This window comes from Xiphias gladius, chromosome 3, assembly GCF_016859285.1.
Source record: "Xiphias gladius isolate SHS-SW01 ecotype Sanya breed wild chromosome 3, ASM1685928v1, whole genome shotgun sequence".
Lineage (NCBI taxonomy): Eukaryota > Metazoa > Chordata > Actinopteri > Istiophoriformes > Xiphiidae > Xiphias > Xiphias gladius.
Window position 1 is genome coordinate 9,614,634 of NC_053402.1, and position 72,089 is coordinate 9,686,722.

A 72,089-nucleotide genomic window follows, 5' to 3' on the forward strand; every position below is an offset into this window, starting at 1 on the left:
ATTCAAAGATGCTGCAACATCCAAGCCCCTGAAGAGCAGTGCATGATGTCACAGAATCAAATCAAGGAGGAAAACAAAAAGCAAGCAAACTGCAAAAATTACAATGTGAATTTGGTTGGACTGACCTTGAATGCACCACCATGGATAGTTTCCAAAACAGTCCCTGCTTCTAATCATAGAATCGTGCACTGTGATGGATTCAGTTCTGCATCTTATTTATCTTATGCTATGCTTTCCCTTTCATTGAATGGACATTGCATGTTTCCCCTTTTTGGAGCATTTCTTTTTTCATTTTCTCTCGCAATATTTTGAATGTTTTGAAATTTTTTCCCGTCAACACTGAACTATAAAGTAAGACTTCGTTATCTCAAAGGACAGACTGGCAGCGGGTCCTTTTCTCAATCACCACATGGATGTAATGCCACAAACAAGTGTCTGCAGCTGCCACCGGCCCCAAACAAGCCAATCTGCATACACCAACACACACACACACAAAAAGGAGAACACATAGCTTGGTCTCCATCAGGAAGCACTGGCACAGTGCCCCGAGACGTCGGCACACATCACGGGCACAAAGGAGGGAAGGAAACCCAGACGAAAGCAAGACAAAACAAGAAAAAGAGAGAGAAAGAGGCTAAAATAAACACACAGGAAGACACAAAGCGCAGCGGATGGTGGGACGACAGAGAAATAAAGAAGGCTGAAAGATAAATCTGACTAAAAGCGTACCTCATTTCTGATCCACACCACACAGGGAGAGCAGGAGGGATGTTGCTCTTGATTGCTACAGGGTCGACCTGTCTGTCTGTCCTTCTGCCTGCCTGGATCTTTGTCTGTGCATCTGTCTGCCATCTGTACCTATCTGTCTGTCTCATATTTTCTAATGTGCCTTTTTTTCCTGGTGTCTTTCATATCTTAATCTACCGTTTACTTAATTGTGATTTCTATGACTCCTTGTCTGTCAGTCTGTATTCGTCTGTCCGTGCCTCACTGTCTGCACATGTCTGTACTCTCACATTTTCTACATCTTTTGTAGTCTGTCAGTCAGTCTGCTGCAGCATTCCCCATTTACAGAGACACACAGACACACACACACACACACACACACACACACACACACACACACACACACACACACAAACTGAAGCGCAGTTGGACAGACAACCATTCTAGATTCTACAGCACAAAAGCAGTGAGGAGCTTCAGAGCAAAAGTGCACACCAAGTCAATTGGAGGTGATACCTTTTCTCATTAAACCACAAGAGATGCCCGACTGTCCAAGCACCCAAGCGTCCCTGTACCACTCTGTCAAAAGTTTGGACCCAAGCCAAGTCGGGCATCCCACACGCACCAGATTTCCTCTGTTCAATCCCAGCATGCCTTGGCAAGACATTGGGTGATTACAGTCACAACGGCACAACAGAGAAGAGACAGAAAGAGAGACAGAGAAGCTGGATCTCTGCCATGTCTTCCTTGTAGTGAGTTAATGAAGCAAGAAAAGCTTGGATACACTTCAAGCATCAACTTACACACACACACACACACGCATGTGCATGCACACACAGTGGGCACAATAAAGCAAGTCAGAACAGACAGCAGGCATATTGAACACATCTTTCATATTTATTCTAACATGTTCCCACCTCCTGCACAAACAAAAACCCCAACAAAGCGAACAGCCACCAACCTGTCCAAGAACTGACTGTGAGCACGTCATTGTTCATGCTTAAATTGTTTATTTGATGGCTTTATTGCCGTTTTAGTGCTTTTTGAGGTAAAGCAGAATCAATGTGCACAGAGGAAATAAAGATTAGCCAAAAAATGTACTTATTCAGCATGGGCATCCTTACCTGGCATATACAGTAGGTGATGAGTGGAGGGGAGATGTTGCTGTATTCAGTCTCTGGCAGAGTGTCTGAGATTTTGGGGACGGCTGGTTGGATGAGAAGCTAACATGGTGTCTGAAATAAAGGCTGGACAAAGAGGAAATGGAGCTCGGAGTGGAGAGATGTCAACAAGCACAGGAACAAAGCCAAGAAAGAGCCCAGAGATGGTTGTAAATAGCATGATAGTGCAGGGATCACTCATTCCACTCTTCATCTGTAATAATAAAATAACACTCATGAAGTTATGGTAGTCTTTACTTTTATATTAACTACAATTTTTATAATTTTGTTCAATCGGTTTGAGTTTCAGATAAGGTTCCAGGTACTCTATATATTCAGAGTAAGAAATGTCAAATACACAACTTTACATGTTCTGATATGAATAACTCCAAATATCCATAAGCAAGAAGCAAAAGTGTTTTCCAACCCAGATCTTACGAAAATTTTGTTCTCGTTTTTGTTCTGTTCATAGTGGCATCTACGGCAAGTTCATTTACAGCATTAGAAATGAAAAACTATGTAGGCACAGGGGTCAGTCTCTCATTTCTACGACTGTCAAGAACTATTGTCAGTTCGTCCCAAGGTAACAAAGCCCACCAACCAGCACCTCTAAGGCTAACCAATTAACACGTTGCAGTAGGATGGTGGGTGGAATTTTTTTTAACTTCTGGAAAGAGCCAGGCTTAGCCATTTCCCCGGTTTCCAGGTTTTGTGTTAAGCTAAGCTACTGGCTCTTACTTCATATTTAGCAAACAGGTATGAGAGTGGTACGGATCTTTTTATCTAACTCTCAGCAAGAAAGAAGGAGAGAAGTGGGAGGAGGACTCCACTTCCAACTGAGGCTCCTACAACCTCCTACCCAGCAGCTGTGAGAGGCCTCAGGGACAGACCCGAGCCGAGACTGCGTGGGATTCCTCCCACACTCCAAAGACATGGAGGTCAGGTGAATTGGATGCTCTAAACTGCACCCAATCAAAGGGCCTAAACTAAGAAGTCAATAAAAACATTTCAAAATAAAGGTTGTCTGTTTAGTTGAGTTGTTACGACAGCCAACTGTATGCTCAACGTTTAAGAACAGCTGGACAGTTGAAGATAAAAAGGTCCAGCTGTGTGTGGAAGGTTTCTAAAAGGTCTGATGTTAAAAGTAGGGAGGTTTTGCATGAGGCGGTACGTGTTCGGCAGGTTGGTATCAGGGGGCAGTGGGTCCTTACGATACTCAGCGAATGAATGTTTTTTTTAATCATCTCTCCATCAAATACAATAAAAACGAATAGAAAATATTCTGGTTTTTAATGGCAGTCAAATGACTCAAGTCTTTCTATTATCAGAAGTTGTTCTCCTCAGAATATCCATGACAACAAGCAGGTGTAACGCTACCGTGTTCACCATTTAATTTAGCGTGTAAGGAGCTGCTACTGTGGCTAAAAATGCTGTCAGGTGAAAACTCAGTCGAGCTCCCACTTTTGTTGTCCAATAAAATGGTTATCCCAAGAAACTGTTGCACATTTTTCTTGAAAAGCCTAATATTTCCAAAGTATGGGTAGCTAGCTGGCAGACAAAAACAAATGCCACAGACAAAAAGCTGTGAATTCAGTCCCAAGAGTTTCCTTCTTTCACTTGGACTTTCCGCTGTCACGACTGAGTCGCTCTACTGGCCAGACATAAAATATAACATTACTGTATACAATAAAAATGTTGACCTATTTATTAAGAATATAAGGAATGTCATCTAGACAGAGAAAACACAACATTTTATGGATGTTTCTTTTTATTTCCTTCAAGACAGGAAAAACTAAACTTTCCTCTGGTAAATTATTAATTGATCTAACAGTTTTTAAATTAAACATTTACAAAATTAAAAAGAAAAACAAAATACAACACAGAGGTTCAAATCATAAATATTCACAGTATCTGTTTTAAATTAATCACAAACTCTTTCAGTAATCCTCTATGTGCTCCTGTGTGAGGCAAATCAAATGACTGACTGACCTCTTATCAAGATTTTCTTCATGCAGGCTGAAACACTGCAGGTTCAGTAAATATGAACCGTAGTTGCTGGCAGTCCTGAGCAAGTTATGAGCATGTGCAAATTCCTCGAACTTAAAGTAATTCAAGAGGTCACAGGTTCGACTTTTGCTTTCATTCACATTCATTCTCTTATATTCAGTATAAAGTGCTTTTCCTTTATAAATTGTTCACTTTCATTTTAGATGACGTATTTTTAATATGTGAGATATTAGGCTGATACAAAAAGTATCCTGGAGAAAACAAAACAAGTCAAAAAAATAAATCCAGGCACTTTTTGGACAGAGAAAGGAAAAACATCATTCAAGTATATTTCACTTTTCTCCATGACGATCAAGATAACATAAATGAGCAGAGCTTAGCGTGTTCATCTTCCTCTTTCCACTTGTCGTCCAACTCTCCTCCACTCTCCTCCTCCCTCCCGTCTTTGTTTCTTTTTGACTTCTTCTTCTTGTGTTTGTGTTTCTTTAGCTCCCCTTCCTCCAGCAGCTCTGGGGTAGCTTGGCTCTTCTCCTTTTTGTGTTTCTTCTTTCTCTCTTTCCTCCTGTCGTCCTTGCTGTTCTCCTGGCTTGCTGATGAGCTGACGCTGCTGCTGCGGCTTTGGCTGCTGGGCCTCTCTCCCTCCTCCAGCTCTCTACCTCCCTCCCACTTGGTCTCTCCAGCCAGTTCATCAACCTGATCTTGCCACTCACTACCTACTTCTCTCTTAGCCTCCATTTCTTCGGTCTCTCTTTCCCCTTTGCTTTCTTTTATCACTTTATCCCCTTGTTTCTCTTCCATTCCCCCTTCTCTTCCTCGCTCTCATTTCTGTTTTGGTTCTGCATTAACTCTCGACCAGGGCTGCTCATTCTGGGCTTACTGGGCTTAGGGCTGGAGGACTCGGAGGGGTGTGGGTCTCTCTCCTTACCCTGGCTCTGGGGGAGGGAAGGTGAGGAGTGGTGGGTCCCTGCAGGTCTGTCTTGGTGTTTGTAGTTCCCTGATGGATCTCGGTGATTATGGTAGTCGTGGGGATGGTTTTTGTCTTTACGTTTCGAGTCCGGTAACGTATCTCTATACGTTTTGTGTGCATGTTTATCAGGCAGTTCGGCAGCTCTACTTATCGAGCTTCTTTCCCTGCTTCCACTGCCAGAGAGTTTCCCGCCAGGACGTGAGGAGTTGGAACTCTTCTCGTGGTCCTGGTCGCCTCCTCGCTGCCGGTCTCTCCTCTCTAAGTCCTGTGACGTCGAGTAAGAGAAGTGACTGGAGGAAGGGAGATTCTTCTTTTGGACCGAGGCAATGCTGCTGTACCCCCCCTCTCTCCCCCTGTCTCTCCCTCTCTCTTCCTCCTTTGTCCTCTCTTTGGATCTTCTTCTCTCTTTCTGTCTATCCCTCGGCCTCTCACTCTCCCTCCCTCTCTCTTTGTCCTTCCACCTCTCCATCCCTGTCCTTCTCTCCCTCTGGCTGTCTGTATATAAGGTGCTGTCAGTTCTGTCTTTGCCACTAGAGGGAGCCACACTTCTGTCTGAACTGGACAGAGTGGAGATTTTCTCTTTCTCCCTGTCCCTTCCTCTCTGCATCACTCGGTCTCTGTCTCTCTTTATGTCCACTGACCTCTGTCTCTTTGGTTCATTCTCTCCCTCTGTCTCCCTGTTGGTTGGTGTCACAAATGGTGGAGGCAGAACCACAGGAAGAGGGTCTTGATTTTTAATCTCTCCTTCCTTCTGCTCTTCCTCCTCAGACTCTTCCTTCTCCCATTTGGAGCGAGGGACCTGAGAGAGATGGGCAAAATGTGACTGAGACAACAAGAAGTTTTTGTTTGTGCATGTGTATGTGTTATGGTTCTCTAATCTTTTCACTTAAAGCCGCTTAAAACACAGCAGAGCATCCTGCAGAGTCAAACACAAAACAAGAGCCACAATTTCATACAAAACACATGATAGTGAATGTGTACTATACAAATGTTTTATTTTCATTCCCATAAGTAAGGGTATGACTCCCACACCTTTAACAGCTTTGGTGGCACACATGACCTGGACTCACAGACACACCTGTATGAGTACGAGATGATCCTCCTTCTCTGCGGCTCTGTGCTCGGTGTATTCCTCCAGAGTTTTAACCACTGTTGTCCTCTCCTGACAATCCTCGCAGCCGCTGCATTAAAGACACACACACACACACACACACACACACACACACACACACACACACACACACACACACACACACACACACACACACACACACACACACACACACACACACACACACACAGAAAATTTAAATCAGCAATTATCTCTGCTTTAGAAAAAGGCTTTCGGGGTTTTATAAAACACACTTTGGAAGTCGTACTCGAGTCTTTTGTTGTTAGACAAGAGAGTCTGTTGATTAATTGATTGGTTTTATGCTTGGGACCTGTCTAGAAAGAACTGACAAAGAACTTTTTGTGCGGTTTTGACAGGAAATTATTTCTTAACTGTTGACAGCCACATCCAACTTATTATGTGTTTCCGTAATGACTTGACTTACATGCTAATTGCAGTATTTTTATCATTAGTTGTGGTTGTGAGTGAGTAGACCAGAAACAGAATCAGAGAAACAATATAAAGCAGACAGTTAAAGTTTTAATCCTTAAGATTTTCATGAAGTCAAGCTACGTTTTTGACATAACTTATAGTGAGTATCTTTTCAGCAATATCCATACTTTGTATTTGTATTTGGTAATTTCCTTTATCTACATATATCTATATCTATATCTATAAATAGATATAGATATAGGAGTTTTCATTGTTAGTGGTGGAGACTGCCATTTCTGTGCTGGATTCAAATGGCCTTTTTATTTGCAAGGGATTCACAGAAAGTGATGCATCATGTAATCCAGCGTTCGCTGATATCAGCCTCATTGTTTACTGCTCACTCTCCTATAGTCATATTATCAAACTGAAAATTTCCTTAACGGCAAAACGAAGTAGCTTTCATTGTGAGGATGTCACAGGAAACGCAATGTATCTGAGTATTAGTATGTATCTGATATCTATTAGTGCCGACAATGATCATTCATCATAAATAAGTCTACAAAATGAGACAATGGTCATTTTTTGCATTGTTTAACAGCGCATCAGTTAAATATTGCAAGAAGGGGCAGCCACAGCGAGCTCTTAGATGAAGCTGTAGGATCGTGACTTCAAAAATAAGGCAGTAACATTCTGACCTGCCATCCACCATGTTGGAGTTTGGTCTGTCACGGTGGCTCTTGTTGCTGCTCGTGTCTTCTTCTTTCCTCATCCTCCACTTCGCATCCTCCATCAGCGCCTCCTTTGGCTTCAACTCCCCCTGCAGGTTTCCTCTGTTTTCCTTGCAGGTGCTTTCTCCCGCTGCACTCTCCTTCTGGAAAATCTGGACCAACTCTCCCATCTCTTGCCCTTGACTTTCTTTTCTTACTCTCCCTTCTTCCTCCTCTTTTCCAGTCATGTTCCTCCTCTCGTCTCTTGTCACCTCTTCTCCTTTGCTGGCCTTCATCCCGTCTCCTTCCTCCCACTGTTTTTTACACTCCTTCTCCTCATTCACTCCTTTAAGGGCACAATGCCATAAGTCAAAGTCCTTCTCTTCTCCGTCCTCTTTCTTTTCTCTGTCTTCTTTCTCTCCTGCAATTTTCTCCCACATCTCTCTCTTGTCATCTCTGAAGGTGGCTTTCTCCCATAACTGCCTTGCCTCTCCATCATCTGGTTTTATTTTTTCTTCAAACACGCCTTCCTCTTCTCTGCTAGATTCCTTATTCTCATTAACTTCAACCTCAGTGTCTCCTCTGTTTAACTTCTCCACTTCACCATCACCAGTCTTCTCAATTTCTTCCTTTGATTTTCCTTCCATACTCTCCTGTTTTTCAGTTTTCTCCTCCTTCCTTTTCCCATCCAGGTTGATATTGATGCTTATTTTCTTCTGTGGTTTCACTGTTATTCCTCCTTCCCAAATGTTGCTCTTTGTCAGAGGCCATGTTTTCCTCTCCATTTTCTGTTCTGTTTTTTGCATCTTTCTTTCAAACTGACTGGGGGATTTGCTCTTGTAGGTTTCATTTCTCTCCAGGTTCTCTCCTTTTCTTTTTCTGTTCTCCGATCTAATGTCAGGAGCTTTGCTGCCACCAGGGTTTCTGTATCTGTCTGAAACCACCCTGTCTGCCTCTTTACAGGGCCTTATTTTACACCGTCTCTCCACATCTTGCCTGGAGTCTGAATCTTTGCCTCTTCTCCATTCTTTCTCTCGTTCCAAATTCCTTTGTTCTCTGCTCTTTCTTTCACAGTCTTTATCCAAAGACTTATCTGGTTTCATAGAAGGTTGGGCTGATTTTATGGTATCGTTGGCAGTTGCTTTGTCCCGTACTGAGGTGCCATCCTTGCAGGCATGTGGTCCAATGTTGTGCCCCCTCCCATCCTTTCTGCTATCAGGGGATGATGAGTCCTCTCCTCTTCCTTCCTCATGTTTCTTCCTCCTCCTTTGCTCATATTTTGAGGTATTGAGGTCGTCCAAATTTTTAATGATCACCCGTTTGTCGTCTTTACTTCTTTCTTGTAGGTCCACCTCCTTACTGCTCTTCGTAAGTCTAACCGGCAGGTGACTGTCCATCTGTTTTTGATATGCCTTCGGCCGAGCTCTGTCTTCGGATGGTGTCGAGCGACCATCACTGGACGACTGAGAGGGAGGGGAACGACTGTCTGTGGACGTATTAGACGGAGAGGAGCGGCTGTCACTAGACAACTGAGATGGAGTGGAGCGGCTGTCACTTGAAGACTGAGATGGAGGGGAGCGGCTGTCACTGGACGACTGCGATTGAGGGGAGTGGCCATCCGTCTGGGCAGTGTGTTGGTAACGAGGGTCCGAGTTGGCATGTGAGTGATTTTTGCTTCCTTCCCACTGAGGAGGAGGAGGGAGATTGAGGAAGGGAAGAGGCAGCTGGTGGAAGTGGCCGACATAGCTGCTGAAATATTTCTCACACCACTCTCTGTACTCCTCCTTCCACTGCAGGTAGCGCTCTCTGTTATCCAGCTCCAGACTGCTTGTTTGAGTCGCATGCTGGGTATACAGGGAACCAGCTAGACTCACCCCAGAGCCTCCCGCTTCCCTCCCTGTGCATTCTCCTCGTCTCCTGGAGCTGTAGCTGCTCGAAGTGGACTTCTTGGTGTGATGGCGGCTGTGGTGGCGGTTTTTCCGGTGATCTGACGGCGACTTGGACCTGGAATGGTAACCTACTTGAGGTGAAGATGATGAGGACGGTGTAGGGGAGCGTGAGCGTTTGTAGCCGTAGCTATAGGCGTGGGAGGGATGAGAGCGGGTGTGGACATCTCTGTAGTAAGGTGAGCGGGGTCTGGAAAAACACATATCAAATCAAAACAAAACAGAACAAACAAACAAAAAAAACCCCAGAAAATGTTCAAATCATCAGTTATATGTCACACACATTCTAATGCAACATTGCCTTGTAATTGTTTGAGTATATCTCATTACCGATTACATCTTGTCTATGAAAGAAAGGGAAAATGTGGAAAATACAGCACCTTCCACAAATAGAATTTTAAAATGGACATGGACTAATATCTAACACTAAAAGTAAGTAATCTTATTTAAAGCCAGGAGTTCAACATTTTGGAAACTGTGCTTATTCGCTTCCTTGCCGACAGTCAGAGAGACGATCAATACCACACTCTCACCATATTCATGAAGCTAACAACAGCAGCTAGTTAGCTTAGCTTAGCAAAAAGACTGGAAACAAAAGGAAAATGCTAGCCTGGCTATGTCCAAATGTAACAAAATCCAGCTATTCACATCTCTAAAGCTCACTAATTATTATATCTAAACAAAGTGTAAAAACAGCAAGATGTGGTTTTATAAGGACTATGTCTTCTTTCTTAAATTTTGTCATCACTGTGAGGATGCCAGGCAACCAGCGGAGACTCTAGGAAGTCCCAGTTCTGGGTTCAAGATTGTTAAATTGTTTACTGTCTCCTCCAGGAACTACCTTCATTCCCACATCTATCGCTCCTAAAAGTCACATCTGACATTTTCGTCAATGTTTAAAGGTTTCACAACCCTAAATGCTGTTAACAATGTTTATAACATGTTTATAACAACATGAAGAATGAAAATTATGCATGGGCATCACAGTTGTGTAACACAGGACAAACAAATCCAAACTGAAATGTAGTTAACATATTAAATGGTGTCTGTAAATTCCTTTAAGATAGGGCAACACAAAAAAGGAAGATTTCATAGAATACTTTTATGGTAAAAAACAAAAACAAACAAGCAAAAAACAAAACAAAACAAAACACTAAAAACTAAATAAAAGGAACAAAATACCTTGATCTGCCTTGGGATCTGGATCGCGAACGGGATCTGGACCTGCTTGAAGAGCGAGAGTAGGAGCGAGAAGACTTGGACTTAGAAGACTTTGAGTTAGAGCGAGAAGTGGAGCGTCTGTAGGTGGATCCTCTGTGAGGTGACCTGGGTGACAAAGAGAGAGGGAACCAACTGAGTCAACGTATAGATTTCATATTATTATCAGTATAACCTTACCAGTACTGGATTTTTAAAATCATTTTTCACTTCAAAAAATCTGATCTGTCCAATATTATTTTATTAAACATTAACAACATTAACAACATTTTTAATCCTATTATTTTTTTGATGAACTGTGACCAAATTACATACTGAGCAGGATACATTTATATTTCATAAAATACACTTGTCCATGCTCTCTGATGAACAAAACATGTAATGGTTGATGTTTCTAAATTACTGCAAACATAATGTATCTCTGGCATTTCTTTAGGGGTGGAAATTTTAATACCTAATGTTATTCCCTTAAAACACAACCTACAGGTTTCAATATGGTCACTTTAAAAAAAATTTTTTCACCTGGAATTTAAGTAAGATCCATTTAAAAAGGAAAAGAAAGCTGGCAAATTCATTCACCTTGCAATTAAACAAGTAAAGTCATTTGATTGAAGACATTTGGAGACTAGCAGATACCCTGCATGGATATAACTGCTTGGAAAAATGCAGAGCAGTTGACTGTTCAGTATACCTTTCCTTCTTTCTCTGATGCCTGTACCACTCCTTGGGGATGAGGGCAGGGATGGAGGAGGTGGAGGCAGAGGAGCAGAGGGAAGGGATGGGGGCACCCTGGGGGCATGGGAGTGTCCAGATGGGCGTGGTAGGTGGGTATCCAGGAGGGTAACTGCTGTGAGACTGTTGAGTTGGGAGGTATGTGTGAAAAAGGGGGGAGGGAAAGAGCGGTGGAGTGGTAGCTGAATATGACGAGGAAGAGGAGGAAGTAAGCTGCTGGGATTCAGTCCAGCGTCCAGTGGGACAACCGGAGGAGGAAGAGGAGCTGTGGGGAAGATAGAGGAAGAGCAAATCAGTCTTGGATCAGTGGATAGAGTAAAATACAGACCACAGCTGTAAGACACAGACACACTTCACTGACCTGCCCCAGCAGGTTGATGGCCCCGAGTGTCTTGGTGCTGGACCTTTAGATTCACAGAAAATTGGTTTTATATCATTCTTTACTTTCGTTGAGATGTTACTGAAGTTCTAAACATAATAATTAATCCATGCTTTGTTTTCTGAATTAAAAAGACAAACCACATAATGAACAATAGAGAAAGTATAATTAAAAGACGCAAAGCTTCTTAGTCAATCACCTAAGGTGGACTGCTGTTGATTCACAGTGACTGTCTGGGGCTGCTCTGCTACTGTTGTGGGGTTAACCTGAACAGACACAAACATCGGTGATTTCATACAGAGCAGCTTTGCTGGATAGAGTTAGTGTGTAAGAGTGTGTGTGCATGTGCTTGTCCTCACCAGTGATGGAGGAGCACTGGGCTCTTTGTTTGAAACCAGTACAGAAGGGGCAGCAGCAGCAGCAGCAGCAGCAGCAGCGGGAGCAGCAGGAGCAGCAGGAGCGGCAGGAGCAGGAGCAGGAGCAGGAGCAGCAGCAGCAGCGGCAGCAGCTGAGTCATCATATGTCTCTCCTTCAGCCTTCCTGAATAAAGAGCAGATACATCACAGTCAATAGCAGATGAAAGCACCACCAGTGTCATTGTTCGCCAGCTCTTCAATCTGAAATCCATGGTGCCGTATTCGTTCAGAGACTGCACCAAATGTTCTGCCTTTCTGGGTACTTGAAGACTATTATTAATGTTTTTAGACTGCGCCGCTGACTGTTTATTATATGATAAAAACCATAAAAATATCTGACACAATTATTTCAATTTTCATCCCTAATTTCATTTTCGATCCCCACAACACCAAATCATAAAATCTAAAAGCCTTCATCATTTCTACAATGTCGTTTGCACAACATGTGTACTTGCACACTCAAAATCCACCGACAAGCAATCTATTGCATCCTAGTGATATCACAGTTCTCAACAGGATTTTTCATCTGTGAATTCATGTGTTTCTGTGTTTGGGTACTTGTCAGATATCTCCAGGCAGATTTGCTCAGTCTGGAGGGAAGTGCTAGGCGTGTTGCAAGCAGAGGCGGGGCCTGTTGCCGCAGGAGGATTTCCATATAATGGTGGTGTGTCTGCAGCCTGTGGGCGGTGCAGGAGAGAGTCCTAAAGAGGGGAGAGGATAAGTGAATATAGCAGAGATCAGAATACAATATATAATAATAAAAGGGAAAATGTAAAGTTTAGGGAAAACATTAAGCTGAGCCGTTACAATGAACAATTTGCAGAATATCTGCACAAGACAATATACTGTAATTGGCAATATACTGTACATGCTATTAGGTTAAATATAGAGAATGCTGTAGAAAACTTATGATGTACTGTTGTTTCTAACACCTTTTTTTCCATGGTTTCCACATGAGAACTATCACTCTGAGAACTGAGAGACATCTGATTGTGAAAACAGTAATTATTCCTTTTGCTCCTGAGTCATGTTTTTTTCCTGCGCCCCACATGAAACACATCATTAAGATGTTTACCTGCTGGCTGTACGTTGCCTGGTAAGACTTCTGAGGCTGGCTCTGCAAGATAAGTGGGGGCGGTGTGGGGACTGGGCTCGGTGTCGGGGTTGGATTTTGGGACTGGGAGGTACCACACCTTCTTGCCAGACCTTTGGTGAAGCCTCGCTCTTTCTTGAAATTGTTCACAGCCTGTGTGGGGAGACAGCAAACTGAGTCCCGTCAGAGCATTTCTATACTAAAGTCTGACCCATTATGGATCAAATCAAGAGGTAGTAAGTTATACCACACCCCTCCTTCAAAAATAACTAATTTAATCATCTTCATTTTCCTCCAACTCTAACATCAATTTATAATTCCTATTCATCTGTTATTTCACCTGTCGAAGAAATTTATTGGCTATCAGGGTATCAGGAGAGACATTTGATTGGCTACAAGTGGGGCAGACGTGTTCCTCTGAATCCAGCAAGGTGGTGCGAATACCTGAAAGAGAGAAAGACAGTTGAAATGTAAATGTGAAGACTCAAATGCATATGGATAAATCAGGATGGCTTTATTCTTTAAAGTACAGCAACGGAAGTTTTTCTTGATGTGTGTGTGTGTGTGTGTAGCAGAAGTCACTCACAGTCATCACAGTAGCTGTTTCCACAGCAAGGTATGACCACGGCATCACTCAGCAGGTCATGACAGATCAGACACAGGAGTTCGTCAGGTACAGGATCCTCCTCGGCTTCTAACTTGGGTTGTTCCTGTGGAACAAATGGAGGCTTCTCCTTCTTCCCAATGGCATATGCCTCTCTACAGACAGACAACAGTCACACACTGTGAGTTGACATTTTCTTCGTTATGTGTTTATAAGACTTGACTTGAGCAGGATAATGCCGAGAGAAGGTCTGTGTTTCTGAAACATTGATTTGACAAGTGTCAGCTGATTATCACACACTGCCTATTGGAATTGAACCTGTGACATTTCTTCTGAAGAACAGTTTTGCTAATTGTGCCTATGAAGATTCAATTGTCCAAGCCGTTGGTTATCTCCAAGTTTACAAGTCAACTTTCCCCACTCATCAGAGAGACCTCTTCATTTCTAATGACGTAGTGACAAGTTGCAGGCACATTCATATTTGTGAGGTCGCCATTGATTAAGCAGTTCTGGTCCTGCTAATTACTATCTTTTGCCTCTGAAATCAGTGCAATAAATAATTTGGATTCACAATATTTCAAGTAACCAAAACAGTTAAAGGGTAGGGGGTATCTTGAAGTGTGGCAATTCCCAATATTTTTGGTGATTCATGCTGTTTCTAGCTATGTTAAAAAAAACCAAAAAAAAAACAAACTCTTGTACTAGCCAGTCTGAAAAAATTTAGAATTGTTTGCATGCTATCCCTGGATATAATCTTTAATGGGATAGTTTGAGATTTTGGGAAATACGCTCATTGGCGTCCTTGCCAAGAGACAGTTGAGAAGATTGATAACACTCATGTTTGTCAATTAAATATTCTGGCTACTGCCAGCAGGAGGCTAGCTTACCTTAGCTTAGCATAAAGACATGTTAATTACCGCGCTTTCGAGGTGCTGGTAGGTGGATTTTATTACCTTCGGACAAAACCAGGTTAGCTGTTTCCATCGGTTTCCAGTCATTATGCTGAGTTAAGTTAACTGGCTAGTGGTCGTAGACTTACATTGAATGAACAGATACATGAGTGGTATAAGTGTATTTCCCAAAATGTTAAACTATAACACACACACAAACACACAGAGACTCTTTTGTTCGGACTCACGCATCTATGGCAGGAATGGCATAACGTCCACAGTTGGTCAGCATGGCTCCTTTTATGTTGGGATCATCCACCTCAACCATGAAGGAACGAGGGATGCCTGTGCTCTTCTTTATTCTCAGTGGGGCCTCAAAATTTTTATCCTGCTGTCAAGCACACACACATCTACATTCAATGCTAGGCAATATAGTAGCTGACAGTCAACACACAGTAACACAGAAGTTTCTGGGCCGAGTAAGATTTGTGCAAGATCGCAAAAGAAACTGCCTGGGTTAAGAGATAACACAGGTTCTGCTCTTACCCCGCTGGTGGGACAGTTCCTGATGTGGTGTCCGGTATTTCCACAGCGATAACAAGTGTAGTTTGCAGGAAGAACAGTACCAAACTTCTTGTTGTAACTAGAGAGAGAAAGACACAGAGAATAGAGGAGGATGGATGAGGAAAGAAAATGACAGAGAACAAGAGACAAGCAAGGGGACTGAAAGAGATGAAAAAAAGGGAAGTAAGTGGAGTGTGGTATGAAGACAGAGCAAAGTAATGAAATCCAAGAGAGACAGTCACATCAGAGGATGGAGATGCTGGATTTAAGAAAAGGTGAAAAAGCAGGTGGATAGAGGTACTAAGGAGAAAGATATGGGTAAGGAGCAGATTTGAAAGCATTACGGAAGTGACTCACTTCATGGAATCGTAGGTTGACTGATTTAGCATAACTTTGATCTTATCCTCCTCTGACACGTCCGCATCAGCCAGGTTAGCCATCTGCATGTACACACATGAATGGATGTGTGCAACAGACACAAAGATGGCACGTCAAATAGGAGGATTAGTGTTTAATTCAAACTGTCTCACATGGTCCAGGATGAACATGTAAAAGCTGAATAATTAAAAAAAAAAAAAAAAAACTGCAAAGAGAGATTATACCTTGGAGAAAAAGGGCAACGCACTGGAAGAAGTCTGGTCATCCATCTGTTAGAATTAAACACAAAATCAATTTCACTAGTGAAGCAATGACAGCCTCAAGGTTACATCTCTTGGGAAAGACTTAGAGCTCTATTTTAATATATATTGGAAATGGAACACTTGAAAGTTTGACTAAGAACTGGCAAAGACACAAAAAAAATCCCCCAAAACTAGATCATTTTTCCTGTTAAACTATAACCCTGGTACCTTTGGTGATTTTCTGTGTATCATTTTCACATTCATATCCTTTTTAGAGATAAAATTTCCGAGATAGAATTTACACCAGCATCCAGCAGTGATTTTCGTACAGGGGGAATAATAATTGTCATCACACTGTTTTCATCCCAGGATTTCTGCATCAGCACCTCCTGCCAACTCTCTTCTCATCGCTTAAAACTCGCTTCACTGAAAATGAAGAAGCCCCCAATACAATGCTTCCCAATGCTTACACCCGTTAGATGAGCAATTTGTTGGGTAAAAAAAGTCTTTGTCCTCATCACCTACAGTAATGTCTAATTCACTGCATCCTCTCACCTCACTTCTTTCTTGCTCCTGAGCACCTGTTTTTGATTTGTTCCTTGAGTGAGGAGGAATAGATGCATGAACCAAGAAAATAGGGGTTCACTCAGTATGTGTGACACTGCCATGCTACCCGCGTTGCTCTATTAAAGACAGTGACTGACTGACTGTCTGTCAGTTGGTCAGTCGGTCCACCACTTTGGTCCAGACTAAAATATTTCAAAAACTGTTGGATGGATTGCCATGACACATTGTGCAAACATTGAGGGTCCCCAGAAGATGAATCCTAATGTCTTTGGTGATCCCTCAGCTTTTCATCTAGCACCATCATCAGGCCAAAGTTTGAGCTTAAGTTTATGACCAAATATCTGGAAAGCTAATGACATTAGAATCCTCTTCAACTGTGTTTAGTGCAAATTACAAAGCTTATACCTGTTAAATATTAAGAAATCCTGCTAATCATCAATGTTAGCCCTGTCACTACGAGCATGTTAGCATGCTGATGTTAACATTTAGGTCAAAGCACTGCTGTACCCAAATATAGCCTCACAAAGCTGCTAGTGCATCTGTAGTCTTGTTTGTTTTCTTTTTGCAAGAAATAACATTTTTCTATACCTACAACACATACATATATGATCAAAAATAGAGGCTGATTCTCAAAAAATGTTTCCAGTGCACAAATTTGCAGTATTGACAAATTTCATTTAAAAAAAAATTCTCTCTCTGATTAATTCCTTCCAATACATCCACTATGACATATTTTAAGCTTTTACTCCAATGGTTATAATGTTTTACAGGAGTTGGTCAGCCAGTCATGGTATTGTGACTATACTGTGGAACATTACATTCATTCAGTAAATGCATTCTTAACTAAATTAGGCATAAGGTTTTTCAAATCTATCTAATCAATGGTTCATCCCCAGTGAAATTTAAAGATACTGCTTTAGGTCATCTGTGCTGCTGTTCTTCATACACTTCTTGTTTGACAATGTACAGTACAATCAGAAAGCATTAGGACAGATCAGGACAAAATTGTTGCCATTTTGTCCCTGCACTCAAGCACACTGGATTTTCAATGAAACAATGACTTTGAGGTTAAAGAGCTGACTTTCAGCTTTAAGAGTGGGTGACAAACTCCTGTGTCTGAAACATACAAACAAGACAATCAATACATTTTTATTACTGTATGGCCAAACAGTTGAAGACTGGCTTGCCTTCATTGGACAAGTGAGTCACCTGAATTCAAACTAAACCGAAGTAAAACACATCCACTTGCATTAAACCAAACCTCAAGCAAAAAGACACTGAAACAAGCAAGAAGTGAAGATGGCCTGGCAGAGCATCACCAAAAAAGATAAAAGACAGGCATTGATTTTAAGGGATTGTAACCAAAACGGCGACAATTCCTACACTGTTCATCTGATGTTGATGTGAACACACTCAAGTTGAAGTGTTTAGTCATTGTTTCATTACAAATCCCGTGTGCCAATAAAAAAATACTTTCTGACTGTACTATATGATATTATTTGTAAAAGTATGATACATTTTCCTGCCTGTATTTAGTAAAGGTAATTCAAGTCAAAAAAAAAAAAAAAGATACTATCAAGTTGCATAATGTGATGTGTAGGGATCCAGTGTTTTGGAGCTTGACCCATAATAGGAACTAACAGTCAGAAATTCTTGGCCTCCGCTGCTTCATGTTTTTAAAATCTGTTGCTTATAAACTTTAAGAAATGCGATATCCCTTTGAACTTTACCAATGTCTAATGTGATTCCAGTGTGTACGCCATTATATCTCTGTTCAGGTTTTTTTTTCCTGCAAAGGGCAAATGTGAAACCAAGATTTTAACCATTGACCAGAAATGTCAAATAATGAGTGACGTTTCCAGAATGTGTTATCTGAGGTGACATATTGACTGTGGTTGTGTACCAACGCCCTCTTGTCCAGTCAAGTCAAACACATAATCAATACATAAGACAGCTTCATACAAACGATTTTATTGGGAGAAAATTCACACACACAAAAAAAGTTTGTGTAGTAGGACAGACTCAAAGTGCTAAGAAGAAAGGCAGACACTTCTCTTACTGAGAAACTAGAGAGGAAATCATGTCAGGTCAGTTTACACTAATTCAGACTGCAGCAAGTAAAAGCTTTTGAAATGTGTCTGAGTTAGTTTACAGGATCACAGACAAAGCAGCACTTCAAGAATTCGCCAAAAAAAAAAACACGGTGCACCGCTTGGTAACTGAAATGTGGGTTTAGGAGAGGCAACATTGACATTACAGTCCTGTCAAAGGTTTATTTCAAAAAGTCGAAATTCTTCCATTTCGTGACTGGATTCGAAAAGTTTGGTTTGAGTTAATAGTAATTTAGACCAGCACCTGTTCATCTCACTGGAGCACACAACAGATTTAGATTATTCTGATGCCAAATTATTCATTTTGACACATTCAACTCCTTGGTAGATGATAGTCTCAAGTCCTACCTTCGGGACTGAAAGAGATCCAATATACTAAATTTCATAAAATAAATTAAAAATAGACGTTACTGTTACTTAAAGACTCATATCAGCACAAGCTGTACAGTTATCAGGAATAAAACTGTATAGTACTTTTGCAATGGTTGTGAGGTGCCTCAGACAAATCAAAAAATGATGAGAGAAAGTGCTACAGTCGCTCATGGATGACAGACAAGTGAGTAAAGACTGTCAGCAAAGCCACCATCATAAAACAACAGTTGGGTTTATCAGCTGTGAATAGCTGGCCTGCATGATAATGTTTGACCCGCCCGAGCAGCTCCCACCACCCACAGATAGATACTGAATGATCTTCAACAATGAATGCTGACTGGTGACACAGCAGCTTGTTAAATTAACAGCTGAGAGCCTTTATCAGAGAGAATATACGGTTAGGTACATAAGTATTTGGACAGTGACACAGTTGTCATAATATTGCCTCTGTACACCACCACTGTGGATTTGAAGCAAAGTCATCAAGATGTGATTGAAGTGTAGACTTTCAGCTTCAATTCAAGGGGTTTAACAAAAGTATTGCATTCACTGTTTATGAATTACAGCCATTTTTATACATAGTCCCTTATTTTCAGAGGTTCAAACGTAATTAGACAAACCAACATAATGATAAATAAAGGATTATTTTTAATACTCGGATGAAAATCCTTTGCAGTCAACGACTGCCTGAAGTCTGGAACCCATGGGTGTCACCAAATGCTGCCTTTCCTCCCTTGAGTTCCTTTGCCAGGCTGTTACTACAGCTGCCTTCAAATGCTGCTTTTGGGTCTTTCTGCCCTCAGTTATGTCTTCAGTAAGTGAAAAGCCTGCTCAATTGGGTTGAAGTCAGGTAACTGACTTGGCCATTAAAGAATATTCTATTTCTTTGCCTTGAGAAGCTCTTCGGTTGCTTTCGCAGTATGTTTTGGGTAATTATCCATCTGTACTATGAAGCACTGTCCTGTCAGTTTAGCAGCATTTGGCTGAATCTGAGAAGATAGTAGAGCCCTGTACACTTCAGAATTTATCTGTTGAAGAATCTTTTTCCAGACCTGGGCAGGGTTTTTTAGATGTTTTCCAGCAAAGTATAATCTAGCCTTTCTGTTCTTGAGTGTTACCAGTGGTTTGCACCCTGTATTTACATTCATGAAGGCGTCTCTTGATTGTAGAGTTTGACAGCGATATGCCTACTTCCTAAAGATTATTTTTGACCTGGTTAGATGATGTAAAGGAGTTTTTCTTCACCAAGGAAAGAATTCTGTAGTTTTTTTCATAGGGTCTTCCAGGCGTATTGGTGTTCCTGAGCTCGCCAGTGTATTTCTTCTTTTTAAGAATTTACCAGATTGTTGATTTGGCCTCGCTTAAAGAGTCTGCTATCTGTTTGAAAGGCTTGTTTTGCTTTTTAAGCCTGATGGCCTCCTTCATTTGCATCGACACCTCTTTGGACTGCATATTGAGAGTTCCCATCAACAGCCATCAAATGGAAATTCAACACTCGGAATCAACTCCAGACCTTTTATCTGCTCAATTTGTCATGAAATAAAGAGGGACCAGGCCACATCTGGCTATGAAACTGATTGTCAGGCAACTGTCCAATTACTTTTGAGCCCCTACAAATGAGGGACTATGTATAAAAATGGCTGTTACTCCTAAACGATTAATGCAGTATTTTAGTTAAACCCCTTGAATTAAAGCTGAAAGTCTACACTTCAATCACATCTTGATGGCTTCGTTTGAAATCCTCAGTGGTGGTGTACAGAGGCAATATTATGACAACTGTGTCACTGTCCAAATACTTATGAACCTAACTGTAGTTTTTCTCCCTTTAAGCATATAGCACTGGTTAAATAAGCTTATTTTCTTTTATTTGTACATAGTGTAACAGCATATCCTACTTTTTATTAACTATTTTAATTTTGTGTCATTACTAAATTTAATTTATCAGAGCAGCAGCTTGCTATAAATCAAATACTGAGTAGCAAACAACTTCCTCTTTGCAACAGGAACTTCAACTGCAGTAGAGGAAATAGAGGGTTTCATTCGTTTAAACGAGTTACAAAGGTATCTTATTTTATGTTTGGCAACAGCAACATGCAATTTCAAAAGCACCAAAAGACACATTTAACAAATATTCAAGCACAGCTATTCTGCTTTGTTAACAATGTGTGTGCTGAGCCATGCTACAAATGAAGTGCAGTGGGATTTGGTTTGGTTACGTACTGCTTTGATGGTTCCAAAGGTGTGGTGAAGCTGGGCATCTGAACGCTCACTGAAACACAAAAAGAAATTTTAACCAGAGTTGTCCATGACAATTTAATAGTCTGAAAACACACTGTGCTGCATTACCCAAATTTTTCTCTCTCTAAGAGTACATTTCATTAGTTGGCACTACTTTACATCAGTGAAAGGGAGAAAATGAAAGTAAAAATACAAATGTCAAGAGAATCTTAAAAGTTAATCATACATATAATAAAAACCAGCATTGTTGGAGTTTAGAAAGTTTTTCAAAGTAGAGAGCAGATCCTTTGGGCCTAAGGGTGGGCACCCACAACACATCTCCAGATTGAAACCCTTGTTACTTTGATATCAGACTCTGTATGATTTTAGTGTAACCATATTCCCCTAAATCTGCCTTGTCTATATCTGCTTCAAGTGTCGAGTAGGTATGGATTTTACATAATAGATATTCTTCATTTTTTTATTTTTCCACTTTCAGTAACTTGTAAAGCTAACAATTAAAAGCACAACAAGTGTATAAAACATTTATTGTATTTTCTAGTCCAACCTGTAGAGTAAGGAAAATATGATATTACTTTGGCTTTGGTTTGTTTTCTGTGATTTCTCACTATTTCTGGATAGTACAATTCAGTACAAGTGTCTCCACAGAGACACTTTTACTCTTTTATTCTGAAGGACTGACACTAAAACCTGATGTTTACTTTTTGTGTTTTGTACTGCGTCACATCACAACCACAACATTTGGCCCAGTTTACTGTACAATAAGACTCAACTGAGCAATAAAACTGGCTCATAAATGGCAGTTATATCATCCACAACTATTTTTAACAGTGTTAGCGACATGTATTTAGAGTGAATTTCTTTCCCCGGTTGAGTGTAAAATTTCATTTGAAGTTTTTAATGTGAAATGTGTATGTAAAAGCCTTATAAACAACTCATAGTTGAGGCTTACTTGGAAGCATGTTGAAACTAAGTGACTGTCAGCCTGCTTGTGCAGGTGGAGAGTTGATTTGCTGCATTTAATCTTGTGGGCAGCGTTACTGCCCTCATTCCTCTCCACCCGTCTGCATGGTGCTGACGGGGCTAATCACATGACCACCAGTCTGTTCCAGTGAGGTCTTTTCCTGCTTTCCATGCATAAAACCCACACCACTGCTGGCTCTCCTGTCTAAGCCTGACTAATATCTGGGTAATCCTTGTGTACGTCACCGTGGAGTTACAGTCCTACTCTTTCCCCTTTTCCTGTGAGCATATTTTCTCATGGAAATGTTATGCAAAACCCTGTTTAATCATCTGTTGACTATCAACTGAAACATGCCACTGTATGGATGCAACATGATGCTGTTTCTAGCATTGTTTTCTTCACCAGTGTGAATCCCTGAAAAGAAATGTCCTCCACCTGAAAACACATGCTGCTGCTAAAACCACCCCAGTAAGCAAAAATTACCCTTCTTATATTATATCCATTAACCTCTACACTGTTTTTTATACTAATAAGAGCCTATGATCTACATTCCTTGTCAAGTAGTCTCCATGTGATTCAGGCCTTTTACAGCAAATACGTAAAATTTAGAACCATTTTCTTATTAATGAATATATTGAGTCTACTGATTGGGATCCATTTTGAGCTGATGTTTTCATCTATTGCAAGCTAACTGTGCAGAAGCTGGGTGACACTGACAAAATTATAATAAAACAACATTTAGACTAATTTTTATACTAAAATGATCTATCATCTTATGCTTATTGTGAAAAGTTGAATGGCTACAGCACTGTTTCTTGGTGGAGTCCTCTAAAAGTGACTTTGCAACACTAAAGGTAGACTTGCAGGTGTCAGGTGCTGCAGCTCTTGCAGGCAGAGTGGAGCCTTTGCAATGGCAGGGATAGCAACACTAATAACAGTGTAGGAATTCAGCTACGGTAGGTGCCAAACCCTAGAAAACACTTACATGTTGTGGGTCTTGTTGCTTGAGCTGGACTTGCCTCCGATGATGGGGATTCTCCGGACGATGACAGAGGAGCCTTTGGGGATGAGACCTTCCTCGTCTGTGTACTCTGAGCGGGAGATATCATGAAAGTGAGGGCTTAAAGTGTAAGGATTAGCACACATTAAGGAATTTTAGTTAGGATTTTTGAGACCCAGATAAATATTTAAGATCACAAGAAGACCTCTCATCTTCTGTTTTTTTTTTTTTTTAGGAAATCATGCACCCTTCTCTGACAATCAGTTGTAGAGTCTTAAACTAGTCTAGGACTCTAATGAGAACATCAGATTGATTGGTTTTATCCAAAGTCTTTAGTCGTCTATTTTCATTACCGATTAATCTGATGATTATTTTTAGACTATAAAAAGTCATAAAATAGTTTTAAATTTTTTTTTTTATCACAATTATCAAGAGCACAAGGTGATGTCTTCAGTTGGCTTGTTTTGTCTGAACAACCCTCAAAATCAAAAAAATATTCTGTTCACTATTATAGCAGGCTTGGCATTTTTGCTTAAAAAAATGATTATTAACTAATCAACCAACCCGTTTTAGCTCTGATTGATTCAATTATAAAAAGTCCTCAAATTCTACTGTGTAAATCTGCTAAATTAAACAAATTACTTTAAGTGCTCGTGGATCCTTTCTGAAGTGTCACAAAAAGGTTCAGAATGTGATGATTCACGTTTCTTACGACCTCATATTAATCCTACAGTCTGGTAACCTGTGTCAGTACTCCTAAATCGCTCTGACTCACCAACTATTCAACTGAGACCCAAACCATAATTAAGAAAAATATTGACACCCTTTTGCATCCTGCACTGTGGTCTACAAAAAAAACCACAGGCGGCATGACACAGCACTGTTGTGAGACTCACATCTGATGAAACAAACCTGGGAAGTGTGACTCCCTTAACCCTTCCTATAATGTATGATACTCTTTCGTCTTGTTTGGTTTTTGCCAGTCAAGACGGACTTTGTGTCTATTTCTGCAAACTCTTGCATGGCAGGAGTTGTGCGTGCGTCTGTATTTTCTCACCCACTTGGTGAGTTGTGCTTTCTGTGGAAACACGTTACGCAGAATGTAATGGGTTGGAGCGCTTATCTGCAGAATACTGACACTCTAAGATGCTAAATACAACACTTTGGTGATTATAATACTCAATCTACATGTCACTTGTTTTCTCTTGTGCCTTCTTTTAATTTAGAGAATTTATTTTACCTACATGGCAGCAAATGATGTGTCCTACATTGACTATTTTCATTTAGGCCTGTGTGTCTGGCTGGACTTTAATCTTAAGGTCATGACTAGGCTGTGCTCCTTCTCTGCTTTGGCTATTTTTATCCCACATCCCTCCTGGGACTTTTACATGCATGGCACAGACAGGGCTGATCCACCACCATCAGGCCGTTTAACTAAGGGCATCAAGCCTAAATGCAGTAGGAATGTGGCCCATTCATTAGACCCTTTTGTTCTGGCTTGACTTTTCTGGACCCCCGTCAAGCTGAAAGAGGTGACGCAACCCACGACCCCCCCTCACCAGACAGCTGTCAAATCTGGACCACGTGTTCTCATCCAAAGTTCAAACTGTCAGCCTGCCGTTCAACTGTCAGGATAAACACACTCCCATCAGTCCACACATATGTATTTATTACCTTGTTTGGTCTGCGCGTTTGTGATCTGCAGGTCGCAGTCCCCGGCTCTCAGCTTCTCCCTGTGCATGATCTGCCTCTTCAGGTCCCTCAGCGTGATGTGCGGGCCGTCAAAAACCACCGTGTCGTAGCTGAGTTTAGAGGAGAATTTATAATGAACGTGAGTCATGGTGAAACTGAGCAAAAAAACTCGTCCTAAACCGTCAGGAAACCGACAGCTGGCAGTTTTTCTGCGATGACACAAAACCTGTATCGTGGTAGTTGCTATGGGAGTACAAAGTTAGCTAGCTGGCGTTAGCAGGTAGCTGTGTCGAGCGTCAGAGGTCTGCCGCTAACAAGCTAGGTCGTTAATTAACAACTGCCTGATAAAGTGGCGTTCACAGGATGACATGTCCCGGCGTCTGGCGGAACAGCAACAGAGACTCGAGTCAAAGCGCATTCAGGCAGTTTCGAGTCTAATTTGAACTTTTTTTTCCTGCTAATGCTGCCTTCAAACCGAGGTGTTCGCTGACAGAAACCACCAGCTGTTTCCACAAGCAACGGCTCGTCAGCACAGTGCACGCACTATCTGATGGTGCGTTCATGTGATCCCCGCACACTCCAACTTCCGAGCATCGAAATTACTGTGGCAAGGTATTTTCCTTTGACACAGTTTCCACAACTGTTTTAATGTGAAAACTCATACATACATACATTCATACATACATACATATATATATATGTATATATATATATATATATATATATATATATATATATATATATATATATATATATATATATATATATATATATATATATATATATATATATATATATATATGTATGTATGTGTATATATATATATATGTATGTATGTATGTGTGTATATATATATATGTATATGCCAATATAAAATATATAAATTGCAATATAAAATGCCAATTGTAATTCCCCACAGCCCAAGGAGATGTCTTCACATGTCTTGTTTTGACAGTCCAAAAACCAAAGACATAAGTTTATAGTAATGTATGACAAAGGAAAGAATCACTGCCTATCATTTGAGAAGCTGGCCTGTAAATGGTTCGCATTTCAACTTAAAAAATAATTGAAACGAATATTTGATGATCAAGATAGTTGCAGATTAATTTTCAATTGGCCAAAAAATTTGACTAGCAAAGTTGTGTAGTGTGCACGGGAAAGAGACAAATCTACCCAGTCAATGTAATTGTGACATGGAGTAGTTACCAAAAATGAGGAAATTCCACGCAACACGATAGTATAGGAGGAAACAAAAAAAGACGATTTACCTACAACACCTGAAAACTAATATCTAAATTCCCACGTCTTATTTTAGGCCTAAACTCAGGGCGAAGTACAATTTTTCGCCCGACACTTGAAAGCAGCATCTAGCTTTCCGAGCAATGCACCTGTTTCGGCTCAGGGGACAACAGAGAGGCTTGCCCAAAGAAAACCAGATTAACACCCGATATGGATTAAATAATCGCTTTACTTGTTGGCGATGTGACATGTTGAATTTTTTTTTCTCTTTTTTTTTTTTTTGCGTTGTGTTTTGAGTCACTACAAAGTGGCCAAGCTCACTCAGACTCAGGACCACGGAAGAAACATACAGCTTTTAATCATAATATATATTTATTCTTAATTTTAGTGTAAACTACAAAATGTATACGATTTACCACTAAATGACTTCACAAATAACTGGCTGAACAGTGTGCAGTCTGCATTTTTCCACTAGAGGGAGACATAGCACCATTTATGGTACTGTTTTGCGTTGGGTGAATTGTGCTGCAGTGTGCAGTTTGTCTGAAACGTTCCGATTTTGACACATTTGGTGCCATTGCCAAGGCAAAACATTATCAGTTATCTCCTCTACGGAAATAAAGCCCGGTGTTATTTGACTGTGAAGCATAGATTCACTGCAGGCAAAAATCAAACCGGGTTCCTTTACAAAAGAATTAGGATGCCAGTGAGATTTTGCATTCAAGTCAGTGTGTGTCGTTGCCTTGCAAAAAAAAAAAAAAGAATGTTCTAAATAAAAAATTTAACTACTGTTGTATTTAAAATCAATTGGGATTGCATGAATTGCTATTTCTTGATATCAGCAATTACATTATAGATATTAAGATTTAGCCTACAGCTGAATTCTTGACATAAAAAAAGAAAATTATGGCAGTTACATTTTTCACTTTGAACAAATTCATTTCTGATTTCCAGAACTGCTGTTACCTAATCAAAAACGATTTTTAACCAGCTGTGATGGAATATATGAACATATTTTAATACATGAAAAGGTGTCATATCAAAGACAAAAATAAAGGAGTGGTTTGACATTTTGGGAAAAATGGGTATTCACTTTCTTATTGAGTGTAAAATGTCAATATAAATATTAAGCTACAGCTAGCAGCCGTTGCCTTCCAGCACCTCTAAAGCTCACTGATATGTCAGAACAGAGGCAGTCTAGCTGTTTCCCCCTGTTTCCAGCTTTTATGCTAAGATACGCTAACCTTCACCCGGCTATAGCTTCATGTTTACTGTTCATTTATTTCATATGATTCTCAGCGAGAAAGCAGAAAAGCATATTTCTCAAAATATCAAACTATTCCTTCGAGCTAGACCAGCTCGCCACTGACTTGTGTCTCTGCACTAACAAGCAAGAGCAGAAATGTAAACGTAAATCTTCAGGGTGGTGACGATGTGAGGGACCGCTGCAGGGACGGAGAAAGGAAGTGAGGAAACAAGAGGAGAGCAAAAGCAAGGAGCTTAGGAAGCAGGAATCTCCTCTGACGCTGCAACATCATCACCACAGGTTGATGGGGTGTGTGTGTGGGGGGGCACCACACATACACACATGCGCGCACACACACACACACACACACACACAAGGAGGCATGGGTTTTCATGGTGAAGATAGAAGTCAGTGGTTTACTGGGGACTTTAGATAAATGGAGGGAGAGAACAGAGAGATGAGAGAGGAGTGTTTGAGGAAGTGTTTTGTGCTCTCTCTTCTCTCTCCTCAGCCTCTTGCTCTGTTTCTTTCTCTCCTGCCTGCTCTGCTCAGAGGAGGGATTTGCCCTATCTTCCCTGGCTTAGCACACCATTGTGAAAGCAGTGGGAGGATGGAGAGATGCAGAAGAAGAGAGAGAGAGAGAGGGAGAGAGGATGAAAGGGAAACAGCTGCTGCCTTTAAACTGATGTTCTTCTTATCGTGATATGATACAGGACATGTTCAGTGACTCAGCCATCAAAGAGCTGCTTGGAAACAATTATATTCTCATATCCTGGCATATGATGTGTTTAAATGAGTCTATTATAGAGCATGTTATAGTGTTTGTGTGTTTGGCTATGGAAGCCCATTTCTGCCAGAAAAAGGAAAAAATAGATGAAAAATTAGAAATGACATTCATAGTAAATCACACCTTTGAGATAGGACATCAAAATTACATACATAATACATAATAAGTCAAAAATTTAAATGACTAATTATAAATTATAACCTTGTATGTCACAATTTTGACTTCTGTCTCATAACATTAACTTACCATGAGCATTTTCATCTTTAGCTTTCCAAATTTTTCAGCTTTCTTGCCTTTTCCTGACAGAAATGGTCCTCCAATACTATATAGGCTCTCATAACAGGTAAAGTGCATATGATTTGTAAACCATACTCTATGTGGTTACACACTAAAGTGAGTTCTACAGGGACAGATACCCACCTAAACTGAACAATGCAGACCGATTCTTTCATGTGATTAGCTAGCTGGCTAACTACCTAAATGAGTTAATGATTAGGAAAGATCAGGAATTACTGCGACTACTGCTGGTTGGACTGACTGACAGTCTGACACGTATATGACTATCTGACTGCCATTTTGACACTAATGCTGATGAATTTAAAAAAATGTGTTTGGGTGATGTGAGTTTTCCATTCATTATCATTTTCAGATCATTTTACAGAGCCCGACCTGATGTCTTCAAATTTGTCATTATGCCTGGCCAACAGTTCAAAAAGTAAAGACTTCAATTTCCAGTGATTTAAAACAAAGAAAAGCAGCAAATCCTCACATTTGAGTAGCTTGAACCAGTGAGTGTGCGGGATTTTACTGGATAAATGACTTACACAGTTAATTAGTTATTCAAATTTTTGTTGATTAATTTTCTTATCGTTTCAGCACTACTGTGCAGCAAATCCTTCATTGCTCATCTCTGTTTTTCTTATCGTCTCTACAACACAAGACTGGTGTTTTCCATGTTGGTGTGGCTGGAAGGCCAAAACTGAGAGAAAACCAACTGCTTGGACCAAACTGATCAACGGATGATTGATTGCCTTTCATTCTTCATTGCTCCTCCATTCCCTCTCTTGTTCCCTGGAATCTTTGACTTTCCTTTCTTTATCCTGATATCACACTCCCCTAACGTCCCTCCTCTGCTGTCTTCAGCCCTCGACACCTTCTCTTCTCCCTTCTCCTTCTTTCTCTCATCCTCCCTCCACCTTTCACTCATCTTGTCTATCTGCTTGAGCAGCATTCATAGCTCCAAGGCTTTTTTTTACACTGCAGTTGGCCATAGTCTTACTCCACTCAAGGCACACGCACACACACAACACGCACAGACACATGATCGCTCTCTTTGTCATGGTTGAGAGTGCTCTTCACTCGATTTGCTCTTCTCAGGGAGCTGAAGTATCTCTTGTCCTTAAAAACTCAACTTGCAGGAGATTTTTCTGGCGCTGATCTGATGCTCTGTGTCTCTTAGTTCAGAGTGAGAAGTGTGACAGAAGTGTTTTGGATCTTTAGTCATGCTAGCATGGCTAAAAATCTGAAAAGAAGAGTCGTAATATCTTTGATGATCCTCTGAATTTTCATCCAGCGCCATCATCAGGTCAAGATTTTAATCTGTCCTACACTTTGGTTTATGACCAAACACTTGCAAAACTATTAATGTTGAGCTTTACTTTATTTATAGAGCTAATTAGCAAATAACTAAGCTAAGATGGGGATATTAGTAAACATTATACCTTCGAAACATTGGCAAATTAGCATTGTCATATTGAGGACATTGCTGTAGCATGCAGACGTTAGCATTTAGCTCAAAGCACCACTGTGCATAAGTACAGCCTCACAGAGACACTAGCTTGGCTCTAGACTCTTAGTATTGTGATCGTATAAGCGGCTGGGCTCTAGTTGAAAGGTCGGATTTTAAGGGAAAGTTTCAAAGTAAAGTTAGTGCTGCAAGATGCCATTTGACAGTATTATATGTGTTTTATATATTGTAATGTAATATGTGTGCTGTGAGCCATGTAGGAAGAGTTATGGAAAGGTTAAAAGGTGCTAAGAAGGCAGACTGACCAAGCAACTTTCACATAAAAAAGGACTGTGGTCTTCCCTCTTACCCTCTGAGGTTAATGAGCACGTCGGTGCGTCATTTTCAATGTTTCTATTAATATCTTTGCGATGATACAGCCTAGAAATATGGTTTAAACTCTACACCACCATGTTAAATTTCAAGAACATTTATGGAGTGAATTGGAAGCTTGAAAGTGTCTATACAAATTATTGTAAAATGCGATTGAATGTGTCTGCCGAATAAAATTGCGGATAGTAAATTACTCATCTCAAATAACAGTTTGCGTAGATAATGAACTACACACTAAACACACAGTGTTTCATGTTCAGGGTCACTACACACAGACAGAAGTTATAAACGACATGCACTCTGACAGATCATCAGTATGCAGTCAAACCTTATTACGGCAACACATTCATTGATATCAAGGTGTTTGCTGCAGCATGTCTCCGGTGAATGTGCACGCACACACACGCACATTGATGGGTGTGGGCACTACCAAACTCACAAAAAAAAACAATGCCAGCTGACTTTACGGAGCAGATGTACTAAGAAGAACATACACTCCCACGCTAAACTAAAAATAACACCTACTCATGGAGGACAGAGAGACAGAGAGATAGATAGATAGATAGATAAATAGATATATAGATAATTAGGACATCAAAGCTGGCATCAACTCTCCCTCAGAGCCTCATTCAGTCAAAAACAGCTGTTGTAGCAACATCCAACTGGGACACAAACACACACAAACACAGACACCTGTATTTGTGTGTAATGTCGGGAGCTTGTCTAGTATAATATCACTACTGTGTGTCACATTGCTAGATATGTGTGTGTGTGTGTGCATGTGTGTGTGTGTGTGTGTGTGTGTGTGTGTGTGTGTGTGTGTGTGTGTGTGTGTGTGTTGGTGTGTATCACTCAAGTTGTGTGAACATAAATCAGTTTACACACTCACATTCTGCGGACTAGTCTACCTTTTGGGGACAAAACACAGGTCCACACGATGTCAATCATTAAATTTTAGTGCTAAGAATAGCTTTAAGGTTAAATTTAGTGTAATGGTTTGGATTTGGCATGTAGTGAGAAAATAAGCCTATAGGTCTAACACATACAGTATAATGACAAATGTTAATAAAAAAATCTGACACCAAGTCAAGAACAAGAAAACTTGTAGATGACATCAAGAAGAGACATCAAAATACACAGTTACCAGTTTATTAGGTTCACCTGCATAATCTAATGCAATCCAGTAAAGCAGCCCTTCAAGAACTCAGACCTTTGTGAAGCTTATAATGCTTAGTTTGGCTTAATATTATGTCATAGAGGTGCTGACTCAACTATATGGTCATCCTTGAGGCTAAAGTTAGTGGCGATCTTGTATGGGATTACATAAAATCCAAAAGATGTTGATATTTCATCCTAAATAAACTAGTAACACAGTGCAATGACTGTCAGTAATACAAACTAATTGTCCTCTTCAAATTTCAGTTTTATTTTTAGAGCCCATGGAGGTAAGACATTACTGTCTGGTACAGCACTATAAAACAATCTGATGTGGGATTCCTGCTGGGAAGTGCTCTGCATCTTTAATGGGCTACTAGCTAAAGGGATCATTTTCTCTTATTGGGCCAATGGAGCCGAGGAAAGCAATTACTACAGAACCATGCTGCTTGACAGGAGGGTGGGATCTCAAAACAGAAAAATGTGGTAGAGGGGAAAATGGTTAAGAGGATCATGGAGAAGAAAAAATCGCAGAGAGAGCCAGGGTGAAAAGGGGAAAAAGAAAAATGGAAAAATGAAATGTGGGCAATGGTCACAATATCTCTGTGCAGCAGAAGAGAGGAGCAGCAGGAGAGATTGAGTGACAAAACAGCACTAGGGAGGCAGTTAAGAGGAGCAAAAGCAGAGTGGCAGCCAATCCATGTGTGGTGGAGACTCTCCCATAATCCCGTCATCCACTCTAATCTCTATGACGACGATGCGGAGCTCCATCCGTGACATCAGAGTTATGAATATTCATCAGGTGAATCTGATCTCTCTCCACTGAATCCTTCCCTCTCACATTACACACTCTTACTGCCTTGCTGATAAATTATAATCTGATGACGTATAATGTTGGATTTGTAACAAATTAGAGTATGTGTGCGGTATTCAAACACAATTCACTGCTGTCACTCCAAATTCATAAGTGCTTCAAATATCAAAACACGTTATAACTTAAGGGCCCATTTTCCTTATTTTTTGTTCTTTTGCTCTGGAAGTGTGATTTCCCTCAGGGATTTCCAGATCATCCATCCTTGATTTGACCTGGAACTCTGTGGCCTCTTCTGGATTAATTAGTGAGCTAGATGTTTAAAAAAATTGTGCATCCTGAAAGAAGGCTAAGAGCATGTTCAATGCTAATGTTACAAGTACTTAGATTCTTTTTAATTTGAAATGAGGGATAAGTAAGCCCTAAGCCCAGGGTATACTCGAAAGAATCTAGTCTTGTCATCTGACCACACTGGTGAGGTGAAGGCCAAGTGTTAACAAGTGTTCTCTCTTTATCATCTTCGGATACCTATTAACTGGCACATAGTCCAGTCTCGTCATTTACATTTTCTCTCACCTTCGCAGTTCCCCTCTTAACTTTCGTCTACCTACTTTTTCCCTCCCTCATTCATACATCTGTGTGCTGGCTGTGGAGATAAGCTAAGGTGTTATCTGTCGTAAGGCTAATTCAGAACGGTTGACACAGCACAGCCGATACACATCTCGTGTGTCGGTATGTGTGCGCAAACTCAGGGAGGAGTGTGTCTACTGGTCGTCAGTAATGTCCAGGTTTATATTGGTGTGTGGTTCGGTTTCTGACAAATATTAGATAGTGTTAATTTGTTGAGAAAAAGGACCACCAAACTGAGTTGTTATCTGTGTGTATGAGAGAGAAACAGCAGGATGTAAGAGCGAATCACACAGCTACACATCATACATTCACCCACACTTTCAAATACAAAATGAACTCACCACAGGCACTTTGAAAAGGTGACTCTTTATTTTCTAATTATTATACTGTATATAATATTCTTTCTCTCTAGATATAGGTAATCATATTTATATCATGTAAGTAAAAGTGTGCTTTTATTCACAGCATGTGTCCGTGTCAGACCGCTGTTAGTTGGAGGTTTACATTATAAAGTATACAGTGAAACTGACTGGCAGCTATGTGTGTGTGTGTGTGTGTGTGTGTGTGTGTGTGTGTGTGTGTGTGTGTCTGTATTTGTGTGTGAGCTGTGGGAGTTATACAGTTAGTGTGCCTGTGTATAGAAAGACAAATGTGAGTGCCAGCATGTTTCTGCATGCATGTGTGTGCGTGTTTGCGGAGGACTAAGTATCTCATGATAGGGCTCAGAGGTATGGAGCAGGATAAAAAGCTGCCCACTGACACTGATTTTCAAAACAGATGATCATCTTCAACCTTTAAACATATCACCTATCACCATGCCTTTATGTGATTCAAAATTCCAACCTTCATTTTTGGGTGGATTTTGTTCATTAATGCTACCTCAGGTTCCAGCTGCACATTTGTCTTTAGGCTTTCGTTTTTCACTTTCATCAAGGCTGCAAGGTCACACTCATGATCCCCAGTGTCACCCTTCAAGACACAGAGTAATGGCTGGTTGCTATTTATTTTCCTCATCTTCATCTGGATAGCCCCAAAGCAAACTGCTACAATGCTTGCATGATACACTCCCTGAAAAAAAAAAAAACACATTTTGCTGTTTGCCAGGCTATTGCCACACATAAAAGATAAAAACACATGATAATACAACATTTCTGGATCTTTTACTCTGTTTATGTGGCCATCATGATAAATGACTTCTCCATTGGTACTTTACACTAAATAAATGCAAACCTGAATCAATAAACCAACTACCTAATACATAATTATGTATGTATATATCTTCTCCTGAGTTTGTGCTCTGGTAACAGTCTTCAGGTCAGTTCGAAATGGACAAAGTCAGGTTACTGTTTTTACCAAATTGTTTTTTTGTATTCTACTTTAAAAAGAATCTTCAGCCATGCTGCGAGACTGTACTTGGGCTCAACTGTGCATTGAGCTAAATGCTAACTCCGCATTCTAACATTCGAACAATGACAATGCTAACATGCTGATGTTTAGCATGTTCACTGTCTTAGTTAAGCATGTTAGCTTGCTAACATTTGCTAATTAGCACTAAACACAAAGTATGGCTAAGGCTGATGGAAATGCCATTAGTTTTGCATGTATAACCAAAGTAATGGACAAATAGAAATTTTGACCTGATGATAGCACCAGATTAAATGTTAGGGGATTACCAAAGTAGGTGCAATTCATCCAGAGAGAGACGTGAATGTTTGTACCAAATATCATGGCGATCCATCCAACAGTCATTGAACTATTTCAGTCTGGACATAAGTGGGTGACCAGTTGAAAATGGCATTTATAGGCCTGCCACTATCGTGGCTAAAAACCCTACAGTCTGTTACACACTCTGTTACACACTCTACAGACTTTGTGATTGCTCTGTGGTGCCTTCACTGGTCTCTATGCCGGGTAGCCTGACTGTACTAATTACATCATGGCTCAGTAGAAAGTGATGGGCAATTTAGTCTCTTTGGGGCATGGCTTTCTCAGATGAGAGTTTAACTCATACAAAAATCTGAGTAGTAACCCAACAGAAATATATCACATGTGCATCGTAGGAATTACTCCGAAAATCGCTGTTGGAAATATTAATAAAAACATTGTGTTTTTTTTTTCTTCTGTAAAACCAGCTCATGATTTCACTTGTTCAAGAAGAAGAAGCCTTTAACATGTCTTGTTGCTCTCGCTCATAAGCAATTTGTGTAAGAGGGAGCCTCAATACACCTGATGCAGAGTGAAACTCTCCAAGCCTGGTAAAACATTCTGCCATTTTGGGTCTTTCATCCTTGGTCAGTCAACCTTGTCAGCCTCGGATATGTTCTGCATGTAAACAACACTGTCTGAACGCAGGGCTTGAGGCGCAACCGTAAAAAGCAGATTTTAATCTCTCTGTACTCCCTGTCACAATAATATATCTAAAATGCAAGACAGATACGAAATCCCTCTAGCTAAAGGGCTAAAGGTTGGCACAAATTACAGGAAATTGTTAAGGAAGAGGGAACGGGTCTGAAAAACGGGCTTAATAGGCACCATGGCCAGAATACGTCTTGAAATCGTGACTGCTATTTTTTATCCTAGATTCTGTTCAGGTTAATTGTTTTGGAGAACAACACCTGTCCAGAATCTCTCTTTATATTGCCCCCCATTGATAACAGAAGTGTTAGTTCTAATTGGCAGTACAAGTGGGATGACCTCTTGCATCATCTGAAAGAGGAACTGCTGTCATGTGAAAGAAACAGTTTTACAAGCAAAGTGTACAGATCAAGCAAGTAGGTTGTCCTCTTTTTGGCTGATTTTGTTAGGTTTGAGAATGAGGAACAGTAGGCAACAGCAGGTTGTACTGATTCAAGACCAGCTGTCATTAGGGACTCGATAAATTATTATTTCTCCTGCTAAGCCCCCTCTGCTGATCCTAAATCAGCCTCACAGAAAGAGACAACAACGTCAGAAAACAGATCTTAACTGCAGGTGTGTCAAAATAAAGGGCCAGCAGTCTGAAAAAAAAAAAAAAAAGACTCCACCAGAACACTCTGAATCTGAAACAGTCCTTGTAGCATGTATGGCTGCATCTGCTGAGGATGATTGGGGCAGTTAGCTCTAAAACTGATCCCAGTGCAACCGTTAAAGGTCGTGGGAATGCAGAGGAGGTTTTACTGGACGCCCCATGGCTGATCTGGGTGCTGTCTGAAGGCAGGACAGGCAGGCACTGGGTGCATGGGTGAGGAGAGGCTAACTGTACGCACACATACACACAAACACACACATGTTAATATCAACACACATAAACATGCAGGCACATGACTCCACCCATAAGCCCTCCTTCACACAGTAACCTTGTATGGTTTGTGTATGTGTGTTTGTGTGTTGGTAGCAAGTGCAAAGTGTAGAGTACTTATAGCATGTGTTTGTCTCACAACTATTCCATTAAATTCACATTTCTAAAACAGTTCTTCTGGTCCTCGGTGATAGATTAGCAGGCTCAGTGTACTTGAAGTTCCCTTGAGGAGCGAAACATCGGCGACAGTAACAGTTTTTTTTTTTTCCCGAAGAAACACTCATAATGATTTTTCCAAACACGACACAGTGGTTTTTCTTTTAACAGCACGTACTTCTCTCCACATCGCACAAAAATGAAGCTGTGTGTGTGTACTGTATCAGTGTGTTTGTCTGCGTATGTCTGTGCACACGTCTTTTTGTGACCATTACTAAGTATTTGTATGCCTGTGTGTTGTGTACTTGTGTTTCTATACCCATGAGGACGAATATTCCACACAATACTTGCTGGAAAAATCCCATAAAATAAAGCCATTTAGCTAGTTTATGTTTCTTTTGGGGTCAGTTTCAGATTTTGGTTGATAAAGTTTGTAGTTAGGATCAGAACACTTTAACACAAAATTGTAGTTACTGTCTTAGTTTGCCAAATTCTAAATTAGTTTGTGTTGTGATATTATTATTTCATCACAATATGAATGTGTTGATGCACAATAAACAAAACTAATAAATGATGTTGCCTGGCTTTAATGGGCTTAGATTAGGGCAAGTCTCTTTTTAGTAACCAAACGTTTGTTCAAGGGTTCCTCTGGAGCATCAAATTGCTTAACTGTGTTACCCTTAACTTAGTAATTTGAAAGTGCCAGAAGTCTGGCAGTAGAACGTAAAAAAGTAACACAACAAAATGTAAGTGTAAACATTTTGTCCCCATAACCATCTTGATAGGTATGACCCTGTTATAGTGCATTATTTTGGCTACATTTCTAATTAGCAGTTATAATGTATCATTTGATTTTCTGCATGAAAGTCTACTTCTGCAAGGTGTAAAATATAGATTTTTTGTTGGAACTGTCGGACAGCCCTGGTTCAAATCTAAGGTATTTTTAAGGCAGTGGTTGAGTTATATTTGAGTGCCTTACATGGTAAACTGTTCCCACTGTAACAAAAATGGATATTTTAAGCTTCATAATAATATTAAAAGAACTTTTACCAGTAATGCATTGTGTTAAGGTTATGGGTTAATTAATATGGTCAATAAGTCCTCACTAGTATAGTAACTGTACTTTGAATGCATGTATGCATGTGCATTGCCTTTGCGGTGTCAAGTGTCTCGCTGACACCAGTGAGGTGAGGTTAACGTCCACAAGAGATCGTCCAAGTGCGCCACTGTCTCCTCCTCTCCTCTGCCCCTCCTGTCAGAGGCTTCACATGTGATCAAAACAACACAATCTCAAAAACCACATCAAAGTAGAAAACGAAACTAGAATAATATAATATTACAAAGACTACGACCCCTGCTTCCCAACTCTGCTCCCTGCAATCAAACCCTCCATCAATACATTAATTACTATAATATGTGACAGAGTTTGTCATCCTCTGCACAGTGGCACCTTTAGAATAGAATATTTTTTTTACTAATAATACAATTATTTGTTGTTGATATCAGAGTATCAAAGCTGTATGGCGGTAAGAAGAGATAGACAGAGATCTAGTCTCAAAAAGCACCCTGTGCTCTATTGGAGTAAACATCATTAAGCACAGCACAAGCTCACGGGCCCACATACCCTTGTAAGGCGTCTTAAATGTAGCAGTCAAGTATCCCTACAGAGTATAGAGATTAGGGTGCCATTTGAGACTAGATTAGAGATACAGCGAATGTAAGCAGTGGAAGCAGATGGATATGGCATGCATGGTTTGAAAGGTCAATGCTGTAATGGCTCATGGATGGCATTTCTCAACTTTGACCCCCGACAGACCCTCAGGATCCAAGGGGCCCTTGATTTGCTGAGCTACATAGGTACTACTGCTGAGTCAGTGTACTGCTGGAAATCCTATGCCGAGAAGAGTATTTAGAGCAGCGAACCTATGATCTAAAGCTAGCCTGGCGGCCATGATACACAGGAAACATTTTGAGTAATATTTGGCATCAAGTATGAGTAGCAATATTTTGCTAATATATGTTTGATCCTCAGGCTAAATCAAATAATTATTAATAATAATAATTTTTTTTATTTATTTATTTTTTTTATTCTACCTCTGCTTAAGGCAATAGTCTTCATCTCTAGTTATTCAGAAAGTCTAACATCTAACCTAAAGTTAGCCAAAAAGCAGCTAAAGGCTAACCTGTAGAGAACACGGCCTAATGAGCGGAAGAGTACTGTACAGTTGTTGCTTTTTATCTACCCCGCTTCTCTTTTGCATTAAGCATGTCATATTGTTAGTTAGCCATTCAGCTGGTTTAAAAAACAGTTGTCCCTGTGCAAATGTACTTTGCCATTCCTCCCCGCACTCCCACGTAACACCCTTAAGACGACGTCTCTGCAGCGCGGAGCATAAAAAGCCCTTGTGTGCTCCTGTCCTTTAAAAATTAAAAGCCCTTGCTTGGAGAAAAGCATTTTTTTCCCTTTCACAGCCCATGACAACTGCTGACGTTGTAGTTAGCTTGCAAAATTAATATTTACATGCGGAGGACAGCAAGAGCAAGTCCGTAGTGATGCATGTTGGTCCCTTTAAGCTCCCTTTATGGCGCAAAAGACAAGAGATAAAACAGCAGTGTCATAAATTAAACAGTATGACTGAGGTTTAAAACATCTTTTATTATCAGGGTAATTGTCAAAGCCGCGGTGTGACGGTATCAGCTTGGTGTTGTTTCATGTTAATTCATACAAAACAGTGCAATGGTGGCTTAGGGAGGTAACGAAGGACACAAAAATGCATTTTTTCCCCCTCTTTGAGCTTCACACTCACTTGTTACTCACAGTCCCGGCAAAAGGCTTGAGAAAAATGCTGTGAGGCTTTATACTAGCGACTCGTGTTCTCTCTCCACAACTCTTCCTGCAGCATGTTTTTTTTCTCTCAAATTCCTCTTTCTCTCTGTTTTATGTCTATTTAGCCTCCTTCTCAATTCGGCACAACCCCACCCCTCATGTGTGCGCGTGCATGTTGATGTGTGTATGATCAGGTGTTATCCAGTGATGTCATTCATTTAGTCTCCTGATGTCAGACAACACTATCTATTGTTTCAGTGTCTCAAAGTATGCCTTTTTGGGTCTTTGTACAGTCTGTGTTGCAACAAGCTAGGACATTTACCTATTAATCCTTTGCCAACAGTTGTATTGGACAGAGGTAGTGATAGATTACCAGTGGAGAAGTGACTGCGTGCATATAATAGCCACATATACAGTATGTAGTATAACCACACATGTATCAGATAAGTTATACTGCAAAAAAAGTCTGATAATGTGTAGTTAGACTACTGAAACAGCTGTTTCAGTATGTGTCAATGAGGAAGTGACCAGTTCCCAGTCAAAAACAGCACAGATACAATGTTTAACATATCTGTTGATTTAGATTTGTATATTTTTAGAAAAACAAAAGACCTCCAATACATTACCTCAATGCCATAAACTAACATTTGTCAGTTTTCTAAAAAATTACTGCAAAATTGGAGGTTTATTGAAGTTTGAAATGAGATTGAGTCTGGCTTGTTTGCTCCTCTGGTCTCTGTTCTTTTCTCTCACTTTGTCTTATTCATCAAATAAACACATGGAGTCCAGCCTTCTGTTGCGCTTCGCAATCATAAACCCGCTCTAACCTTAATTTTTTCCGTGCAGCTCTTCTCGCAGGACTCCGATCACATGGGCTGTATAGTCCGCACCAAAACGTTTCTCCATGTGAATCTCATATTCATGTGTCTGATCTAACTGATCTACCTTAAAAAAAAAAAAATCCAGATCGTACCTCAACAAAATCTAAGATCACATCGGCCCCATGTATTTTAAAATGCTTTGAGTCAGTAGCTTGATATTCGTCGCTTTTTAACCCATCCATGCAGTATGTTTATGTGTATATGTCTAAGAGGGAGCAAGAGAGAGAGATTAATGGAAATGTATTGATGTGTCTCTAGAATTTGTACAGTAAAAACTGTACAGGTGTTTGAAATATGATAGGGCCAGGACTGTCTGTGCAGGTCACAGCCGGGAGACGTGAAAGACGTGTTTAGGCTTGTGTTTGTGTGTATTTTCCCATTATGTGTACGTGCAGGTGCAAGATAGGTAAAAAGGAGGAGAGGCTGTGAGTGACAGCTGAATGAATGGAGCACAAATCCTCTGAATAATGCCATTCCATCTCTCTATCTGTAAATTGTGCACCACATAGAATTTCGTTTTCAACAGATCCTCCATTGGAGAAGAGTGATGTGTATTTTAGACTGAGGTGAGCATTTTTTCAGTGTTTATTTCTGTAGCTGAAATTTTGACAATTGTTCTGGCAAGTAAGTACAACTTTATATTAAATTAATCTGATAGATATTCACCGAGAGGTAGTGGGCAAACAAAAAGTTCATCTCTTGTTTGTTTAATGTCTTTTTGGCTCTGCCTTAAAGCATATTCACAGCTCAGCGGTCTCCCCTCCACCCTGAACCTCCAGAAAACGTAACAAGTCTACAAGTGACACCAACGGAGGACAGGACCTAAATCTAGTGGAGTGTCCCTCAGAGGAAAGAAAGGGTGAGAGGAGGTGTGGAGGTGTGCAGAGGGTGGCAGTGAGGTGAGTAATGGGGCTACACAGAAAAATGTGGAGGATGAAAAGTGATAAGTGAAGGCAGACAGACAGACAGACAAATTATTGATCATCTCTTTAAGCTTTAGGTGAAAAAGTAAATCGAGAGAAGACTTGTGTGGCTAAAAACAGGAGTAAAAGGAAGCACCAATGATCTAACGTTACCATCTAAAAGAGATTCATTAGTTTTGTTGAGTCACACCTTTTCCCCAATAACAGCTGATCTGCAGTCAGTATGCTCTTTTCCCTTCATAAAAAAATCCCTATTCAGGTTTAACAACTGACCTGGGATCAGAGAGATGGGGGTAAATGTTATCAGGAATGAGCTCAATTCAGTTTCAGTTCAGTCAGTTATGAAGTGAGCTCAATGATTATCAATATGAAAGGAGTTTATATACAATATGTATAGAAAATAATAACTAGTGCCACAAATGTGTTGCCATAAAATGGACAAACTGCATCTTGAATTCGTAGTTTGAATTCAGCTGAACTGAAAATGAATCAATCCCTATCCTGAGGTGTTAATGTCCTCACTTTTAAATAGTATCGTAATCAGAGAGACAGCTCAGTGCTCTAAGGCTATTGCCTGCACTGATCCAACTGCGCTGCTGTCAAAAAAGGTCAGGAGGACAGAGGTCAGAAGGTCAAAGATCACACAGAGTCTCTTCCCTCTTCTCCGTTTGTTCACATTATTTTCATTTTTAGGAGAATTTTCCCCAGACAGCGAACCACTTACGATACGCTCTTAAACTTTTTGTTAAGTTAAATCCTGTTTCCCCCTTGGCAAAGCCAGGAAGTCAATTTATGAACATAAAATTCATGAACATAAATTGAATGTGCCTTTATATGTAAGGAGTTACAGGTACAACTACAGTGATATGTGGTAAAGTGGAGTTGTGAACAACTTCTCCAACAAAACCAACCCTGCTACACACACTGAATCTCTCACAGGGCTCAGGATTCACAGTTCAAAGGCTAAAAGTTCACAGTTCACAGTCGAAGTTTATCAAACCCCTTTCCCACCCCCGCAACCCTGTGTGGCCACTGCTTTTGCTCTCACTCCCCCTGTATTTCTCATCATCATCCTCTTTGATACTCTGATTGGGTGATATCTGCAGCCAGCACCTCTCAGACAGGCGTGGTCCTGCGGTTGGGGTCCTTGCTGTAGTCTTTAGTGAGTGTGCTGCTCTGAAGGAACTCCCTCTCTGAGTTGAGCAGCCCACCCATGCCGCCGCCTGGTTTGGTGCCCGCGTTGCCCGCCTCGCGTGGGTTCAGCGTGTACATGGGCATCTCAGAGGCGGCAGGCCCCGTGTAGCCACCTTTCCCGAGGGGTGAGGTGTCGCGGCTGGGGGCCTCGGATGAACGCACGCTGGAGCGGCGCCGAAAGCGGTAGCGATAGGAGGGGATGCGGCTGAAGGCGGATTTCTTGATGAGCTCGGTGCGGGACTTGGCTCGTAGCTTGCGGTGCTTCTCGATGAACATGTGCACAGCCAGCACGCCCACCATTTCTGCCATGATGAAGGAGAGGGCGCCAAAGTAGAAGGACCAGCCGTATGAATAGGACTTCTTGCTATCGCTCTGGCCCGGGTCGCCTGAGTTAGCGGAGATGTAGACAATAATTCCAATGATGTTACTGAGGCCTGGAAGGGAAGGAAAGAAAGAGAAAAAAAATAGGAGATTGGAGGGGATAAATTGTGGGTGACCTGCGTGAGGCTGTATTTAGGCAGTGCTTTGAACTAAATGCTAACGTCAGCCTGCTAACATGCTCACAATGACAATGCTTACATGTTGATGTTTAGGAGGATGTTTATCGTATTCACAATCATAGCGTCCCCTTTTGGCATGCTAACATTTGCTAATTAACTCTTTAGCCAGGACCAGAGTGGTGGACCGGCTGACCAACACTGTCATCCAAAGAGCCATGCTGCTAGCATGGCTAAGGCAGTTACAAATGATGAATGAAATAGAGAAAAAAGGTTAGAGAACAGCAGTGACGGGGAGACAGCCAAATGAAATAAAGGAAAGTAAAGAGAGGGGAGCATCGGCGAGAGGGAGCGGAGCTTGATATAAACACTGGAGAGAGTCATTGCACCCAGCTGGACTCTCTTAATCCATATCATTAGTCCAAAATACAGTGTTCATGCAGTGTGGTGGAATGCAAAGAATTGGGGCAATTAGCCAGCTGTAATTAACCAGAATCAGCCCCACCCTACTGTGGTAAATAATTACCAATTTGGCTTCACAAATTTACGACAAATCCAAATGGGACCCTACACATCCCACTGAACAGCAATTACAGCCTTCTGTGTGTCAGGGGCTAGAGCAGAGGCGTGTGTGTGTGTCTATGAGAGACTGTAAGTGTCAGCATCCATCTGATGGATTATGTGTGTGAGTATGTATGTGTGTTTGCTCTCTCACACCCTCACGGTGCATCACAGAGGCATCGTGGAATTCTTGCTGATTGATTAATCAGCTACTGTGTCCAATTTCCACACTCCAGCTCTTCACACAGAGGCTCCTCTGTGTGTTTTAGATGCCTAAAGGGCTCCTTCAACAAATATTTGAGTGCTGCGTGTCCTCTGTTTCAAATGGCTCTAAAGTAACACAACTACACAAACTCATAGACACGTACGCACAACGTAGCCCCTTGTTGCTATCTCAAATGTAGTGGCCATCCTTGTATTTAAATGCTGGCTGCTTTATTGTATTTAACAGTTTTGTCATGGTGACGAACATCAGTATATTTAGATACTACAGCTTGTTACTCAATGAATATAGTCCATGTTGTCCCAAGACTACTCTGTTTATTCCTATTAGCACATGAGCGTCCAGGCTGTGTGGCTATCACTCTCTCTCTTTCTCTTTCTCTTTCTCTCTCTCTCTCTCCCTTCTCTTGTCAATCAGGCTCTCTGTGCTGGACCATCCGCTGTCCTGGGACCTCTCTCCCTCTCCTGGCTGTCTGTTCCTCATTCCAGATGTTTTGGATCTGGATCTTTGTCCTCCAGGGGTCCCAGCTGCCTCTTTCTCTCTCTCCTTCTGTGTGTTTGTTTCCTTCTCTTACACCAACCAAGCACATCATTCACACTTAGACGTGTGAATGATGTGCTTGGTTTTTGGCTCTTATACGTTTTTTCGGTCTGTCCTCTTTCCAGGTTTTCACGGGGAAATGAGGTTGTGTGGCTCTGGTCCTATCTGTTTGTGGCACCTGGAAGTTGCTGGACATCCTCCCAGATTCCCCATATATCATATTCTTCATTATTGTTTACAATCTATAATGCTGTCATTCTGACTGTTCATACTATAAATCTAGTTTGTTTCTCTATTCTGTACACACAACATCTATTCCACGTCTGTCCATGCTGGAAGAGGGATCCCTCCTCTGTTCCTCTTCCCGTGGTTTCTATCATTTTTTTCCATTAAAGGGTTTTTTTGGGGAGTTTTTTCTTGTCCGATTCGAGGGTCTAAGAACAGAGGGTAATGTCAGTCAGTCGTAATGCTGCACAGGTTGTTAAGCCCCTGAGGCAAATTTGTGATTTGTGATATTGGGCTATATGAATAAAATCTGACTTGACTGCAAGCACAAAGAAAATTGGTCACATAAGGGAGATTAAATAGAGAATTTAGCAGTACTTATTTTAAATATGTTAAACAAAATCACATTATAAAAATATCTTGATTCAGCAAAACATTCTTTCTTTTAATAACTCTGAGGGACTCTGGTTTATGTGTAATATAATCAGCAGCTCTTATGTTTTCTCTTTCCTTTCATCAGTGACTTTAGAAAACAACATCAGTACAATGTAAGACAAGAAGCTTAATTGTGTCAATTTTTAATTAATTAAATTCGTAATTATAAGCCCAGCACGGACACACTAACCTGCGGAGACAAAGAAGATTCCTGCACTGAGGATCACGTTGTGTCGGCTCCTGTAAAACTCACTGGCAGCCACACAGAGCCCCCCCAGGAAGAGTAGACCCACACTCATGATGGGGAAGATACTGGAGGCACGCACAGCACCTGTACACACACAGAAAAGAGCGGAAAGACATTTAAAACTGAAAAGTACATTTTTGCTGTGTAAAGATGTTGCCTTTGTTGCTGCCTCCTGATTTATGTTTTGGGGACAGATCTCAAATGCCAACTATATATCAAAATCTGCATTTTTAGTTTTTATGGTGGGTATGAATATAACCTCCAGAGTGTCGGAAAATTGCTACAGATTTGAAAAGTTGGGTAAATATGACGATAGAGATAGCCTCCTATGCGTCTCTGCTCAGTAGATTAAAAGGCAATTTGGAAGATGAGATTTGCAAATGGGGCATTTAAGAAAAAAATCAAAAAGTCGAATACAGGAAAGAAACTGTTACGAATGTGACAGTTTCATTTTATTGCTGACTGGGCCTAATAATGTCTTCACCTCTGACCCTGAAATTAATCAAATATCTACTTCGTGCCATGTTCTAACCTTTTCTTTAAAATCAATATGTTGCCTGTGATGAATGGAATCATTTTGAGGCATTGTTATATTGTAATTCAGGTACAAAAACAAGCTCTCTGAAAATACTGCCATCATCTACTTTGGATTCTATAAATCAATTCAAGTACGATTTGTAGAAAATCTGCTGGTTTGCTTTATAGCACCATTCAGGAGGAATACACATCTCAAAATAGTAGATGGTTCACTGTACTAACCAAAAGGGTCTGTGTAAAAATCATGTTTTCAATATGGAAAGAAAAAAGAGAGTTTGGTTGAGATGGTCAAAATTACTACACTGTGCTGGAGGACAGAGCTAAAACAATGAAAAAAAATGTGTCACTTTACACACACACACACACACACACACACGCACACACGCACGCACGCACGCACAAACACACACAACACACAACACACACACACACACACACACACACACACACACACACACACACACACACACACACATGAGAAACACAAACACATGAGCCAGTTTGCTGCTACATGCTTGACTGAGTCTGAATCCAGAACATGTTAAAGCATTCGGAGGCCTTGCGAGAGAGGGAGGGAGGATGGATGTAGAGGAAAAAGATGGACAAAAACCAAGACAGATGGAGACACATATGCAAGGCAAAATAATAAGTATGAAAGCGAGGCTGCAGTTGCAGTGAAATATTTGCCAGAACCCCATATGTGTGCATGATGTGATAGCATATTGAGGGATATTTGCAAACAGCTTGTTATGCAGACCAGAGCTGTGTGGTATTTTTAGATATGTTTAAAAGCTGATATGTACTTACATGTACATATATGTATATATATGTATGTACATATATCCAGCATATAATGTCTTTCTAATAGTAAATCTGTTTTCTTTACGCCTTTGTCTTATGACATTCCAAAACATATCCAGTATGACTGACAGCTGCCTTGACCAGTGGCGTTGTGCGGCTGAGTGTACAGGCCCCGCCCCTGCAGCCCACACCCCTGGGCTGTATGAAATGCCGGTCACTAGGTCCCTGCACCCCATTGGCTGGCCAGCACTGAGGCCTACGATCTAATTGGTTGCCTCTGGGGATGTTGCTCTGTATTCAGTGGAGCAATGAAAAAGAAGCACAGGCTGAATTTCCTCTTTTTTTTTTTCTTCTGTTTTCTTATTCTGCCCATCTTTACTCTATATTTATTGTGTGAGAAAAAACAGAGAGAGCCCCCTCCTTTCTGTTTTCCACTAAACCACCCTCTCTCTATCTTTGTGGCTGCATCATTTTTAATTCTGTCCTATTACTCTTTTGATGTATCCAGAAATAATTAGGTGCTTCCTCCTCTCCTTTGTCATTTTCTCATCATGGTAATGTTTTTTATTTTCATGCATTTGCTGATAAAACCCAGCATCTGTTTATATATCTTGTTGTCTCCATTATACCCTCCGTCCATCTATCTCCTTCGTGTTTCTGCAGGTGAAAGCTAAACAATACATGCAGGATCTCCCGCCTATCTATTCCTTCTTCACCGTTTTATCCATCTCTTTGCTGTATGTACACAACTCAAAGCTTCTCTCCATAAAAGGTTCTTATTCAAATTGATTCAATTCGTGTTCAGAATGCTAATAGTGGGGGTAAAAATCTATAGTTTGCCCTGTGGTTGATCATTATAGGGGTATGCCAGTGATTTCATTTTCTCCATAAAGTTGAGGGATTTCTGAGAGACACATTATAAAAAGAATGATCACAGTTTAAGCAGCAGAGCCCAAGATATCCCAAGTTTTAGTCTCCATGGTCAAGTTCTAAAACACTGGATCCTACACTTCCCATAATTCAGCTTGATAGTGTCTTTCATTAGACCCTCCCTGCCTGCAAATGCTTGCCTTTTTCAAGCTCTGCGCCCTCTATGATGCAGGCTTTCCGTTAGAAAAATAAACTGTAGTCTCGAATCCCAAGCCAAGATAACCTTGATTGAATCCTTGGAGTTATTTTGTCAGACTTGACAAAGCCAAAGAAGACATTTTAGAGCTGGATTTAAGAACTGAAAAAAAAAATGGAAATAGGTTTGAATAATAAATAATAAATAATAAATTTCTATATGCTTCATTCAGAGCCCCTTGCTGACCTTTGTAAGGGTTACAAGAATTTTGGAACCTAAAGATAGGGTAACAGGCCAGTACCAGCGGAGGCCACCTGCGAAAATGTCCATGTGTGTGTATGCATGTGTACACACGTTGCGTTTGTGTGTTCACATCAGACTTACGGAGGAGGTATTCCGCAGCATCCGCTTCGTAGTCAGCATCCTCTGGAAAGTGATCTATCTTCTTGCACACTCCTCTGAATGTTCCTGCAGAGGAGACACACAGATCAGTTTAGATATTTCTTGTCCAACAAGAGGAAATTCTTAGTAAGTGACATGCTATTTCCTCTACCTAAAAACAAACACACACTGGTCATGCTAATTTGGAATATTATAAACCATGCAGAAAGGTGAAGTCTTGATAAATTCTCAGTGGAAGTCAAGATCAATTTATACTAACTTGTTCTACCCATCATGCCGGTTTTAAGGTTTTTTTTTTCCATAACACCCTAACTGCAGATCAGAATTCTCCAAATTACTTTCTGAGCAATAACCCAAGATTAACTACACAGTTCTGTCCTGTAGTGTAATGAAGTTGTATCTTTTAGCAAAGTGTTGATTTCATAATTCCTCAATGGTCACCGGCATGCCTTGCACTCATTTCTGTAAGGTCTCAAATGAAAACTTATTTTGCTGTTGCACTCATTGTCAGTGCATCAAAATGAGCATCAGATAAATGCATTAAATGCAAGATGTAAACATTTTCTGACGTTATGAAAAAAGCAGCCACCAGCTCTGTTGGCTAGGTAGCAGTACTTACACAGCACCATGATTGTATAGTTTGGGTTATCAGCAGGTTAGGGGTGCAACTACAGTAAAAGCTACTTTTTTTTGGATTGAATTACTCAGCCAGTTATGCTTTTGATTAAACAAGTAATCAGTCAGTCACTCAACTGGATTGTTGGTGTTTTTTTGTCAATAAATAAATAATCAGTCATCTTCTCATATGATTGTACTGCATCGTATCATATTTTCGAAGAGTGAACATACACATCCTGTACACAGACATGAGTATACATCAAAAGCAGAAAAACCAGCGGGGTGGGGGGGGGGGGGGGGGCAGATGATGCAGGGCAAGGCTGTAGCCTTCAGGCTATGTGTGGAAAACACTAATGAAAAGCCTTATCGCATCCGGCACACACACGCACACACACCACTTTGAAGACAAAAAACACACACAGCTACTAAAATACAGATATCAAGTTTACACACGCATCAACCAAGCTCATTAAACTGATACATGAACACTATCAATCACACATGTAAGTAAAAGCCTTAAGCCTTCTGTATCTAGATTGTTTATATCAGTGTATGTCAGTTGGGGTGTGTGCGTGCATGTTTGTAAGTGAGTGTGTGTATTTGTGTTGTATTGACTAGGATGCAGTCTCCTACGAGCATGCTGTGAGTCAGGCAGAGTGACTCATCCTCCTTTGTACAAGACCTCCTCAAACACACAAACACACACACACACACCATATCCCTCAGCATCCCTTATGCGCGTGAAGTGTGTTTCTCTGTGTGAGCATGAACCTACTGTATGTGTGTATGTGTACACTGCATGTAGCTTCATTCCCACCCATCATTCAGTCCCATTTGCACATCGTCAACACCACAGGGAATATGAGAGAGAGAGAGGGGAGGGGGAGACTGAGGAGGGATGAGGGGGAAGAGGAGAGAAAGGAGGATGAAGAGAGAGGAATTGCTGGTTGAAAGAGGTTTGGTGGTAAAACGGCACAGGGGAATTAGAGAGAAATGGGAGGATGGAGGCTGGTGATGAACAAATGAACGATTCAACCTAATTGCTTATTTGCATATCAAGAGGGTCTTTCCAGTACACACACTCAGAAAATCATTCATAAATTGATTAATCTGGCTCACGCAGTCAGAGAGGGTAACTAACCTCTGACTGAAATTCCGATTGACAAAAACAGTAGCCAACAGTCTTTGTGTTTAGATTTAATAAAGTAATATTCTGTAAAATTTTCATATGAATCAAAGTCTCTAGCCCATTGGTTCCTACTGAAGAATTAAATCCCAAAAACAGGTTAGGAGCATATAGTTTCAAGCAATTTCCCCAAACTACTTACTCAAACAGGAAGAAATTTGTGTATTTGTTAGGGACTATTTTGAGACAAGGACTTAGATACAGTTTTTACTCTAATGCAGTGGTTCTCCAACTTATTATTCAAGGTCCACATCTGATTGTTATTCTAGGTTAGAGTTACGGAACGATTCACTTATATCTTTTAAGCAACTTTTAGACAAGATAAAGGCATATTTGCTTGCAAATTCTCTGATGTAACGTTAATGCACGAACTCGGCAGCAACAACACACAACTCTCTTTCCCCAGCAGTTAACGTCGCCATGACAATGATGTCAACGATAGGGAGACAAGCCACACGAAAACCGCATCTATCTGGGGAAGGGATGGCTGTGAGTGATCTCAAGCTACACTGCTTATTCAACATCACTAGCAATTTATTTATCCAATTATTAAGAAAATTTATGTCGAAATAGATAACATTACACTTCATAACATATTGTATTCATAACACAAGGTATGGGCTGGGTCCGGATTGAATTGCCACCCTGTCCTGATATGAACCGAAGCTTTGAGAAGCCATGCTCTAATGAGTATTTCTGGCAGCAAAAACGTTTTATGTGGGTTTGACTCAAAATAAACTACAGTGCCCATGCTCACCGTAATGAAGGAATGTGTCACCCAGTGCAATGGTGTGACTCACTCACTGATGTGTTTTCAATCCTTTTTGGAAAACAGTGGAGGAATAAGCTATAGCGCACTTTAGCTACACACTACTTTTCAGTGGGATCAATCCGTGTTGGTTTTGATCTCTTTATAGGATTTGTTGACAATAAGAAAAGTACAGAATACTGCTCGCTTTATCCTGTAATGTGGCCTCGTTTAATTGGATGATAAAAGAGGAGTCACAGGAGGTAACTGTAACCTTAGATGTTCCTGTTGGACGCATCAAGGTCTAAAGCATCATCTGTCAGAGCTCTGCCTTGTGTTTGCCAGCTCCTGCCTCCTGCGTTTTGAATGGATGGATTTGTATCGAACCATTTTGATGTATAGAGCATCAAATGGCCTCATGGTTGATGCTCATTTTAACGGTATTTCATGCAGTGAAATACCGTTAAAATGATGCACACACACACTCATGAACATAATGGATGGGGTGGAGGGAACAGAGATACATGTCTCTTTTATTTCTCTCTCGGTGGCCTAATTCATAACTGAATAAACACAGTTTAAAGCAGACAGACAGACACACACACACACACACACACACACACACACACACACACACACACACACACACACACACACACACACACACACACACACACTTGCATACACACAGACACCCTCATTAACACACACCTCTCTGTTAGCGTATCTGATGACGTCACACTCTTACTGTCTTGAAAATAAAGATAGCCTGCTAAAAATAGCCTGAACACACACACAAACACACTCAAACACATACACACACACACACACACACACACACACACACACACACACACACACACACACACACACACACACACACACACACACACACACACACACACACACACACACACACACACACACACACAAAACGTCAGGAGAGTGGAGAAGGGAAGACATGCGAAGATATGTAGCCTACAGTATACAATACCTTTACTTTCAAGACAAGCCAGTGGACGGACAGGAAAAGTCCTATAATTAATCTGGAGTGAGCCACATTGTTCGCTGAATTAGGATTAATATGAAAATAGGTTTGGACTTTAGCAGGTAGTTTTCTTACAGCACATTGGATTTATCTGAAGCTTAAAAATGAAAACTGAAAAAAGCCCAAAGACCATTAAAACTTTGACAATTATACCCAAGGCAATAATTACTATGTTGTGCTACTATGACTTCTATCCCCCTCTGGGCCAAACAGCACAACAGACGGGTTTCGGAGCAATGCCATCAACAAGATGTGTGCGCATGCAGGGGGCAGAAAATGACCCAAAATGACTGAGAGCTTATGAGGAGATCAACATGAAAAGTTATTTTTGTGCCTTAAACTGCATGAATCACAAACGGTATGAGTGGAGACTGATCATTATCTCATGATAAACCTGCCTGTTAGCTCAGAGTGTAGAGTTGGCCTCCAGCTCCTGTGATCTGACCAGAGCTCTGGATTTAATGAAGGCTGTGGGTGGTTTTATACTCAAACTGCAAGAATAAATTCCACTTTTGAGGTAAGACACTTCACCCTGTTACTGTGCATTTAACGCTGTTCAATGAATATTGCTAAGGCTCTGTGTTTGACGTAAATGTTTGTAAATGGGAAACACTTCTATATGACAAATGATTGGACAGGTCATATTCCTAAATTTCCAAAATGCAGTTAGTGGTGTTAATGTATACAGATGAACCAAAAAAGACAGAAAAAAACCCCAAAGTCCGTGCCAGCCAAAAATATGATACTGATCTGATGTGCTCAGATTCAGAAAAAGAGGCGGCACTCCAGTGGTAGAAAAAAGGTAAATAACTTTCAACCATCTACTGACATTTAATTTGTCCTCCAAAAAAATCCTGAATTCGTTTTGGGAAAAATGTACATTGCAGCTCTTTTTTTTGAGGCAGGGCGACCAGTTGAAATTCAGTGTGGGAGAAGTACACCTGTTTCTTCATATGAACTAATCTGATCCCAGCGTTACACTTTTGGAACTAGCATCCCGCAGCTATTAAAGGAACTGCTTCTTGAGGGATATCTTCCCTTAGTGGTTGCTGCTTGGGTCAAATTTTGCTTAAAGGTCCGGTTTCTGGTAATATTGACCTGTTTTTAAAGATTTTCCTCTTCAGTAGGAACAAATGGGCTTAGAGCTGAAAGTATTGAGAGTCAGTCTGATGCAAGATGTTGGTTTTGGTCTTTTAATGAAATTTGATGAGAATAACAAAAATCTAAAATATCACCAGTTTTATCATTTGTGTATTATATCGTTTTCATTTGTATGAAGAGGTATCATTGCTCTACCTTTACCAAGGAGATTATGTTTCTGGACCTGGCCACCGCTGAAGGGACAAATCAATTGTTTTTTGGAGCTGTTCCAGAAATATTTTAAGGCCTTTTCATAAAAGCATTTCTCATGAAACATTTCTCATGGAATACTGCACTTTGCAGTCACTTTAGATACTAAACTCTGTATTATGTATTCATTTATACATTTTTTATACTTATCCTATTTGGTTTGACAGGTTACCAACCTAAAGTAGGATAAATATGAACCATGGATGACATTTTTTTTTAACAAGCGCTCCAAAAAGGCCCAATGCAGTAGCTGTCTTAACAGACTGGATCAGCTCTGGATCAACAGAGCAACTGTCAGTCTGCAAATACCTTGTCACCCCCCTGCTTCTACAACCACACATGTGAGTGTATGTGTATGTGTACAGAGGGGGGTCTACATGTATCACATATTGCTCAGCTCCAAATGCTGATATATCTACCTCCAAATGCTGTATCAGTGAGTGAGTCAGTAGCTGTCACATAGGCTTATGTCAATTGTCAGAACCTGCCCATGATCCCATCACGGAGAAACCAGCGCAACAACCTCTACAAACCCGGGCTACAGGATACTTTAGGTTTGCTAACATTTCAACATCTAACTTTTGTTCTATCCTGTTTAATTCTAATTATTTTTTAGGGGAAGTATAGGTCTTGAATTCCATGTCACACAGAAGACCTTTTTTTGACCTGCCAGAGAACAATACAAAATTACCTTACTGAAATGGCGATGAAGCATCACCATTCAACAAAAAACAAAAGCTAATACCTAATCTGCATCACAACACATTCATGAGAATTTTAAAAATGGAAAAAAATATGTGTACGTGCAAAGGGAGCATGTGGCATCTACAGTAAAATCCAATGAAAGGAAGTCAAGTGGATAGTAAAAAATAAATTTCTTCAATATGGACAATAATTGCCCACATTTCCTCTGAAAGAAAATCTGTCTGTTTTGAAAAAAACAAAACAAAACAGATCACTAACGAGACCATTTAAATAGACGCAAACATGTTTGTCTCATTCAAGGTAGGAGAGTACACTATTATTTTTTAATTTGTAATTCTTATTTCATGCTTTAAGAATCTTTAAATTCTTGAAATTTTACTCAAATCTGCACACATTCAAATCTCTCCATGATGGCTCCTTACTAAGATGCAACACAAGCAGGAGATTTTGACCAGCTGTTTGCTGTGGCAGAGGTTACTTCAACGATAAAGCCTCCTCCCCAAGACTTCACGAAGCAACCTTCTCGCTCATAGTGAAGGATCAATTACAGTGCAGTTCCTAAAGGACACTTGCAGTATTAAATGTGCATGGTTTCCTACAAAACATTATGAGGTCTGTGCACAGTAGGATAGATTTCTGTAAGTTAGCTTGACTGCTCCCTATATCAATTGTCTGTTCTGTTTTATTTATGTCAGTTTCACACATAGTTAGAGCTTTTCATGCTTGCAAATGTTTAAGGATCACACGCAACCACACGTACCTTCATTTGAACATACAATAACACTGACATGCTACTTATTTGCACTTAGGACGGACTACGTCACACTGATGTTGTTTTTCTCTAATTCTGTGTGCCTCTACGGTCATGTATGTCTGTTTTTGAGCATTCACGTGTGTGTGCGTGCCTGTGTGGGTGTAAGTATGTGTAGGGAATACATGTGTGTTAAAGACGCAATTGGGTATTTGCTTTGGGTAGGTTGTCTAATTACTACAAACTAATGAACAAATGCATACAAACACACACACACACACACACACACACACACACACACACACACACACACACACACACACACACACACACACACACACACACACAAACACACAGGGTAACAAAATGACGTACATACTAAGATAGAAAAAACACACAAACTACTTTTCTAACACACACATGCACACATACAAACAGTGGGACCATCTATCAGGAGACATTTGCCTCACAAAGGTCGGGGTGGCCCGAGGGTAGCTGCACACAGCCACAGAAAGGCATTATGGGATGCAGCGAAAGGGGATGTGAGTCTGCCTGTGTGTGTCTGTATATTTTATCTCATGTGTCATGAGGTCTAGTTTCTCCCACTGAGCCAAGTATGCTGCAACTGTCACTTACGTATAAACACATGCAGATATGAACATGCACATTCACATGGGCACTCCCTCTTGTGTATTATAAAAACCATGATGTCGTGATAAAGTCCAGAGCACATTTAGAAAAACACACATATTATTATTAATATTATTATTAATATTAATATTAATATTATTATTAATAATAATAATAATAATATTAATAATAATAATTACAACTGTATCCTCAACAGGGTTGTTATGTTGATATATTCTGAATTTCCTTAAATAGTGACCGGGGCCTTTATTTACCTCAACTGCAGAAGGTAACAGGCTTTTATTTTGATCCACTCCCATTTGCCATGTCCAAGTTACTGAATTACGCTGTCAATGAAAAACTCATCACTTCCTGTAACCGTTTCAAATTAGGGCTCTTATTGTGAAACACTTGCAGGCATACTGTATTCAACAACAACTAGACGGGATTAAAGTACGACAAAGCAAAGTGGATCAGAGCGAATGAATCAAATGCCACAATTGTGTCACTTTGAAAACACGTTGAAAATAGTATGATTATATTATTGAATTTGTTCAAATAAAACGGTAGAAATAATGTAATTAACTGGCATGCATATTATATGACAGGCACCAGGAGTTTATCCACCCTTGTTTTTTACCCGGCCTGTATTTGGGGGCTGGCCTTTTTAGTGTCGACTACGCCCACAGCAATTATTGAAGTCTGCCGGTTTTTATTTTATTTTACAGTACATAACAGTTACGTTACAAAGACCAATTTTTAAATGCCAAAATCAATCATTTTAATAGATAGATAAAGCCAGAAGTATTACAGCTTCCATGTCTGAAAGGGCTCTTAAGATAGAAACAATGTTGCGTTCACACACACACACACACACACACGCAGAACACAACAAACACATTTTAAAATTATGTATGAAAACAGTAGCACAGCAACTCCGAGGGCTAAAAGATGAGATGTAGAGGAGAAACACTTTCCATTTCACTGATGCCTGACTAACTGTTGGCTATTCTTAGAGCTACAAACACCCTTTTATCATTTAGCTTTACCCTACATCTTACTTTCTCTTTTTGCACCTCTTACCTTCTTTTCACTTTCCTCAATCACTCCTTTAATGTCTTATATTGCTAGTTTTCCCTGATCAGCTTGCTTCTTTGTTGTCTGCTTTTACAATATCAAACAACACGTCACAGTACAAAATCAGCACAGGTTAAGCTTTCTCTATATTGAAGCAGTCATTTCTCGATCAGTTATACAATGGACATTAACATCAGACTAGTGTGTCATAATATCAAGTTTGACAACTCTGACCAGTTAACATACCGCATGATTTCAATTAAAACATAAATATACAGTAGGTCTACTGTATCAGTCTAGTTCTACTTGTGAAACTACATGCAAGTAATGCAGTGTGCATACTAAACAGTGAAAATATTCCACTGGAAAAAATAGTGCCTGAATCAAGGTTAAAAAGGAGACAAACACAAACAATGCTGTGTGTCCAGATGCCCCCACGATTGTGATGAGCTGGTCATGAGATGCCAGCTGTTTGTCCTTGATCTAACTCTCTCTCTCACTCTCTCTCTCTCTCTCACACACACACACACACACACACACACACACACACACACACACACACACACACTGAAAACACTGAAACACTATAAATAACGAGGCCCTTGCAAAACAACATAGACAAATGAAATAACAATTATCAAACAAGAGTGCTCTGTCTAACACGTACAGTATAGTACAAGATGGGCACATTTTTGACAGATAGGGTGAAAAATGCAGTTATGCTCTCACAGAAAAAATGTCTGTCAAATCCGAAATGTTTGACTGATGTGATAGCAAGTTTATCTTGATCAGGTTTACTTTCAATTTATTGGGAGAGCTTTTTCGTGCGTAAAAACTTTAGCAGTTTGGGCAAAATTTAACTCACGAGCACAACCTTAATTATAACAGAAACTTCTAACGTTCTCTCTGAGTGATCAATTTAAAAACTAAATATAGCCGAAATCACAGCACAGCTGCTGTCTTTAACTTATGTGTATATATAGTAATTCTCACGGATGACGCCACGATTATAAAATCCGGATTTTATCAGTGCAGAGCAGCAGCTCGGAAATGGCTTGGAAGTGTCTGCTGGTTAACATGTACTCTTAATGGGCCGCACTTAACTTTTTCATACTTGTTCCGTTTTCTGAGAACAGAAACAGACAAACGTGTAAATGAGAATAGCTTTACTGGGAATTAATGCTGTACTAAAATACTGTATATGTGAGCACAGACAGGAGGAGAGAAGCAAACAGATAAAGGGCGGTCCAGCCATACACTACTTTTGACCTAGTCTTGTGAGCAGGTAACTTTTACCATGTTCAAATACTTAATTTAACATGTTAGCAGGCTAACATTTTTAAATTGGCACTAAATACAACCGAGGCTGATCTGCATTTTGTTAAACTGCAAGGAATTTTGTCATAAACCAAAGCGTTGGAGAAATTCAAATTTTGACCTAATGATGGTGCTAAATGGAAAGTTAGGGGATCACCAAAGTGATTACACTTAATCCTGAGAAAAACATGAATGTGTGTACGAAATTTACAATCCATCCAATAGTTGTTGAGACATTCCACTCAAACCCACAAAGATCAACACAGTGGTGCAGTCAGAGACAAAGTCAAGAGATCACCAAAGTCATTAGGAAGCATCACGGCTGAAACAAACCAATGTTGACTGCTGGTTGGAAACGGATGCGAACAGTGGTCCTTGTCAGAATCACTGAATTTGTATGCTCCACTATGTACCTAAACTCCTCCTTATGAGGGTTACTTCTTCCCTTGCTGAGAGAAACTACAATAATAATTTGTCAGGTCATTTTAGGCATTTGAACAAATGGCCATTGCTGTAGTATTTCTGAAGAAGCCAGCCTTGCTCCCAGGGCGAGCTGTCCCTAATCATATGGTGTGTGGTCCAAGAGCTGCATGTGAGAGGCCTGTCTCAACACAGCCACATGCACACACAAACGTATACACTCAGAATATAAAGGGTTTTGTCAACTAGAAAACAGAAGAGGAGGGAGTGAGCAAGGGAGCGGAAAGGAAGTTGAAAAGCAGAGCAAATTGGACTGCTTGTTTCCTCAGAGCGCCTCTGACAGCTCAGTGTGGGTGACTGTGCCTCTTCCTCTCTCCCTCACTCTCTCTCTCTCTGTCTCTACCTCTCTCGCTCTCTCTGATTACCTCGTTCCAGGCAAAGGAGAGAGAAGACAGGATAGACGGAAAGAGGGAGGAAGAGAAAGAGGCTAGTTTCCACGGTGATGGCTGATGAAAGAGAACGAGACAGGTTCTGCTTGGTTGCACACCTCTCCTCTTTTTCTCTCTCTTCTTTCTCCTGTTTCTCAGTCTGTTCTTCCTCAAATCCACCCATGTTTCTTTCTCTGTCTTTCTCCAAAACATCTCTCCATTCCTGTTTCAAATCTTCTCATCACCCCTCCTTTACTCTCTACTCTCATTTCCAAAACATCAATTCATCCCTACCAATCTCCCTCTCATCCTCTCTCATCTCCTCTCACTTTTATGCAGGCTTATTTCCAGCATCTGCCTACACTACATGGCCAAAAGCATGTGGACACTTGAACGTTACAACCATATGTAATGGTTAAACATCAGATTTCAGAACCATGCACATTCACTCCACTGTCCTGGAAAAACTTTCCACAAGTTGTTGGAATATGGCTGTAGGGATTGATTGCTCCCATTCAGCACAAGAACACTGAGGTCGAGCGCTGATGTTGGGTGATAAGGCCTGCGTTCCAGTTGAATGTGGATGAGATGAGGCCTCTGTGCAGACCAAATTCCTCCACACCAAACTCAAGAAAACCCTCTCTTTATACGGTATACTTTGCTTTGTGCACAGGGGCAATTGCCATATTGTAACAGGAAAGGGCACTCCCCAAACAGTTTCCACGAAGTCGAAAGAACTCTAAGGTCTAAAATATCACTTTATGCTATAGTATTAAAATTTCCCGTAACTGGGATTTAGCGATTTAGCACAAACCATGAAAAACAAACTCGGACTAAAACCACAAAAAGGTATGGGGAAAAGGGTCTCCACATCCTTTTGGCCAAATAGTGTATCTGTCTTCACCCTGTTGTTGTCTTTCTTATCTGACTTCTTCCAAATACCCCCCCCTTTTCTTTTTTTTTCTTGTTTCGAAACTTCATATTCAATTTGGCCCTACTTTTTCTCTCCTCAAACTTTTTCTTCTTTTTCTTTCACTCCTTCTATCCATCTCTCTTGCCATTCCACACTTCACCATTTTTACTCCTGAGGCACAATCACACTTTACATCTCCTGTTATATCTCCTCCCCTCCTCCCTTAACTCCCCCCCCCTTCGTCCTCATCTCCCTCCCTTTATACTTTCTTTTAAAACATGGCTAAATGTCCCTCGGCTATGGGTAAAACTTACCTTCCCACTTTCCAAGGCCTGGAGTATTTATTTCACATTCTTTTCCAACCTGTGTAACAACTCGTTCTCGTTTAAAATTTTCAACACAGGCCTGGTCAAACACAATCCATACTCAGCTGATGTCCATCCTTTCTTATCCCCCTCCTGTTAGACATTATCACTTCTTTTCAACTTCTCCATTCTTCCCTTGCACACTGTCTTCCCCTGCTCACTCTTAGGATGTGGACTGATCATATCTGACACATGGTTACTATACATGCTGCCTTCCTTTGTCTTAGTCTCCTTTCTACAGCCTTTCTGTCATCCTTGTTCTTTCAACCTGTCTTCCGCCATGCCTACTCCACAGAAAAAGATGGATATTTGCAGGCCTATCAGGACTAACCACACTGCAGAACGTGAAAACATTAAAGGAATACTTCGATACTTTGGGAAATACACTTATTTTCTTTCTGCCAGAGAGTTAGATGAGAAGAGCAAAACTAATCTAATTTCTGTAAGCTTAATAGGAAGCTACAGCCATGAGGCCGTTAGCTTACCTTAGCACAAAGGAAACGGGGGTAAACAACTAGACTGACTCTGTCCAAAGGTAACAAAAGTCGCCTACAGCACCTCTAAAGCGCACTAATTAACATGTTATGTATGCTGTTTAATCTGCACAAAAATCAAAGTGTAAAAGCAAAATTTTGCTGTTTTATGGGGGGTTGTGTGCTGGACTATTTCTTAACTGGAAAATGTTGTTTTCACTCTTTGGTCTTTGAACAGATTCAAAACACGAGATATAATGTGTTAATTAATGAGCATTAGAAGTGCTGCGAGGTGGAATTTGTAACCACTGGACAGAGCCAAGCTGGCTGTTTCTCAATGCTTCCAATCTTTATGCTAAACTAAGCTAACTGGTTGTTGGCTATAGCATATATATTGATCCTCTCATCTAACTCTCAGCCAGAAAGCAGATAAATGTATTTGCCAAAATGTTGAAGTATTCCTTTAAAGAACATCTTCAAAGTCACCCCACCTCCATTCCATCCTCTCCTTCACTCTTTCATTCCTCTTTTCATTACCTCTCTCCCTTCTCTTTCTTATTCTTATTATCATTTAGACAGACCCTCTCTTAATCTATTCCCTATCCTCTCCCGAACACTTCCTCTTGCCCCTGTTTCTTTACCTTTGTACCTTTTTCTTTGTACCTCTCTGTCAGCTGATTGTTTTTATTCCAGGCACGGTCAAACACCGTACATCTTTAATTAATGCCTATCTCCATATGCAGTGATCTCATTTTTCACTCTGTCCTTCATTCCTTCCCCCCACCTCCCGCTTTCTTCAGCCTTTCCTTCCTCCCGCAGACACCTGGGAGATCATTTTTGTTTAAAACCCTCTTCCTTCTCTCTATTACCAGGTGATCATTTAGATCCCCGGCGTGGTCAAACATTCCCTAGAGATTCACCTGAAACTGAGGCCATGCCCAACTCATCCATCACTTTCCACCCACCACCGCCCTCCAGCTCTCTCCCCTGCTTCAGCCATGCACATTCTGGTCTCTCCTCATTCATGCTCTGTCTCCATCCTCTAGCTTCCCCCTCCAAGCTTATCATTTTCATTTCCCGGTATTCTCATGCTCATTTATCACAGGGGGATCTTAACACCTCAGTACACCTGCAGAGACACAAACACTCACTGCAGGCAAGAAATTCCAACCTGACCACACACAAACCATCGGTGTGTAGAGGCCCACACAAATACTATGATACATTAAAGTGCACGACGCTTGACATAGACCTTATTTAAACATGGTTTTAAAATGTTATTTGTATTTGGACTTGGTACCTTAATATAAACAGGCCTTTAAAATTTTCCTGTAAAATCCTACCTGGATTTAGCTGAGATTTTTATTTTCAAGGGAGTCCACTAACTCTTGTATTTTCTGCGTTCCTGCAGAGTAAATATGTTGGCATGTTGTCTTTTTGATCCAGTCTTTTCTCTGGGAAGGTGTGAATTTATTCACTCTGCTTTCAGTGTTTATACAATATATGTAATGTCAAGTTGCTTTAAATAAGTGTAAAGTGAAGATATTACTATTTTTTTTTACATTTAGAAGATTATGTTTTATATATTTCCATCAATAAATCTGCTAATTATAAGGGATAATTAGTCTGTGTGGCTTCCAACACTAGTGTTTCCTGCTGAAACCATGTTGGCTAGCATGGATCATTCAATGACAATCCTTATGTTGTTACACAGGCACAACGAGCAGGTAAGTAAGAGAGATCATGTAAATGCTTTATTTATCTACAATTGCAGATGTATATGTGGCTTTATGTGGCAAACATTTTTCTAGAATAATGTATTTGTGTTAATTATTTATTCACAATTATGAGGGTGTCTCTTTGTATTTTAGTGCATATCATGCTCTCTTCCCAAACTGGACTTTATCTGGGAAGGCACAGAAAGCATTTAACCAGAGAGACCCTTTGAATGCTTTATTTCTCTGTAATTGAAGGGGAGTTTTAGCAATAAATTGCTGAAAGACTGTCCCTGGTCTTGATATATATGTTAGGTTGTAAGAGCTGTCATACTTCTCAACAAACACGATACATCCCAGGTCAGGGGAAATGATGCTGCTGTGTGAGCAGTGCTCATTTTTCCTACGCCAAGAAAGGGCTTGTCTACTGTTTTTTTGCTGGTGATCTTAAGAAAAGTGGAAGAGGAGGACTGAGGTGAGATTTCAGTGTTTTTTTTTTTTGTTTTGTTTTGGTTTTAGCAATGTGTCCCAAACTGTACACACTGAATTCACAACTGGCTGAGAGCCGTTCACATTGTGAGCCAAAACTTCCAGTAACACACATTTTACTTTATCCTGATAAGATATCCAGGTAGAAATTTTATGATAATACCACGCGTAAACAGGGTCAGCCCAATTACAGAAAACTTTAGCTCCTTTGTGTCGATGTTTAAAGCAAAAAAACATCTTCATTGGATGATTCTCAAGGCTTTCTTCCTCTCTGCCCATATTTTCACTTAAATAAACTCTACCACTGGAAAATGTTCTGCAAGCTGTATATGCAGCGCTGTACGTATGCATCACTGCTCTGTGTGCACTGTAAGAACAGTGCACACTCGACCCCCCCCCCATTCACTCACTCTCTTATGTCGGGCAGAGTACAACCCACATGTACACCAATCAGAGACATCCATTTCCTGTCAGTTTATGAGGTGTGTATGAATTATAAAACTGTGACAACCGGGACTCAGGAATGAGTGAAGTGGGGATAAGATGGGCAGAATGAGAAAAGAGATAAAGGATGACTTATTCACTTTAGTTGTGTTATTGTGTATGTGTGCCTGCATGAGTGAGTATACGTGCATCTCCAGGTTTTAGTGTCTCTCTGTGATCCCGTATGTGTGTGCCTGTGCGTGCGTCCACGTGTGCATGCACTGACATTGTGCTGACATTGTGTTAACTTGGCGTACTGCTCCCACAGCTGTGCTTGTTTGGTGGCTTGGGAATATCCCAGAATTTGACTATTTATTTTTTCAATTACAAGTGTGTGTGTGTGAGTGTGTATGTAAATGAGAGTGTGTGTTCAATGCAGCCTTATACCTGCGCCATCTGGCCTTGTAATAGACTGCTATGCCCCCAAGAATGAGATGGTTATGTCTGGCTGCATCAGACACACAAAAACACAAGCATACACAAAAGGCACACACACATGTTCCTACTAGAGGCAATGTATCTTTTTAATGGTAATTGAAAAACAAAAGTTTACTTGCCCCTATGAGGAGAATTTTCAGAGGATCAAAGTCAAATTACTTTCGGTAAATGCGTCAAGTGATAACGAAGCAAGGGATAAAAAAACTACACTTACTGTGAAGTTTCACCCCACACAGGTGACTTACCCTCAGTCTTCAAAAAATAATCTAACAATTTTGGAACTATGCTTGTTTGGTGTCTTAGAAGAAGCTAGATGAAAGGAGTTGTATCAGTTTCATCTTGGTGTGTACAGCAGCATGTTTGACCTAGCTTAGCATAAGAAAAGAAGCAGGGGAAAGCTATGAGTCTTCAAAAAGCCCCCAAATTGTCTCACAAGAGGTTTTGTCTTGTTAGTTAGCATGCAAGCCAGAAATACACCTGTAATCAATTGGGCTTTGCTCAGAGCTATGAATCTGCAGAGCAACAGGTGCCGCATGTGGTCAGTGGGTCCAGCTGTTGTGGTCAGTAAAACTGCTTGTTAACTGACAGTGTTTTTAGCTAACTAGCTGCGGGGCTCTAGGGGTGGCAACGTCAGTAGGTACACCACTTCGGTAGAAACTGAAATGTCTCTACAACTATTTGATGGCTTGCCATATGTAAGTTGTACAGACATTAATGGTTGGACGATGTATCCTACAGACTTTGGTGAGCCCCTGACTTTTCCTCAAGGGCCACCAAAAGGTTGACATTTGTGGCTTTGAGTGAAATGTCTCCCTAACTATTGAAATGATTGACATTAAAATTTGTTACACACATTTGTGTCCCCCTCAGGATGAAATGTAGTAACTTTGGTGATCCCCTGACATTGTTCTATCACAAAACTCTGCTTTTGAGCTCAAAGCACCACTGTGCCTTAATAGAACCAGACAGATTCACTAGCATGGATGTAGACGCTTAGTCTTGTGATAAATACATAAGCTACAACTTTCAGAAATGGCAGCTGGACTTGTCTTTGTGTTGAGCTAGACTCCACCAATATCAGTATTCTAATTTAATTTGTGATAGTGAGAATTCTGTGTAAGAGAGACACAAAGTGGAACGAATGGGTGTAAAGTCATACCAGGGTACACACACACACACACACACACACACACACACACACACACACACACACACACACACACACACACACACACACACACACACACACACACACACACACACACACACACAAATTCACACATTTCAGAGATTCCCCTTGCGAACCACAACCACAAATTTTTGCATTATCCTCAGAATAAATCCTATTGTGAGTTTTCAGTTTTTGCTCACTGGAGATGGTAGATATGTTGCAGTGAACATATCTGGTTGCTGACAGTGTCAGCAGCTGTTAATATGGGATACTGCCGCCAAGCAAGTTGTGACACTTACAGTACAAAGATGACCAAATTTCAACAAAGATCTGCCAAGAAGGCTTCTTTAGAGCCTTCTTTAGTAAAACTTTTCTAGGTTTCCATTTGACTGGAACTCCACAATGGAGACAAGTGGTTTGAGCATCTCTGCTTCCACAGAAAAGGTGGAAAGAGATAGAGGACAACATGCAGCCAAGGTCAAAGCCCAGACTCAAATCTATGATCCACACACAAATGCGCGTGAACACACACACACACACACACACACACACACACACACACACACACACACACACACACACACACACACACACATACACACACGTATGCAGTATGTTATTACAGTATGATATTAAAATCCTTCTGACTGGCAGCAGTAGCTACAAAGTTAGCACTAGTGATACATTCATACGAGTGAAACTGTATTTCTTGTAAGAGGAGCTGGGTGTGGGGTATTGTGGTTAAGGTAAAAAAAAAAAAAAATAGACCTAACCTCCTCTCCAGAAATACAAAGTCAACATGTTTTCCCACAACACATTATTCTCAATATTCTCAATGGCCACTGTGCATCTTAAAATCAAACTGTTATGATGAGAACTAGGAGTTAGGAGTCGACAGTTCTCTCAACTGTGGTGGTTGCCAAATGGACGCCTGATCATAGCACCACCCAGGTTACGGCATGCTGCCCAATTTTGTATCTTCTGGCTCCTGACAGCATGACCACAAGATGGCTTCAAAAGGACAAATTCCTAACAATGCTCTCTTCAAGAGTCCCAGCAACAGTGTGCAGATCCAGGTACTTGTTAGTGATGCCGCTGCCTGGCTAATAACACTGCCAGCTGTGTCTGTTTCTGCCTGTTAGTGCGTTATTTGCACCTTCAGCTATGCAGCGTGATGACGACCAAACGAGAGCAGAACACTATTTTATTCTATTCTGTGGCAGAGCAAGGGATGCAAGAGTGAACTCAGGAAAGGAGAGCTTCTTAAGAACTGAGTTAGAGGGATTACGGGATGCTGTCACACACACAGAGGCAGATACACAAACACACGCAGGCACACACACTTGGCACACCAATGCTCCTCTGGTGTAAGATAGACAGAGGCAGAAAGTAGGAGAGACAAGATGTGTGTCTTACCCTATGTGTGTGTGTGTGTGTGTGCGAGTGAGTGTGTGGAGAGGCAGGGACAGAGAAAGACTAACACACACATGGATACGCACTGGGAAAAGAGAGAAAAAGAGACAGCTACACAGACAGAGAGAGAGAGAGAGAGAGAGATGTTTGCGCACGCGCGCACACGCACGCGCGCACCCACACATCCACACAGAGGCAGAGAGACAGCTATAAGAGAGAGACAGGCAGCCAGTCTGTCAGACTGATCACGTACCTTCCAGACAGCAGGTTCGCCAGAGGCCGGAATGCGTCATCACCTCCTCGTTCTTGCGGCTCGTGTCGTTGTCGCCGCTGCTCTTCACGCGGCAGACCCCGCGCGAGTACAGCCAGTAGTCGGTACCAACGGCGATGGTCATGAGGCTGAAGGCGGCGAACGCGCCCACCGTCGTCACGAGCATCTGGACGCCGCGGTCACACATCAGCATCTTCATATAGGCGGCTCCTGTTTGTCTTAATCTTTTTTTCCCCCCCTCCTCTCTTTTAGATTCAGCCTTTTATTTCCTTTTATATCCCGCGAGACTTGGGAAGTCAGAGTGAGGGGTTCAACAGACAGGTACTTTAAAAGAAGAAGAAGATAAAGAAGGAAATAGGTAAAAGGTGGGAATTTTAGAAGTATGGAGCGAAAAATGTAGGACTCGGCTGCCTTGACCGCTGAGTTGACAAGAGGCTCGTGGCAAAGGGCGGGAAGGTGGGAGGGCGGCACGTCACTTTCTCGCGCATCAAAAACCGGTTTTCAGCAGCATCCCTCATACAAACGCGCGCGCGCGCACACGGCGGGGGTTTTTGACGGCCACCGGTTGTCCCGAACTACCCGACACTGCCCTCAGTCAGTCAGAGCGGAGGGTAACGGCGATGCCCCATTCTGCCTCTCTTCCCCGCCTGCCCGTTGATTCCGTCGATTTGTCCCCGGGATAAGCAGGGCGAGCCGCGTTAGAGCCGCGTTATCCACCAGTAACCGGAGATCTTTTCTTCTCCCTCCTCTTCTTCTTTGCTCCGTTTTCCCCTCTGTCTCTCCTTTCTCTCCTCCTCTCCTCCTTCCTCCCCTCCTCCCCTCTCAACTTCTGGCGCTGCTCTTCCCAAAACAGCTCCCTTATTAATCTGTTAACTGTTAACAGCCAAGGTCTGCACGGGGGGACTCCATCTTTAAAACAACAACAACAACAACAACAACAACCAAAAGGGGGGTTAGTTTTGTTTTCTTGACTGGTGCGAACACACGGCGTATGTCAAGAGAGGGGATTTTTAAATGTGTTCCCGCGGTCACAGCATTGTCTAGGCAGCTCGCCCTGAACTCACCGCTGGGTTTCCTGACCGCGGAGAGATCTCCTTCGACGGTCTCTCATACAGCAGCGCCACAATGTGCGGCGGTACAGTGGACTTATCCTTTCTTTTCTTTGGTCCGGGTTCCTGGACGGGCGAATGAATAAAGCCCATACGTCAGCTATGGAGAGAGAGTGGACGTTGACCGAGATCCGTTGTGTGTTATCCACTCCGGCTGTTGAGTCACTGACATGTTTTCTTTTCCTCTACTCGATGTCCAGAGTATAGGCTACAGAAAGTCGTCCAAACACACAGTCGCTAATAGTAATAATAATAATAATAATAAACAGGTTAACTATCGATTATCTGCAGTGGGGAGACACGCCAGAAAGGGTATTTAAATTAGGCTTTAATGTTGCACCCAAAACGAGACCAAGGCGGGATGAATCAATTGTCTCCTCCAAAACAGCCGTCTTCGCTCTCTCTCACCGCCGAAGTTCAGCCACAACCGGGACAAACCGGGACAGACCGGGCGAATAACACGCCTGCTGATGGACCCTGTAGGAGAGTTACACCCGCCTGGGTTTGCTCCCGAGAAACGTGCCCGTTGGTGCAAATGGAAAGAAAAAAAAAAATGACAGCCGTCGCCCCCTCCTCCTCCTCGTCCTCCTCCCCCTCTTCGTCTTCCTCCTCCTCCTCCGCTCGGTCCAACCAACACAGACCAAAACTAACCGCGCGTCTCCTCAAACTCTGCCCGAGGCCGCACCGCTCGGCTCGGATTGGGCTCGTGGGTGACAGCGCCCGTCAGGAGCTAATCACGTACCGTCACTGCCGCATGTCCCGCCCACCGCCGCAACGCCGTCACTATAAAGCATGGGGGGCTCCGGTCCAGGGAGGAGAGAGTCATTTGAGCTTTAGCAAGAGGGGGACTACTTCTTATAGCAGGGACAACATCCGAGACACCTCTTTTTGTGTCTGTAGTCAGGCAAAGTAGACTACCAGTATCAAAGCACGGTGTTTTAGCACTGAGCAGGTTTTCCAAGAGATGGAGCAGCGGTCAAACCCATAAACCCACTGGACTATTTCCACGCAGAGGTGTCATAAACACGGTGCGGTTGGTCAGATTTGCTCATAAACCACCCGCCTCCGATGCCTTAAATGCAGCTCTCAGCTTTTAGGCGGCGCTGCCTCGGTGCTGTCGCCGCGCTGGCGTCGGGAGTTTGTGCCGCGTGTGGAGAGCTGTCCTCGGTCCTGATTCGAAGCGCAGCGTCCTTCTCCCACCTCTGTTCGCGGCTCCAGTGGCCCCTGCACCGCACTGTTTAGTTAGGAGAGAGAGTAAGAGAGGCGAGGTGGGGTGGGGGGTTGGCAAGCGATGCATGAAGAATCGCGCCCGGGAGAGCAGCGGAGACGCCACTTAAAGAGCCACGGACCGTTTTTAATGATTCCACTCCAGCGAGGCTTCCACACGAGGCGGTCTGAGCTTCACAGTTCACTTAACACACTTGAGTACGCGTGCGCGTGTTAGAGTGTGTGTGTACGCTCTGCAGGCGTCGGCCGGTGTTTATGTCTGTGATCGCGCGACTCCCTTATTCGCAAATGTGCGCACATATGAACATGTGTAAGTGTGTTTGTGAGGTGTGTGTCTGTGTGTGTGTGTGTGTGTGTGTGTGTGTGTGTGAGGATGATAGGACTGTAGGGTACGAAAGAATAAATCCCTGCCCAATTGTTATTTGGACGAGTTTATTTACTGGTAGCACGTTTGTGTGTGAATGAACACACACGCTCGTGCACATGTACGAGAAAGAGACATTTTCTTTCTGTCTTTACTTCTGTGCGTGTTTGTCAACGTGACAACAGACAGATGAATGACAGAATTTAGTCTAACTACAGCATTTTCAGGATCATCTGGATGGTATCTGTATCAGGCATCGGCATGGTCAGTGCTGAAGTGACATAACTAACTAACTGAGTGACTGGCTGTTTAGCTGATGGAATTGTTGTACTGACTATGAAATAAACAGAGGAGAAAACATGGGACTTAAAGCCATCAAAAACAAACACAGAGAAAGAAAAGTGAAGAGAGAGAGGGAGAAAGAAGCATTACAGATAAATAAATGCATGAAAAGATCGACAAAGAGAGCAGTGACAGGTCCTATCATCCTTCTCACTCGCTCTGCCACAGTGTGTGTGTGTGTGTGTGTGTGTGTGTGTGTGTGCGTGCGTGCGTACGTGTGTGCGTTTGTGAGTTTGTGAGTGTGTGTGTCCGAGGCCCTTGCTGCCTGCGTTATCTCACAAGGAGACTCATTAACATAGAAATGACTTCAGGAAGAGAAGTACAGCATTTCACCTCTGGTGATAGACAGGCGGCAGTGAGGGAAGCTGAAAAAAAGGAGGGAGAAAAGGAGGGAGGAGGAGTGATAGCACAGGAGGAGAGGAGGGAGGAAAAAGAGGGGAAAGGAAAAGGTGAGAGTAGAAGAGTGGAGAGATAAGGAAGGAAAGGATGAGGATGAGTGGGGAAGTGGGGAAGTCAGAGGGGTGATGGAAGCAACAAATAAGAAAAGGACAGAAGGAAGAAGACAGAGTGTAGATGATAGAAGGAGGTGGTGGAAAGGGAGAAGAGGGGAAGGAAAGAAGAGAGGAAAGGATGGAGTAGAAGGGAAGGAAGAGAGGGAGTGATGGGAGAAAGGAAAAGCAAGGCAGTGATGCATGGGTGCAATGCATGTCTCCTGGAAAATATGTTTATATCGTACTAATTAGTGTTGCCAAATACATTCTGAGGAAAACATAAACTGTTCCTGGATCTCTGTGGGGAACCATGAATGTCTGCACCAAATTACATGGAAATCCATCCAACAGTTGTTGAGATATGGTTTTGTTTGTAATCATGTAGTTGTAATATAAGTTTTTAACTTTTGTACCTTGATGAAGCAGTGAGCCTTTACTTCTTTGTGGACATCGATCGTTGAGATATTTCAGTCTGAACCAAAGTGGCGGGTCGACGGCAGTGACCAGCCAAAAGACCTCGACTGCCAACCATAAAGCCATACTGCGTCAGTTGTGCTTTTCTTGCTACAAGCTGAAAAAAAAGTTAAATATGAACATTTTGCACCTTGGTAGCTCATTAAAATATTTTCTCATTATGTTGATGAAGATCTTCCAGAACATATTTGCTGTTGTAATTTCCAGTGGAAAGGCTTTATGAGTGAGAGACTGTGAGCAATGTTGGGATGAAGAGACAGAGAGACAGAGCCAGAGAGAGAGCCATATATATACATACATATATATACATATATATATATATATATATATATACATATATATATATATATATATATATATAAATGTAAGTGAATCTCTCACACAAACACACACTCACAGCAGAAAAAAAAGAATAAAACACTCCAGATGTGTCACTCATTGCCTGCAGGTGGCAGATATGTCAAATTTGCAGCAGCTATTAGTTTGCTTGCCTGTAGATGGCGCACATCAACAAGCAACTTTTCAGACAGATACAGTATTAACATCGGTCAAAAGTCTGATTATCTTTTGGCTTATGGCCCTGGTGTTGCTAGGCAGCAGGTGAGGAGAAAGGTCTATGATCCCTGTGGAGAAATGTAGTTTTAAATCATTAAATTGTCTGGTGTTTGCCCTCCCTTTCTCTTTCTGTTTTTGTTTCTTTCTTTTTCCACAAATCTCACTCTCATCTCCTCTCTCAGTTACTGGCAGTACAACAGGGGGATGAAGAGAGGAAGATGGGGGTGGTTCTTGAGGAGAGGAGGAGTAGGAGGACTGCAGGGTTTCTGCTCAGCGAGCTGGAACCTTCTCATGCCTCTGGCCAGTGATCAGAGACTGGGAGGAGGAGGAAGAGGAGCATTAGGAGGAGGGGGGCCAAGACAAGGGGAAGAAGTTTGAGGGAACCGAAACCCACAGAGAAATTATAGAGTGTAAGATAAACGGTTTGGAGGGAGAGAGAGGAGGACGAAGTGCAAGATGACTGACGGCACAGATATACTGCAAAGAGAGTGAGCTGGATACATTCACAGTCAGAGGGGGGCAGATAGACATATACATAGACATGTGTATTTAATGCTAAAAACGTGGCTACGAATGCATAATCTATGAAATACACCATTCAGTCTTGTTATAAAAATGAACTTTTGCTCTGACTGACCAGTTAATTAGCATTCACGTTTTATAGGCTTTTTCTGAGCGTCCCTATGCATTTATGAGGCTCATGATGTGCATGTGTATATTACAATGCATGTCTTTGCCTTTAACAGTATGGATGTGTATGTGTGTGTTACTGTGTTTGTGTTCGTTACTGTGTTTGTATGTGTCTTACCAGATGGGAACGACTCCAGGGCAGAGAGAGGACATATGTTGATGTTGCATGACTCTGGGTGATGCTAATATGTCAAAACTGTGATTTATGACTTATATGTCCACAGACACAGTCCCAGGAAATGGTCTACAAAGAAGTGTGTGTGTGTGTATATTTGTTGGAAGGGAGAATTGTTCGGCTGAGCGTTGTCTCATTTGGCAACAGAAAACAGATTATTTCTGGCCAGGATTCAAATCAAAAATGGAACCTACATTTTTGAGTATTTTGTTGACGTTTAAGCTTCTGTAGGTAGCGCTCTCTCAGCCACGGTGGTTATCTTTGCCCATGCTAGCTACCCAGTTCTTTATTCTGTGTTTATTCCAAACAAACGGCTGTGGTTGGATGAGCAGACAAGTGAAGATGGATGGAGTGCAGACGTGACCTGTATATATTGTCATGACAATAGTAGTGAAGTAATAATGTGGGTTTGTAGGGCCTTTAATGTGCAGGACACTCTGAGGGAAACATGAGGTCATTGGTCATGTTAAAGTGTCTCTAATGTGCATGCATAATGAAAATGTGAGTACGGGTGTTTGTGTGTGTGTGTTGGACGCTGATTGACTGACGGTGAGATGGATTGATTAAGAGGGATAGGAAGTGGAGAGTGAATGAAGGGGAGACACAGGGAGAAAGCTGTGTCTTAATTGTGAAGGGTACATGTCTGATGGTGTGAAAGTGTGTCTTATATGTTTGCCTAATGAAAATGTGTGTAGGGCTGCATGAGAAAGAGAGAGAGAGAGAGAGAGAGAGTAAAACACAGAGAGAGTGAGCAAGAAAGAAAGATAGTGTGAAATAAATCCAATAAGCTCCTCCGTCATGCTCCCCTCTTGAGCGTTTTTAAGATCCACTGAATGAAATAAATAAGAGATTCTTTTTCTTTTGTCAGTTTCCCTTTTTCATCTCTCTCTGAAGTCTGCTGCAGTGCCCTGCTGTCGTTCACTTCAGCCCCCATCTTCCCTTCATCCTTTTTTTCCATCTGAGGTAGCAGCTAGCTTCCCTGCTAGCTAGTTTACAAAAGAATCAGTGCGACGCCCCATAAACATGGCAACAGCTGATAAGACATCTAGCTAACTGCTCGCCAAACCCCACTCCTGCACAGCGATTATCTATTTATAGCTTAGCAACTGTAACCAGGCACATCAGGTCTGTAAAGTTTTGGATTTCTCCACATGCCGACGTGGTCGTGTATGGGGCTGTAGTAAGAGCGGTACTCGGCACGTGGGAGAATTTCTTTGTCAGCCGTTCCAAACCAAAACCAAAAACTCAAGAGCAAAAATGAATGGATTAAATAGTGTGTTCATTTGCTTAATTGTTTATGTGTTCGACTAACTAGGTTACTTTCTGATTTAGGAACCTACCATTACTTTTAAGGCCGA

The 72,089-nt window shown here is 41.3% G+C and overlaps 2 protein-coding genes across 2 annotated transcripts; both read right to left on the reverse strand.

Moving 5' to 3' along the window:
* Positions 1-3,275: 3,275 nt before the first annotated feature.
* Positions 3,276-25,092, reverse strand: LOC120783506 (E3 ubiquitin-protein ligase RBBP6-like). The gene is given in 20 exon segments (XM_040116598.1): positions 3,276-4,675; positions 4,678-5,659; positions 5,939-6,041; positions 7,099-9,246; positions 10,239-10,382; positions 10,966-11,271; positions 11,368-11,410; positions 11,585-11,651; positions 11,745-11,925; positions 12,360-12,502; positions 12,877-13,047; positions 13,235-13,338; positions 13,481-13,653; positions 14,637-14,779; positions 14,935-15,031; positions 15,310-15,392; positions 15,555-15,599; positions 20,843-20,891; positions 22,810-22,915; positions 24,499-25,092. Coding segments are annotated over 20 exon segments (5,685 nt in total). The 5' UTR covers positions 24,665-25,092; the 3' UTR covers positions 3,276-4,244.
* A 16,591-nt stretch (positions 25,093-41,683) lies between these two features.
* Positions 41,684-65,503, reverse strand: cacng3b (calcium channel, voltage-dependent, gamma subunit 3b). Its single transcript, XM_040123515.1, has 4 exons — positions 65,287-65,503; positions 47,278-47,361; positions 44,433-44,573; positions 41,684-42,195 (listed from the first exon to the last, which is right to left on the reverse strand). Exons 1-4 carry the CDS (start codon positions 65,501-65,503, stop codon positions 41,684-41,686), a joined length of 954 nt encoding a protein of 317 aa, XP_039979449.1.
* Positions 65,504-72,089: the final 6,586 nt, after the last annotated feature.

Excerpts from the sequence above, each read along its gene's own strand:
- cacng3b (XM_040123515.1), bottom strand. The coding sequence starts at position 65,503 with ATGAAGATGCTGATGTGTGACCGCGGCGTCCAGATGCTCGTGACGACG. Across the intron at positions 44,574-47,277 it reads TGCTGCGGAATACCTCCTCC|GTGCTGTGCGTGCCTCCAGT; the intron begins GTAAGTCTGATG and ends GTGTGTGTACAG. Across the intron at positions 42,196-44,432 it reads AATCTTCTTTGTCTCCGCAG|GCCTCAGTAACATCATTGGA; the intron begins GTTAGTGTGTCC and ends CTTCCCTTCCAG.